The sequence below is a fragment of the Chaetodon auriga genome, chromosome 7, assembly GCF_051107435.1.
Source record: "Chaetodon auriga isolate fChaAug3 chromosome 7, fChaAug3.hap1, whole genome shotgun sequence".
Classification (NCBI taxonomy): domain Eukaryota; kingdom Metazoa; phylum Chordata; class Actinopteri; order Chaetodontiformes; family Chaetodontidae; genus Chaetodon; species Chaetodon auriga.
Genome location: NC_135080.1, coordinates 24546671 through 24618759, shown reverse-complemented (window position 1 = coordinate 24618759; position 72089 = coordinate 24546671). Strand labels below are relative to the sequence as shown.

The 72089-nt window shown below is 40.5% G+C and overlaps 3 protein-coding genes across 5 annotated transcripts; 2 read left to right on the top strand and 1 right to left on the bottom strand.

Annotated features, from left to right (window-relative positions):
* Positions 1-19395: 19395 nt before the first annotated feature.
* Positions 19396-32121, bottom strand: LOC143323302 (A disintegrin and metalloproteinase with thrombospondin motifs 15-like). Its single transcript, XM_076735104.1, has 8 exons — positions 31058-32121; positions 28674-28806; positions 27024-27191; positions 23297-23580; positions 23028-23205; positions 22454-22629; positions 21282-21457; positions 19396-20373 (listed from the first exon to the last, which is right to left on the bottom strand). The coding sequence occupies exons 1-8, from the start codon at positions 32027-32029 to the stop codon at positions 19596-19598; spliced, it is 2865 nt and encodes a 954-aa protein (XP_076591219.1). The 5' UTR covers positions 32030-32121; the 3' UTR covers positions 19396-19595.
* Positions 32122-33812: 1691 nt separating this feature from the next.
* On the top strand, positions 33813-50454 carry LOC143323885 (A disintegrin and metalloproteinase with thrombospondin motifs 8-like). Its single transcript, XM_076736047.1, has 9 exons — positions 33813-34789; positions 37147-37386; positions 40983-41115; positions 41284-41451; positions 42312-42604; positions 45100-45286; positions 46073-46245; positions 46749-46924; positions 47960-50454. The coding sequence occupies exons 1-9, from the start codon at positions 34055-34057 to the stop codon at positions 48702-48704; spliced, it is 2850 nt and encodes a 949-aa protein (XP_076592162.1). The 5' UTR covers positions 33813-34054; the 3' UTR covers positions 48705-50454.
* Positions 50455-51836: 1382 nt separating this feature from the next.
* Positions 51837-67263, top strand: zbtb44 (zinc finger and BTB domain containing 44). Of its 3 annotated transcripts, none has more exons than XM_076734948.1 (6): positions 51837-52177; positions 54455-55561; positions 56608-56692; positions 57180-57331; positions 60003-60086; positions 63181-67263. In XM_076734948.1, exons 2-6 carry the CDS (start codon positions 54493-54495, stop codon positions 63204-63206), a joined length of 1416 nt encoding a protein of 471 aa, XP_076591063.1. In that variant the 5' UTR covers positions 51837-52177; positions 54455-54492; the 3' UTR covers positions 63207-67263. The 3 variants fall into 3 exon arrangements, with proteins under 3 accessions (XP_076591063.1, XP_076591061.1, XP_076591062.1); XM_076734946.1 differs by having other exon boundaries at positions 51861-52177; positions 60003-60303; positions 63181-67262; XM_076734947.1 differs by having other exon boundaries at positions 51898-52008; positions 60003-60303; positions 63181-66265.
* The last annotated feature ends 4826 nt before the right edge of the window (positions 67264-72089 follow it).

The window sequence follows — 72089 nt, the reverse complement described above, 5'->3', positions numbered from 1 at the left end:
GTCTGGCAGAGTTCACTGTGTAGTGGAGAAGAAAATACTGTGTAGATTCCCAAGAGCAGAGGACTTTCAAACAAGGAAACCCAACATAAAAGCAAAACCCAGTTATTGGTTCCAGCGCCTGGGGCCACACACAGTTCACAGATTACAAGGTCTTCATGTTCCTAAAGTGTTAGCACATTTCATACAGAATGTCTCACAAATGTCTGAAGATCTTGTCATATGCATAGTTCAGGTTATATATAGAATGTTTCAGTTTTCACAGGTATCAAACTGTCATGATTGTACAATATAATACAAGTCATACAAGTCATACAGTCCACTGTGATGCTGCCATAAATATTGGTAATGTAAAATGCACTAAACTGCCATCATCATTACTCATTAGGAAAAAAAAGTCATATAATTATATTAATCATTTCATCACTTTCCGTTACTCATACCTAATTCATCAAAGGTACCACATAAGAACTGCACAGTCACCACAACAGGTAACATCTTTTCTATTTATGTGAAGAAATCCTCTCAGCACAGAGATGCAACAAGGTACAAACCTCCAACTCCAAATAAAGTTAGGTGACCTGAACGTAGGGTTGCCAGTAGCTAGCAAATAAGCCATGACGACACACGTAGACAAACTATTGAGTTACCAGAACACCCACAGCCACCGCAACAAACTAATCTGTCACCAACCACTCCATCCACTGAATGTATTGAAACAACCTTAATATTAACCATCCTGTATTAGCAACCATTATGTGCTTATAGAATAAGCAACCTGCTATGTTTTTAAGCCTGTTATGTAACTTTATGCCAAGCAGCACTTGGTCAGACACAAACTTTTTGTTTGTGTCCATAATTTTGAAAGTGAAGGATAAACAAAAGAGGTATTCCAGAAACTACAATAACATTTTTCTCCTTTACAATTATCCACAGATGGCAGGACTAAACTTCCTGACCCAACACCCACCACTTAGCCACTTATACACATGGGATTAACATGCATCTTGGGTGATCTGATCACAAGTAGACAGGCACTTGTGTCTATCATGCATCTCCAAGGTGTCCAGCTGACCACGTGTTCAGATTTATTACTGCCTACATCACTTCACCTAGAAGGTCAAAGTGCCTCACGCACAGTTATTATGTGTCACCAGAACTGTGCTGAGAAAATTGAAATGTTTCGAGGTCATTTGCAAGACAAAAAGGAACTTGTACTCCAACCATTTTTTTCAAGCTTTGGCACGCAGTCACATGAACAACCACCATGTCCTGCATTGATGAGATATGTTACTGTTATATCTTTAACAAGGATGCATCAGGGCACATTAGCATTTACACTAGAAAAGATATGTGGTCACATGTGTCTCAGCAAGTGGTTTGCGTGATCACATTGGACCTTGGTGGTCAATTACATAAGCTATCCACTTGTGGACAGGGTCTTGGTTCATTTCTTAGCAAATGACAATGGTGCTTCCAAGTGAATCCTGCCTTCCTTTGCATGAATTAAAACATTTTCAGCGAATGAGCTCTCTAATAGGGACTCTAAGAGACAATTTTTTTCATTAAAAAATATCATCTTAAATATAAAGCAGCACTGAAATGCCATGATCAATTAAGGTTCAAATGAAATGTAATGTAATATTAGTTAATATTTGCTTAAAGGTAGTTAATGCAAACATACTGATTCATGTTTGCTTTTATCTAAAGCTTGAGCAACAATTTAACAGAAACACAACTACAAAAAAAGAAAAAAAAAGAAAGTTGAACCTGCCACAGGCAAAGTTACCGAATATGGTTTTACTTTGGATCCCACTCAATTCCCATCCCAGTTGAACTAAGCGGTCCAGTGTGTGGCATGAGACCACTTTGAAGACGTCAGTGATTAATGGTCTGTGTGAAAGTCCTCCGCTGAGCTGGTTACATCACTCTCTGTTCTCCTTCTCTTTCCAACATGACACCTGATACCTTGTCAAACCAAAAGATCATGTCACCAGCATCAGAGTCTAGTGTTTCATATGTTTTAATATGGTGGTCTTTGATCCAGTGCTGTCACATTGAAAACAGACTCTGAGGATAGCATGAGAACACCCATCATATAAAGAGCTTTTTACTGCTGGTGTGTATGCAGGCTTGACCGCATGTTTTCCTCACTCCACCGTGTTGTTAAAATGCTATGACACACACACACACACACACACACACACACACACACACACACACACACACACACAATCTTATGGTATGAGCATGACTGTGCAGGCATCCTGCATATAAAAAAAAAAAAAGAAAAAAAGAAAGTATGTAATACAGCTCAAACCTGTGATTTAGATAGAGGTGCTCTGCTGAGAAACCAGTGATTCATACAAAAATGATGTCAGATTTTGGCAGAGGAGAAACAAGGTAGTCACTTTAATTCAAAAGAATTCCTAAATCAAGGGCCAGGGTTTAGCTGTAGATGATTGTTTGAAATGGAGATAAGCAAAGTTCAGACTCAAAAGACATCTGCTGAGTGATTGTGATGGGAGTGGACGGATGGGATGGAACAGGCTGGTAAGAGACCTCAGCACAGGTTATTGTGCAATCATAGCAACGGTAACTGGTCAGTCTTTGGATTTCATGCATGGGGTTAAGACTAATAAATTGTGGAGGGTGGAGTCTTTATTTTCTAGCTTTTCTGAAACCTTTTCCTGAAGCGAATCCACTAGCATGCCTGGCTAACTAGTTCATTACCTACAGCATAGTAACTGAGTGTAAAAAAAATTACAAAAAAAAATAAAGTTCATTATTCAAGGTACATAGTACATCATTAACTAACTACAATTAATAATATTTCCCCACAATTTAGGGTAATGTCAACAGCTTTATGGGATTTGGGGAAATACACCAGCAACCCCAACCTGTGTTACCTGAGATTGTGTCGTTTACTAAGCACAAAAGTTATTCCTCACCTTAAAAGCCTTCAATATTGAAATTGAAAATGAACAAGTTCGTGAGTAAGTATGTTTGAGTGACATCTCAGTCTGAGCTTCACATTTATCAATATCATGGACAAGGCTACTACTAACAGCAGGACTAACTAATGCTACACTGTCATGCAAGAACAATGCTGTTTCTTTATTTCCATCATTATATTCCTGAAACGTGGATCTTCAATTAGTGAAGTGAGTTATTTGCCAGCAACAGCTTTAGCCTCAGCCTCATTATGTATGTAGCCATCAAGTTTATACAAGTTTTACAAGACTTTTGTTTGAAAACAAGTCAGCTGGAAACATTTAAAAAATCAACAGGAGTCGATGTTGTCAACAGCTCACATTAATTGCAAACTCAGCTTAATTAGCTTCTTAGCTACAGCCGATAGAATCTGCTAGTGGCAGTTGTCATTTAAGCCAGCAAAAGTGATGGTTGCCTGCTAGAAATGAGGTGCCTGTTTTTCTGTATCTCTGTCTGAAAGGAGGAATTTCTGGCACCATTATCGCTGTAACCTGGACAGACATGGCAAAGGCAAGTAAGTGGAATAGGACTTAGTGATTGGTCAATTAAGCTGCCAGATGTTATTGAAGCATGCTCAGCAGAAGGGAAGAGAATACATTTCATTGCTTTATTTCTGTCAGTGTTTGTGTGTGTGTGTGTGTGTGTGTGTGTGTGTGTGTGTGTGTGTGTGGGTTAGATTTCTTGCTGATTGCTTCTCCTTTGCCTGACTGACTTGCTGTGAGATCGTCCTCTGAAACGTTGCCTCCCTTCAGAGAGGCTCATCAGCATGGGCTCTAGTGTAAACTTGTTAGACAAACACAGCGTGTTGTGATGAAAACCATGCTGTCTCACTCCACGCCTTTAGAGTATAATAACAGTAAGCATTATTACAGATGAGGAATAGCTCTCGCTCTGCTTCTTCCTTTTCTCTCCCTAACTTTTGCTGTTTTTCCTACTTTCCTCTTAACCAACTTTGCTCTTGTTTAACTAAGTCCAGTTCACAGTTTGAACATGCTATGGCTGCTAGCCAAAGCAGAGCAGAGGCCACTCGGTGGGTTCAAAGCCTATTGGCATCTTCAGTGGATTCCTGCCATCCATTGGCTCCATCACCTTCAGATAACAAAAGGTGTTTTTGTTGTGTGAAAGCAAGCAAGCGTTTAAAATGTTCAAAGTCTCGGTGGGGCAAGTGAATCGCTCATTGTTGGTGTTTTCAGCATGGTGGCCGGCTGGATCCCAAAGGTGCACCCTCACTTTTTCAGCAACTTGACCTCTTCTGACCAACTGGGATTCAGTGTAGCATCTCTGAATGTACAACTTTGTCACAATATGTGCAGCAGTACAGTTCTGTTTTGGAAAATGTTGTAACATGTATAGGAAGAATTTATCCCTGTTCACAACAATTCACAACATTTTAAGAGTCTAAACACATTTGTAAAACTGTAGTTGCAGGCATGAAAACTATAAAACCACACTGTAAAGAGCTGTTTTTTTTTTTTTGTTTTTTTTTCATGCTGCTTTTCATTACAGCCAAGATGATTGCTGAAACATTAGGAGAGCAGTTAACTAAGCCCGACCCTTATTTTGCAAAGTCTCCATGGCAACTTAAATCTATGTAGGCGCTGGAAAAACCCCAATTTAGTCCTCATTACGCTTTTTTTTTTCTTTTCTTTTTTGTGGGGAGCAAAGAGGAATAAGAGAGAGGGAAAGGATACAGAGACTCCTGTCTCTTTAGTTTGTCATGAAGGTAGATCAGAGTGGGCAGGAGGTACACTGAGAGATAATGACAATATATGTTTTATTTTCTATATTTTGATACAAATATGTGTGTACTTTTACTTCAAAACTTTCATGAATACAGGACTTTTACTCGTAGAGTATTTCTTCACTGTGGTATTGCTTCTTTTACTGAAGCACAAGATCTGAGTACTTCTTCCACCACTGATGTGTGTGAGTATATGTGTGTGTGTGTGTGTGTGTGTGTGTGTGTGTGTGTGTGTGTGTGTGTTAGCACTTATCTCAGTAATTACACCTGGCCCTTAACTTTTTCGCATTTAAGTTCGTCAACTTTATGGACAAGTTGAAAATGTATTTTATATTTTTTGCAAAGTAATTTTAAAAATTACATAAATACACCTCATTGACAGATGACTTCATCTGTCAGATCTTTCATTCTGTGCTTTTGGAAGCACCAGGGCAGAATTTAGAACTCTAACATTACCCTCACATTTAAGAACTCCACCCACTGTTGTAAACAACAGCTACTTTTAGGTTTCTACTACGTTCTACGTTGTTGGAAGGCTACAATTATTATTATGATTTGATTGATGCAAACCATTTCAAGACACAATCACAAGAGCAGTTACAATCAATGCCACCAACAAACAAACAAAATTGAGGCAACTAACATGGAAGAAGTCAATCATAACACTTGGACAAAAAGAGTCTGGTTTCACTTGAAAAAGTCCACATAATCCAATCCAGTAAAATATTTAGTCCAAATTCACAAAAAGATGTTTTATCATTTCAAATTAGCTGTTTTCTCCATTGTTACTTTAATAAGCATGTACGCCCAGGCAATGTGTTGCACTCAGACATTTTGACTGACACTTGACCAATTAAGATCTTCCATGTCACCACCACAGCCAACAATAGCCAATGGGAGTCCATGTTGAAAAGAAGGGCCACATTTCCTTCTTTCATGTAAATGTCCAGCCAGTAATCAAATATACAGATGATTAGGTGCGTCATATAGCTAATGAAATTCTGAAGATAAAGATATGCTCCTTTAGGGGTTTATTTACAGCCAAATCAAGGAATTCTGTGCAACTAGAGACATTACACAGGGTTTTAAATGATAAATATACAGCCTAAATATAATGTGCAGATACCCAAAAATCACAGATTCCCTAAATAAAGATTGCCTAAATATAAATATAGGTATTCGTCTCGATAAATATAGTAAATGGTCTGTTTTTTGGAGAATACCTATACATACCATCAGAAAAAAATATGTCAAATATGTTCTGTGGTATCAGTTTTCATTGAACCTGGACTTGGGTAAGGCTTCATGCTGTGGTCCCATTGTGTTTTCCAGCTAATAAGGCCCAGATATCCGCAGTCATCCGCAGGTGTTTATTCGCAAAAAAAATATCCAGGTGGAAATAAATCCTATAACAATAAACAGTAGCACTTGCAGTCATTCTGACTTCTAGGCATAAAACTTTGGATTGTTACCTTTCAGAAGAGACCAAAGCCATGCATGTACTCCAAATGGTTCAATAACAGCTTTCAATTTACTTTGCATATGCCTAGGATAGGTGTTTCAGGATAAACAGGAATTTTAATCCCCTTGATTATGCTTCTACCACCTTAGACCCATTTGTCCCAAGCTCTGACTGAGTGTCAGTTAACTGTGATCTTCAGGTTTTGGGAGGTTGTTTGTGATTTTAGCAGAATTATTGTGTAAGTTTTGCCTGAGACACTAAAGATTTTCCTTTAGGTGTCCTACAGTTGCTGTGTTGTTTAAGCTGTTATGATGACAGATAAATCCTTCTGTGCAATCTGAGGTGGGTTTTATCAAGGATGTCTTTCTATTTGTCCATATTAACATTTCCATTAACCCTAATCAGTCTCTCTGGGTCCTGCCACCAACCCACCACCATGATCTATCGCCAGACAAGAACACTGACACTGGACAGTCATGCAAAACGAAATGGATTTAGTCAATGTTGGGCAAGCTACTTGGAAAGTATAGTTAATCTACATTAAATCAAACTTCACTACGCTAGCTACCCCCAAAGAAACGTGGCAACTCAGCTACAGCAACATGGCAAATGTAGATTACTACATGCAAGCTATTTTTTTTTTTTTTTTCAATTTTTTTCATTCCAAGTCAGTTCCATCTTAAAGATGAATGAAACTGTCAGTCAAACAGGCAGTCAGGCAAGCAAAAGTGTGAAGTTCAATGGCTAACTGAACTGAACAAAGATATGAAAAACTGACAGAGTCTGAATGTATAACATTCTACTGCAAACATTCTTAAAGAAAGGTAGAATTGCAGACATCAGGTTTTGTCAGTACTTCATGTCTTCTGGCATGTGTTCTTAATCTCATGGTAAACTGTGTTCAAAGCCTTACAAGATCATCAAGTGTGAAGATTTTGTAGCATTCTGATGTACTCCTGACTGCATCCTGTACTAAGACGTCCAATAATCAAATCCACACACTGCTGACATCACACATGTGGCTGTGGTCTGTCTGTATTTTGCAGTATCTCATTTTCAGTTGAAGACCATCAATCCTTCACTTTAAAACAAGATTGGTACAGGGACACAGACTCCGCCAATAAATTCTTGCGGATGAAATCTTCACTGTTAACCCCACATTCACAGCCCTGATCCTTTAGATTTATTGATTTAGACCACAGCCTCAACTTCCTCCTGAGGAAAGACTCCAGTCTGACCTGAGCCAAGATTTAGATATGACGACATGATAAGGCGCCAGTGAAATGAGCTTAAGTGGTTTGTGTTGACTTTGAAGCCCCAGCTGCAAGCCTTGCTGTATCATGTAAGGTTCTCAAAAAGAAAAGAGATAAATCACAGCAAATATTCAAGCATCACTTCAGGTGCAACACCAAACTCATTTAATCTCCTGAAACACCTGGCTCTACCACCACAAAATGACTGAGACCTATAGTCACCATTAGCTGTGAGACCTCTGACCTGATTTACATTTGCCTCTGCAAAAATACACATAACCTACTCTGTGAACCTACGCATCAAAGGCTGTTCTGGGTAATTGTAGGTTGCAGAGGAGACGTACATGTCTCCCAAATCTCAACAATGTGTCGTGTGGACTAACACGTCAAACAAGATAATTGGTTGATCCAAGTCTGGTTGGGAGTGGAGTCGAGAGAAGTATGTTAACACTAATACATTGTAAAAATGGCTCCAGCGGGGACTCTTGTGGTCTACAGTCTAAGGCACCAACCATGAACTGTGATGTTCCAGGTTCAAATCTAACAGGGGACCTTTGTCAATCATTTCTTTAGGACATTTCCTCAGTCTCAGCTGTACTTTGTGTTTAGTGCTAATTAGCAAATGCTAACGTGCTAATGTATGTAATTTTCACCATCTTAGTCTAGCATGCTGCAACTAGACTAAGATGGTGAAAATTACATACATTAGCATGTTAGCATTTTTATTGTGACGATATCAGCATACTGACATCAGCATTCAGCTAGAATGAGCTGAATGTGCATTTCCACCTCTCTTACAACTGGGGTTAGTCCTACACAGGATACAATCAGATTTGTACACTGAACAAATTTTGTATCTAACCAGAAGTATTTTACATTGCACCTGGTTTTCAACTTGTATTTGCATCCTTCTTTCCGAAAAAGATGATACAGATGGATTTTCTTCCTGGTACTGTTCATTACCAAATGTTTTTTCAAATGCTGCTTATTTCCATTTTTGAGCATAATTATCACTTTGATCTCCTTTCACTGTGGGCCCTTCAGTCTCTTTGTTACCTTTTGTTTTATTTCTAATGTGCTGTTAATTCCACAGCTAAACTAATGTAGCATTTAGATTGACATTATTTACTTTACTAAACACATCTATAGGACATATGTAGCTGGGACTGAACATGAGACTTAGCAGATATAGTTCACCCACCATACCTCCATTTGTCAGAATACCACAATATAGTGAAAGGACTGGCCCCCTAAAAGCACCAAGCATTAAACAATTCCCATTCCCAGCATGGAAAAATCTGTTTCCCAGCGCCTGTAACAGAATAGTTCCAAGGCAAGGGGAGTTGCTAACAGGAGTTATAGGTCCTCTGAAAAAGCACAGAATCATTTGTCACCCTAGGAAACCTCTCAAAGACCTCAGCAGTGACTATCTGGCCTAAAATGGTGTTCATGGAAAGCCTGTTGTCAAGATGAACTCAGGAATCCAAAGAGAGCTTTGAACATCTGAATTTAAAAGACTTGACAGAGTGAACAAGATGGAGAAAATGTATCTCTGGCACTTTTTAGGTTGGAAAGCATCAAGGCTCAAGGCAACATCAGGTCTAACAACAAGTCTGAGAAATCAGGAAAGTAGTTAGAAAAGATGAGATATAATATTTAGAGATTAACTCAGAAGCTGACACCTGAAAATGAAGCACAAATATATATACAGTATATACATGTAACCCTCATTATTGATGAATTGAAGTGAAAATAAACGGTTATCTACACTCCTATTCTCATTTGCTCATTCTATGAACACACTGAAAAAAAGTTGAGACTGCAAACAAATAATTAAAGAAAAAAATCTGTATAAAAATATTAGCAAGTTTTCTGTTCTGTTTCTCTCCAGAAGTTAAAATATCTCTTCAACTGTTGCCTTACTTCAAAAGCAACATGGTGCATTATATACAGCACAAAGAGATGAATACAATTTCCTGTTGATGCATTTAGTTTGGGTAAAAATACAATATGAATTACAAGCAAATTGGCAGAGATTCTGTCATGTCCTACTGTATCTTAGTGCACAATTTAGGGAATGGTAGTGAATTTCAGTTATATCTTGAATTCAGTGTATATCCCCCACAAAGAGCCTTTGTTAGATAAGTGGTGATCTTGATGTCCTTCCCGGCGCCTTAGCTTAGCAAATGAACTTCACAGTGAGTTGTTTACAGCCCTCCACATGCATTTAATTCTGCAACGCTGGTCATTTTGACTTTGCAGTTCAGTCAATGTAAAGAAAGGCCAACTTAAAGCCTCAGTGGTTCCCATGGAATGGGAAACATTAACCCTTCATGCTCATTAGCCCTGTGAACTGAGTCTGAATAGGTGGCCAGGCCTCTGGTTGGAGAAGAGGGGGGAAAAGTAAATCAAAATCCACTCAGCTCCTGGCAGAGGCTGGTGTCAACTGCTGTGTTGTTGTATAAAGCAGATAATGTGATTTCCGGACAAGAGGTCTCTTCACACCTCTCTTCAGCTGCAGCCCACTGTGAGGTAAAACTCTTTAAGATGAACTCCAAGAGGGTGATTTTCTAAATACAGTGGACCAAAGCTCACACTCAATAGAGCCCTGATCCATTCAGGATGCAACAGGCAAAGTCCAGGTCCATTAAACAAGATTCAAATGCTGATAGTGACACAGGAAGACACTGCAGGTCTAGGCTTCTTTACTTTTTAAAGATGGTATGAGGAGATGTAATGGGTGGAGCAGCTGTGTAGGCCAATGGAACAGAATAGTAATGCCTGAGTTCAGTGGGTTGATCTAATTTCCACACACATTCAAATCAAACATTTTTATTGATGTTGTGTCATACAAGAAGTGATTCCTCATGCCTAAGTAGTCCAGATCACACAAAAAGTCCCAGACTCTAATTGTCTTTTTATTGTTAAGAGTAATTCAGTCAGCTTGGTCACTGTGTGAATCATGGCCGATTCCCTCAGCCACACCCTTCATTATAAACACATGCTTTTGTGTAAAAACTCTTGGATTGATCTTTAAAGTCTAGAGGAGATTGCAGCATTTGCAACTGTGTCAATGTGTCAGGATAAATTACAAGAGTTTCTTGGAATAGGCAGATCATTCTGGCCAACAACATTTGATTGTTTTAAAAGTTTAAAAACAGATTTTTGTATCTTTGATGCAGTGAAATTGGGGAATATAGCTTGAATATTCAGGTTTAACGGGCTATTTCAATGAGCAATTACAATATATAAATAAATCACTATTCAGTAACTTCATGGGATTATTAAAGCGTTGTCCTACCAGAAAATTATCATCCAACTCCCTATTCCCCTCAGTGTTTTAGTGTCTTTCAGCTCATTGTTTTGGTTTTATTACCTTCAATATTTATTACTTTTTATTACCTTTAATGTTTTATGTCACTCTCATTGCTCTCATCAATGTTGTTTCTAAATGCAGCAGACTGCTATTTTCAGTGAAAAAGCTCAGATAAACCCAGTGTACGCTGCATGTCCTGCATCAAACAACAGTCAAACCCAGTTAGCGACTAGCTGGTGAACATATTGGAGCATTTAACAACTAAAGCGCCAGATATTTGAGTTGGTGGAGAGCAAAACAGAGTTCAATATGTGATTATTTGCTAAAATGGTAGCCATAACTTTTTAAGGTGATAAAACGTTAATATGTATTATCATGCAAGTAGTCAAAACACAGTTATTACTGCTTTAAACATCTAAACCCAAAAGAACTAATATTACCCACAGAGAGCCACAAGAGGCAGCAAGAGATTTGAATGTACTGATGATCAATGAATAAAGTTGGCTCCATAATGTAAATAATTAAATAAAACCACAACTCTAATGGAACCTGAACACCCACAGCCAAATGAATATAAGTATACTCAATGACTCCATCTTATATGTTTTCTCTTCTGATTTCTCCATCCACCTTGTGCTCCTCTTTTCTTTCTTTTCTAGGAACTCACTGGAAAGAGAGACTGTAAATTATAGCTTTGGTTGTTTGTTCTCTATTAAAATAATATATGTTTATGTTTTTATGACAAACACTATTTTCTGGTTGTGGGAGTAATTACTGTTTTCTGGAAGTAACAAAGGTGGAAGTAGCGTGTTGTTGCTTTAGCACTTCAAAATAGCATGGGATGGATGCTGGGTCAGCAAAACACATAACCATGGCACAGGAGATCATGGTTCACAGCCCATGCAGTGCTAAAAGTTTGACAATGACAGCAAAATTTTCCTGACCATAACAAGGTAATTCATCTTTTAACTAACCTTTAATCATAGTGGCGGTAGATCGAAAACCGCCCATATGAATTGTTTTTTGAACAGTCACATGGGTTGTTCAGGATGACACTGACAAGCAAAGCAAATGGTCAATTAGATATGAGGAGTTTTGAAGAGAGACTTCACACCCATCTGAGTCCTTTCCAGCTTGGGCTCAATGATCTCCATCCATCCCCTCCCAGATCGGTCAACCAGTCCACCCAGCATACCATAATGTAATTTCATCTCACCAACATCCTACAGAGATGCTCCAATAAATCATTTCACTCCTCACATGAGGCCGTTTCTTTTACTGGACAACCAGGAGTTATAAGATGTGACTTCATCAAATTGCACAGAGCCATGCTCATATTTCCCGGGCTGTCTGCACTGCTTTATACCAAAAGACACCATAGGGACACTAAAAGAAACAGATAAATATCTGGCCTTGTGCAGCTTTAAAGCAAGGTCTTTGAATGAATTGGAAAACGTGTTTGTGTTTTTAGCAAACTGCCCTCACAGGCTGCGCTGACTGACAGACTAAACTTCCAGCATCAGATAACATCTATAAAAGCAAAAAACAAAGCACATCTGGTTTACTGGCTCGGTGGTTTAGGTTTAGGCTTTTCAGGTGAGAATGGAATTCAGAGCATGTGGATATTTGCTTTAGTTGAACAATTTAAAGGGCTGGACACCTGGGTGCCACGAAGACCCTCTTTACCAAGAAAACAGTGAGTCCAGGCCTCAGTCTCACAGTCCTTCATGTCCACTTCAATCATCTACAACCCCACATGCTGACAAATATTTACAGAACTGGCGAACCTAAGTCAGAGAGAACATCCTGATCAAAGGATAAGGCTGGCGCTACTGTCTCACAGTACTTTCTGACTTATCCAGGCTTTGGCTCCACAGATTATACTTGTTAATGGATCAATTCATTGTTAGTTTGGTCTTTTCATGAGATTTGTTGGCAATAGTCAAGTATAGAATATCTCCAGTCATTGCCTGTTGGAATGAAAATAGATGGCATCAAAATTATAAACAGCAAAACGTAAAGCCTTGAAAAGATCCACTGAGACTCGACCAAATGTTCCAGACATCTGTCAGACATGCAGACTTGTTTACCTTTCTTTACTCACATGTGCCTTCCGCACCTTGACCACTTCTTCTGTGTGTATGGTACATGTGGTGTGTGCTACAGGCAGCTGTTGAAGTACGTCAAATGACGCAACAGTATGCGATGCTGTCAGTGTGTGCTGCACTAAAAAATGCAGTGCCACCGCCAGCCCTTCTGTGTGGCAGAGATAGAGGCGGTCAAGGAAAAGGAAGTGGCAAAATGCAATTGTTATTGTCAACACAAGTTGTTTCTCTCACTATGTGAGGAATATCAGTCACAAGAAGCACTGTGAGCCAGAACCATGCAGCTGGGTGATGTGATGACTATCTGTGGTGAAAACTATTAATCTCATCTGATAAACACCACTTTTAAAAGAAAAAAGGTCACTGCCTTGTTGAACAGAACCACCCTTAGTATTTGGCAGTGGTTTCTTGCCATCTGAACATGTTGAACAAATGCTCGTTCACACCCATGAAATAATTTGTTGTAAAGCTTCGACTTTTGAGAGGTAAATTAGTGACAGAATTGCCACCAACTTCCCAGCTTTGTGGGAAATTATCTCCATTTCCCAAATGTCAGCATTTCTATGAAAATGGGGATGTGATCACTGATCTGGGATTTGAGCCAGCACTTTTAAGATTTCACTGCGACTGAGAAGGGCATAAATCTGGTGTCAAAGCCCCTTTCTATTGATGTGGAAGGAGTACAGGAGGATGTGCATTTGGAGCTTATTGAAGTTTAATGTGGTGCTACTCTGTGACTCCACCAGCAGCTTTCACTCTTAGAGTTCTACAGGAGTTTTGCAAAATCCAGATTTCCCCAAATGAGGAACTGGGCTAAAAGGGTGCTAAGTGTATTTGACTCTACATACGCAAACATCTTGTCTGATAACACTGAACAAGAGCAGACTGAGTCCATAATGACTGACAGTCACCTCCTTAATGTACTTTGAATCTCTACTACAAGACTTACACCTGATCTGACAGCAGTTCATCTGTGCAAGGCCAGCATCACTGTTCCCATCAGGAGTAACATTTACTGCACAGTGAAATAGTAGCACAGATTGTAGTGTACGGTATAACATCTCTTAAATTGAAAGGCCATAAATTACAGGGACTATTTAAATTCATGATGTTATACAAATTGCACTTTTGTAGCATCCAGCAACATATCCCACAGTTCCAGTGTCCAGGCCCCATGGAAGCTTTGTGTTTTTAACTTGAATCAAGTGTGGAGTTCCCCTTCAAAAAGTCAACATAAATGTATTCAGCATTAATCATCCACATCTATCCATAAATGTTGATATTAGCATTAGACCTTTAAAACCTTATATGGGTCAAATTCTTGGGGTGAGGGTGGCCAAGTCTGAGAGACGTCTGTCCAACAAAGGCTCAGGCTTACTGGGCAGGCGCTGGCCAAGCTGGGTGTGTTATTACAGTACAGCCGGTACAATAGAGCTTGAATCAGCAGAATACCAAAGTGGATGAATGAATGTGTTTTCATCTGTGATCATGCTTCAGTTTGAGAAGAGCTGAGGTATCAAGACTGTCTCATCTCATGTGATGGAAGACTGCATGGCACAGCAGATATCTGCTGTAACAGATACTGCTGGAGCAAGGGGAGCTGTTTAAGAGACAATGGATGTCCATCCAGTCTGTCACTGACTGATTTGAGATAGACTTTTAGACAGTTGGGAGGTAATATTTCCCTCTTGCCTTCATGTAAAATATCTGAATAAGTAATCCGCTCTCATTCTTAGGTCGTCAAATACCCACATTTTGTCACGCCCCTCTGTGTCTCACACGGATGCACAAAGGACTCTTTAGCGCAGGGCTGAGGAATGTCCAGCCTCCAGGCCATACGGAGCCCACAAGACCGTTTGATCCAGCCCGCGAGGCAATTCATAAATGCAAAAAAACAACTCAGGAACAAAAAAAGTCTCTGGACAGTAATGACTTTTTTCTGTAAAAAAAAAAAAGAAAATAACATAAAATAGTAAGCTAAGACATCTGTCCAGGTGGTCCCTGAATGCAACACGTACTTAGTGGTTACGTTGTTGTGACGGCATCATGGGGACTATTAAGAAGAGAGGATGCGGAAAGTCGTGCTTTCCAATAGAAATAGACAAATTTCTTTCTTTTTTTTTTTTTTTGTTAAAACACAAGCCAGCAGTAGTTTGTAGGGACGAGTTTGCAGTGAGGAAGAAGTCCAATCTTGACCGTCATTACAGCCCAAATTTGTGCTAAACTGGATGAGCTGCAAGGACAAATGCTCTTGGATAATGTTAACACTCTTTGGCGAAGTTTGGATGCAACAAGCCAACAAGCAGCTTTCACAAGACCACATTCTGACAGAGACACTGTTATACAGGCAAGTTTTGTGGTGAGTGAGCTAATAGCGTAGAAGCTGAAACGTCATTCAAAAGCAGAACTTGCTGCTGCTGCAGAGCTCCTAGCACCAGACAACTAAAAATCCCTCTGCTCGAGTTCTACAAACTGTATGGTATATATGCCCAGAGGATTTTTACATTCCGAGGAGACAAGCACTGAAGATTGTATCTCTGCTTAGGACAACCTATTACTGTGAGTGGTTCTTTTCAAAACTGACTCCTGCAAAGACTCAGTTCCACACAAGACTGAATCACCCAAACCTGGAAAATCATTATTACCAATTTGACATCAGGCACCTCACCAAAGAGAGGCAGTTACAGCAATCATATTAGAGCAGGAGTGACCAAAGTTTTTGGAGGGCCAAAAACTGAAACATAATGATGGGCCATGTGACAAACATTAACACCTATTGTATCGTATGTTAAGATATAAGTGATGCCAAGTTCCCTTATTGACACATAGTGTCACTCTGCCCACCATGCTCTGATTATGAAAAATAATTGATAATTATGATTCCTACATTTTCAAAGAAAGTTTTTTTATCTAAAGAAAACCCATAAACAGTGATTAGAATTTTTTTAAATCAATTTTTAATGTTCTGAAACGGTCACAGTTTGGTTAGGTCTCAGCACCAAAACGACTTAAGGTTTAGGAAAAGATAATGGTTTTAAATACATATGTTTACGCATGTGATGTAAGCTAAATATCCTACGTTACGTATGTCTTGTTACTGAAGTTAACCTATGTACTGTATGTAAATTAAGTCAGGGTTGACTTCTGGTTTCACATGGGACAAAGATCTTGGTCTCCTGTCTGAAAGTCCTGTGTTTTACCCATCTATCCACCCCAACTGGACTTTTTTGCTCTTTATATAACATCACCTTGCTCTGATTGTCCAATATTACCCTAGGTGGGTTTACACTGGAGAGCTGAAAGCCTAGTGTCTTATACAGTGTGTCATGTATGAAATGGGGCGTCTTTGACAACCTGGGAATGACAACGGCGTACAATTGTACCTGAAAACCTGAAGCCTAAGACAGATCATCAATCATGATTCTGTATATATATAGATACTTTATTTTATACAGCTAGATGAATGTATACATAGTATACAATACAAAAGACAATAAAAAATAACATTATCTGCACATTATGTGAAAAAAACAACTACCTGTACAACACCATCTTTCAGATGGTATAATTGGTCCCTATGAACCAACACAAACTGGAAATGAAGACCAAATGATTTTTCTGTTGAAGGACTTGTTGGCATCGTGTCCGTCAGTTCAGTAAAGGACAATTCCACCTTCAAATACAGATGTTAGATATTATTCTGTGATGAATGTTGAAATTGAAAGTCTCAAAAGTCTTAATCTCTGAATATGTGAAATTCTGCTCTTTCAGTGGATTTCTTTTTCATTGCAAAGATGTAAAATGGCGAGTCCAGAGAGACAACCTCGCACTTCAAATCTTAGGGTGCCACACTGAAACTGGACTTTTACCAAATATCTTTAAGACTGCTAATCCATTTCCTATTTAACTATACATATTTCCAAATGCAGGAACAGTTATCCAACCACAGCAATCCCTTCAAAACAACAAAATGTGTTTGATGGAAAGTAGACCAAGAGGTGTCTGGTGATTGACTGTCTTTTAGGGTGAATTTTCCCTTTAATGTCACCAAGGATGTGCTTCATGGAGACGATAAGCCTTTTTTTGTTTTGTTTGTGTGTATAGCAGGCTTTACTCAGCAGTTTACTGAAGAGAATGTGTGTAATACCAGAGCAAAAAATCAAACCATACAAAAAAACAACAACAAATGCATTATGTCTTGTCATTAAGGGCTGGAGGTGATGAAGCAGCCATGCAGCAGAAGGACAGAAGCCTGTGAGGGTCGAGGAAATGCCAACAAGAATTTCACTCTGAGCAACATAGCACACATCAGCTTATTTTTTGCAGAATATACTGATACTCAAAACTAAACAAAATCAAATAATAAAAAGCACTTTTTGAGCACAAAACTTGTAGTCGTGGAGCTTTGAGGAGGAATAGCGTGGCCTGACAGTCTATTCATTTAGCAGTTCAAAAGAGTTGATCTTTGGAACAGCTCTAACTTGTACATATAGAACTTTTCAGATTATTTCTGAAGAACTACTCATCACTGCACAGGCCTGGAGAGGGAGTATACAGTGTAAACTCATGTTTAACAGCTGAGGCCAGGTTAAAAACTCTGACTCAGATCAGCTTTGAAATATTGTCAAAGGCCTTTTTTTTTTTTTTTTTTTACAGCACTGCATGTAGCTTTTCTTCATAACTAATACACTTTTTAGAATTTTTTTATTGTGGAGTGCCTTTTGCACAGCTAATTTCTGTAAACTGGCGTGTTATATGTCTTTCACAGAGAACGTATGCCTTTTTATATTTTTTACTACTAGTTGTTTGCTGCTAAGAAATGTTATTATTGTTAATACTGTTGTTGTTTATCAATTCCAGTTAGGAATAATGGTGCAGAAGTGGTTTGAGAAATCTATAAAGGTATTTTAATACTTCTTTGAAAGCAACCTCTATTCTTCACTTCTGAGAAAACAATAAATTTGATTGTTTATCAATAAAATGTCTGAAAGTAGTGAAAAAGTTTCAGATTGCTTGTTCTATCAGACAAACAGTCCAAAACCTAAAAACATTACCTTCGCTCTCTATTTATACATGGACACGACTTACTTAAGCCATTAAATGATTATCAGTAGTGATTGCAGACTAATTTTCTCTTGATTGACTGATCGTCTAACTGTTTCAAAGTTTTACTGCCACCTTTTCAGCCTCCGGCAGGTGAGTGTTTGTCAGGAAGTCTACAGTCCAACTGAAACCACATTAAAGCCATTCCTTTTTCTAAGTCAAAAGAAATGTCAACTTATGTCATCAAATGTATCCTTTAGGTTTTTTGAATTATTTAACTGTAGAAAAAAGTTCTTTCGACAAAATATCCAAAATACACCTGTTCATCTCAGCCATCCCCATCTACATAGACATATACTGCTCCTAACAGTATTCCATTAAATACAGATCTATGGGGCACCTACATGAAACCAATGTAAAATACACATTTCTCCCTTTTGGTTTCTGATTTGTTCTCAAAGGAGAACAAAGTACAAGTGATATACAGAGCAGATATGTATGCTGTAGCAGACATGACGATGCAGTTTATTTTCAGCTGGACTCTTGAGTTGATGAGAGAAATATACAGCAAGGTTACTTTAAGCAAGCCATGCTTCTGTCTGGTTCAAGCAGAAAGGTGTCTCTCACAATACTAAGGCTTTTTTGAGGGCTCTAACTCTTTGGCAACATCAAACAAACAGCTGAGCATTTGGTCGGTTTGAATTAAACACAACGGACACATATGCAGTATGATTGTGCCATACAAACACACCTACATTCACTATATAGAATATGCTAACAGCTTGGCTCTAACTAAACACATTTTCCTGTTATAAAAAGTAATTTTAGATTTTTGGTCACTAGTAAAATTGAGGAATTCATTAATGTTGGTTGAATTCATAAAAACTGTATCAAGTGTGTAGGATATATTGATAGCTGCTTGGTTTTTTTTGTTTGTTTTTTTTGGTAGGAATAAAGCTTGTAAAGTTATTTGTTTATTGGCTGCTGGCTTTGATTTTTTTTTTTTTTTTTACATCAGACAACAGCCAATAACACTGAATAAAATGAAATGAAGTGAAAAAAAAAATGTTGAAACTGCATGGACCTACATAAATGATACAGTACTGTGTTTCACATTTTGTTTAGATCATCAGTGAAAGGAGAAAAATGTAAATTCACAGGTGAGATATCTGCTGCTGATAACTGCACAGTGTGAGCATTGAGGTCGTCCCTCAAAGTGCTTTATGTGTTTGTTCTTGGACTTTCATTTCTCTCTGCTTTAGCAAGCTCATACATGTAAGTATACAGAGGAAACTATGTGTGCAGATGTGTGTGATCACTGTCTGCATCTTTCCCCTCAGTTCCGCTCTGTATATGTTCAGGCATTGTGTTATTTTTCCTGGTCGAGGTAGAACCACAAGTCAAACCTGCCGCAGATGGTTTGACAGTTTACAAGAAGACAGCTTTCCTCCTTGTCTCTTATCTAAACAGATGTCTGTCTTTTTAAACTATGGAGGGAGACCCTCTCCGTCTCCATTGGCTTTCTTCGGTGTAGCAGATGCCCCTTCAGACAGAGTCAGGCTGCATTTGAGACTATTTCCACCCAATACAGCCATGGAATCATTATCATGCTGATTTGGGTTAAGGTACATGTCAAATCGTCACTTTGACTTTCTTCAAAAATAAGTTCTTGCACCGCTCAGCTCTAACATGGCTTCAAGTTGCAGAGGTCCAGTTCCTGAGGCTTCCTCCTTCCAGAGCAGTGCTCTCTGGGTAGATTCAGACCATTTTCAGTCATGCAGCGCACTGGTCGCCTTTTAAAGCCCCTTCCACAGGACTTGGAGCAGTGAGACCAGGTCCCTACATCCCACATGGGACATGGATCCCCACATGCTCTCACTGCTACAGGCCTGTCATCATTGTCGCAGTCCACTGCAGGACGTCCCTCCATGCTCTGACACTGCACCAGCCTCTTCTGCAGACCATTTCCACAAGTCACTGTGCACGAATCCCAACTTCCTGTTACCCAATGACTGACTGGCCTCTTACCCATCATCTGCTTCTTAGCTTCTACTCTATTACTGTCCGCCAAGACACTATTCTGTGCTGTGTGACTTCTCTCCTCTTTCCGCAGAGTCCTCTCCTCCTTGCTCTCCTTTGCAATGTAGAAGGAGTAGCGTACCCTGGGAGGAGTCATCTTCCCTACAGAGAGCACCTCCACAGTCAGAGGCTCCTGCAGGGGTCTGGTGGCCTGAAGAATCTCCACAGATGTGGAGGTGCCGCTGTAGCGCAGTAAACTGCCCTTCACCAGCAGGTCGCGCTCCACAGCTGACACCACGTAGTTGCCATTCAGCAGGTACTTGCCGTGACGATTCTTCACTGCTAGGTAGTTTTCATCACTGACCATTCCTCGGTAGCCACGCTGACGGATGTCAATGTTGGAAGCTCCAACAGGCAGTGTAACCACAAAGTTGTAGCCATGACTAAAAAGAAAGTGGGGAAATGTCGAAAATTAATGATGTTGGATAGTCCAGTGTTATTCCAAAACTTATCAGGATGAGCATTTTCAAACATCATCAATGTAAAGTATTCCAAAGATTACAGCATGCCACTTTACATCTGCACTACCTTGTAGAGTCCTTATACTGTTGTAGAGAGCCAACAGTAAACAATGCACCATCCAATAACATAACCTGTCAATAATTCATTCAGAAGTGAAGGTAGCTCATTCAACCACAATGATTTGTATTCATACATGTGTTAAATACAGAAAATACATCATGGAATAAAAACATTTTGGAGGAGCTTGAATCCCTTAATTTAGGCTTAACTTACTAGTTTAACTAGTTTAACTACCCTCTGTTTCCAGTTTTTGAGCTAAGCTAGGCTAAGTATGTCTTAGATCGTAATATCATCCAGTTTCCAGAGCCAGATAAAGTCTTCTCAACATTTTCTCAATCCATTTGTCACTTTTGTTTTAAATGACTTCACAAGAAAATTTATTTCCATGAATACACTATTTTGAGAATAACTGTATACTTGTGCTGCCCAAATAATTGCACATTGAAGCCTGCCTCTAGGCCATTCCTAAAGCTTCACCTATAGCACCATGTTGGCTATGTGCATAGGCTACAGAGAAACCACATTGGAAGAACTGTGATTGGTCAGCATGGGCTTCTTGTGTTTTCTCTGTCAAGTTTCTGATGCCAATAGAAATTATTGAGTCAAGAGAACACAAAGCAGATTGAAAAAGCTCATTTTAGTAACATACATCTAGCACAGACATCTCCACTGCAAACCTTCTGCTCACCTTTACCTAAAATTTGCCTTGACCTGTGCCAGTACTTTGGATGTAAAAGACTGGTACAGTATGTGCTGACATACTACTCACATAGGTTTGGTGAACATTCCTGAAACCTTCTTGCAGCCTTGGTTGTCCCCACCACACACACCGCACTTGTCGTACTTCCTGTTAGAGTCCAGCTTGCCATCGCAGCCTGCCTTGATGCACTTTCCTTGAACACATACAGCTGAGGTGTCAGGAGAGCAGGGCGTCCCATCGACAACCTGCAGGGTTTGAGACATCACATCATGCCTGTCTTTAGATGGATAATACAACCAAACAACAGAGAATAAATGATCTAGACAGAAACTATTGCCACTTAAATGGTCTACCATATTTACATACTTCATTCAACATAATGAACCAAAGCTACATAAACAGAAAGTGAAAAACAGCACCAATGTACAGTGTCCTTGCGCATTGCTGCTGCACACTTGCTTCCTTGGGGGTTGCATAAATAGTTGCTGACAAGCCACAGCTGTGAAGTGATACTTTTCCTGCATGCTTCACTTTCTTACCACTCTATCTATCCCACAGTCACAGCTGCTCTCTCTACTGCCACTAACTCATTACCTTGCACTGCTTTGCTGTTGATGGAACTGGTCGTTATTACTTGCATTGTGGATAAGGATCAAATCATCCTGGGCAGTCAAATTCCAACCCCCAAAGCCAACCTTTGTGAATAGAGAGCTGCTCAATATTTCCTCCCATGATGTTTTGACTCAATGACCAGACATTCAGATTGCATTAGCAAGTGCAATAGTTGAAACTTATTTAACTTAGAATATGAAGAGAATTCTCATTGTGTCATTGTCTTCAACAGATCTAAATGTGGCTGACCTTTGTTTTTTTATTCATATCAGCATAATGAAAGCTGACAGCATTGCTGATATGAACCATCTACAGACTGCAACCACATTTGCACAAGAGCTAGCAATTATCAGCCTTAAATCAGTCTCCAGATGGTTGGGTAATTATGTTTTGCTGGTAATGTGAAATCTGTCAATATGTCATTTGCCTAGGGCTTTTCAGCACTCATTGGAGTTTCTCTATTTTATCAACACAGCACACCTACAGGGTTGTCTAATAAATATAATTTGTTTTGTTGAACTAATTCCATTTTTTCAGCAATTAAAAAAAGAAATTGTTCATTAAAGCAGATGCAATCAGATTGTGCACTTGCTATGAAAATGGTTAAGTGAACATAAAACCAGCAGTACCTTTGGAGCGAGGACATAGAAGTATCCGGTCCCGTTGGCACGGCAGATGAGCTTGCACTTGTCCTTGGGAGAAATACCCGAATATTTGGGAACCCAAACCACAGAGGAACCCAGTCTGTTGGTGTTGAGGTTCAAGCCATTGAACGCCTCACACTGCTCCTCACGGAAACTCTTACCTAGAGATGGGAAAACAGCCTCAGAATAGATAGACAACTACTCTAACACTGTTGACCTGACCAGAGGGTCTATTTCTAGCCAGCAAACATCAATTTTCCCAGATGAAATGACAACTGCTGACAGATTTTATAGGCTGTAGCTAGCAAGTTAATTGACCTAACATTATTTCCATAGGCTGGTTGTAAATGCTGTAACATTACGAGGGAAAAGGCTTTTAGGCTGAGGACTAACTGATGCGTTTGCCAAATGTAAAACTATCTTGGATGACTTTGGCTGAGGTTAGATCCACTAACGATTAGGGCAGATAAAACCAGTCTTGGGGGAAAGGTTTAGGGAATGGTCAGCTACAGCGCTTAACATGTGTCTTCTTGTGTAAACATACTCAAATATAGTGTACCTGTTTCCGGACAAGGGTTGAGGTTACATGAGCGGTATTTGATGCGAAGGCCGTAGCAGTATTTGCCTCCATTCTCAGGCACAGGGTTGTCACAGTCTCTCTTGGCAAGCTGAACTCCTCCACCACAACTTCGGGAACAGTCTCCAAATGAACCCCATTTCCCCCACCGTCCATCCACCTGGGACCAAAAACAAAAACAGGCAGAATGGTACATCAATCTGGAATAAAAATTGCCAAAAACAGACAGGACAACACTTTCTTCCTCTCACCTTGATGTGTATGGTGCTGTTCTTCTCAGTGCAGGCTCCTCGGTAGCAGACTTTGCCGTTGCCACAGCTGGTACCATCCGCCCAAGGGAAGTGGCGAGTTTGGCAGACCAGTTGACCACGGGCCTTACCAGTGCACCACAGCTTGGAGCAGGGCTGCATGTATGGGCAGGGCTTGGAGCCAGGGCCAAAGGCGAGCTCACACTGGCGGTGTAGACTGTAGCTGGAACCAGGCAGGTTGTCTGAGAGAGACAGCTGCCTTTGAGGCTGGTCCAGCAGACAGTCTCCTACAGAAATAAACCAACAACACCGCAAACAATCAGAGCACAGCTGCAGTCATTCATATGGATATTAAAATCGAGATGAATTTGTGTAGAAGTGTTTATTTGAAGCCACCAAGACTGGAGTTTTCTGCAGCCTTTGGCTGCTGCTGACCACTGAAAACGTGAAGCTTTACTAATTCAAATTTTTGTATTTGCAATCGGGTAGATAGCTACTCGTAATATAGAGAGTGTTGCTTGATGAACCCACAGAGATTTGTCACCAGCTCTGCAGTTTTCCTCATCTCTATGGAGTGTTCTGGTATCTTTCCTCTCATTGTTTGCTTTCATGGCCATCAGCTTTTCAGTTTTCACTCAGTCACATGCACTCTCATCAGTCTTGTTTCCAGCAGCAGCAGGCAGTTGTTTCCTGTGCAAAAGCTAATAAGCTCACTTTACGTGACCTGTCAAGCACCAAACAGCAGACAGACATCATGAGCGACTACCTGGTGAATGGTGAAAGAGCCAGATACTTCTCTCAGGAGTTGGTGGAAACCAAAACATACATTAGCTAAAGGAAAAGTGAATAGTGTTTATCACATGGGCAAACACAACTCTAATTGAAGGTTCCTCTTGCTCTGTGTCTGCAGGATGTGTAAACAGGCAGCTGCTTGCCAACATATTCACCCTATCAACTTAATAAGGTTTGCCGTATGTCAGTGTTTTGTTTACAGCTTGCTGCTTTGCAATGTGGCCAAAAAATCAATTAATGCAACATTAAGAACAATTGAAAGATTTCAAATTAATTAAATCTCTGTAGTGGAGTGTAAATAGTGTCTTCTAGCTAACTGAATGTTTCCTACATTTGCATGCACTCCTTGTTAATTAAAGTCACGATTCATAGAAATTGTGATTGATTGGCCCATAACTATGAAGAGAATATTAATCATAACCATCAATCTGAAAGGGCAACGTGAACTTTGTTATTGTCAAGTGTGGAGAACATATATACTGTATTTATCTCTCATATCACATGTCCCACAGAATCATTGTTGGTCTTTAAAACTGTTATGCATACAAGAATGCTCAAAGAAGTTCATGTAAAATAATGACTGAAGATTGTACAAAGCTGTATGAGCATAAAATAAGGATTATAGCATCAAAGGAATGTTCAAAACACATTCTTGTTGTTGCACAAAATGATCAACGACAGATATTATTGGGACATAAAAATAATGCATGAGCTTAAAACTGCTCCTGCTGTTTTTTCAAGCACTTTTGCTTCAGTCTGTACAAAAGCAGACGTAGCTCAATATGAGACAGTGCAGGCACCAGATAATGTTTAGATTAAGCAAATGGCTCATGAAGAAAAGAAAGTGGTGTTAGCTTTGGAGTGTTAAACTTAGTAAATACTCATTTGCTTTCCACAGTTAAGTGGGCTGGTCGAGGGAAGGCAATAAATTGGTGTGTTTAATTTTGTCTATTACACAGAATCCACTTTCACTCACTTCTGGGAGTTTACACACAGGCAGAAAAAGACTTGGCACAAAGAATCTACAGAGGAGAAAAAGCTGAATGATATATTACTACACTTATGAATGTTATATTGAATGTGGATACTGGAAGTAGATGCTGTATATCATCATCAGCATTTATATTTATATATGTGTGTATCACAAGGTAAAATCCTCCCACAGATTCAGGTAAGATACAGTCAGTTTTCTGTGCATTTCTTGTCAATGTATCACAGTCAATTGATGCTAGTGAGAATATGGTGACTTCCAGTTAGATTTCAAATGGAGACAGTTCCAGTTTTAGATAACATTTTTTTCATTAGTGCATCCATCTTTGATGCTGCATATTCGGATTACATTAACAGTGCCATTGTTTGACCCCTGACCAGCAGATAATAAACCCCCCAGTTAGTTTGTCATTGTCCAGCACTTCCCGAAGTTTAGCACAAACCCAGTCTGCGAAATAAATATGGGCATTGTACATTTCTACAAACCATGGATATGTTAAATGCATACATTTCATATGTATCACATCAACATTTCCACTAAAGGTGTCAAAGTGACATAGCTCAGACTACTGGTAGGTGTGAGGCATGAGCTGAGATCAGGAGGAGGAGGGGAGCAGCACACCACTGGTCAAGCCGTGTTTGTAGCTTCAAAACTGGATATTCTAAGTCATAACATGATCTTCTCATGAACCCTAACCAAGTGGTTTTTGTGCCTAAACCTAGCTGGAAAAGTTTGAAGCGGCATACAGTTTCAATATGTCCATGGTTTGCAGAAAACAACATTCATTGTGGCGACTGACTGCATCACTCTGAGTTTATTGTTGAAACAGGATTTCTAGCTCAGAATCCAGAATGTTGATCCCACTTAATGTAATTTAGCAGTAGTTTTAATATGCTTTGGAACTCATCATTTCATCATGAGCTTGTCGTTAGGGTCATGCATTAGGGTTTTTTTTTTCCATGCCAGCCATGACATGGTGACTGTTCCACAGGTGTCCATTAACCAACACCACAGAGAGATAAAAATCACATGCTTGACACATTGTGGCCTCAGGCCTTGATGTGGCTAACATGTTAGCTATCTATTAGCTGTTTACACATCCAACACACACACAGAGCAACATTAGCCTTACTCTGAAATCATGTTTCTGGCCACCTGTTGAATGAAGTCCCATTCACTGTCTGTTTTGGTCATCATCAACTCCCAAGGGGAAAATCTTTCTCTTTAGTTACTAAATGCTCCAATATGTTCCCCAACTAATCGCTAATTTTGTCTGTTTGCAATTTGGTGCTGGGCAGCTAGTGTACAATGGGTTTATGGGACCTTTTTATCAGAGGTGAAAGGCACTAAAATGCTCCATAGAGCTGAAGGGACCTGCTGAGTCAAGTGTTTATTCTCTGATGGTGACTAATGCATCACTATAAGTGACGCATTTCACATTATGCACTGGTCTTTATAATTGTTTGATTTCCTTGTCAACTTACACATGGTAATATGCTATGAGGTTTTATCCTCTTGTTATTGACTTTTACTGTTGTTTAATGTGAAGTGTGTTTGAAGTGTTGAAGAGTGCTGACTTTTGATATTACTCCTTTGACGTTTCCATTCCAAGGATTGTGAGGCTTATGCACAAATTGTGAAAACAGACACTTAAGAATACTTAATGATCACTCTTGCCTTGAAATGTTTTTCATCCAATTAGATATGTAAAAAAATGAAAAATGAAAAATAAGAAGAAAAGAATCTTTACTTCTTTGTGTTTACAGCCAATACATGACAACATGTGGTCATGTTCAAGTTGAAGCTGAAATTAAAATTAAAAATGTAATTATAACAAAGAGCCAAGGTCTGTTATTTGTTGGCACAAGTAGATTACAACCAGCTGAGAGAACCAAGCCTGGACAAAAATTGTGAGTCCAGAGACATATACAGGAAGTGTTTACTAACCATGACCTCTGTCCAGGAACTCAGTAATGATGGCTGCGCTGCACACAGACCAGGGCCTGCTCCTGTCAATCTGAATCAGTGTGGGAGACATCATGTGGTTGTCCTTTAGTTTCCCAAATACCTCCTCACATGCTTTCACATTGTCGTGGGGCATGTTGAAGACGTGGCCTGAGGGGGGAGGGAGGTGTAGGGAAGAGAGACAGATGGTCATATTAGAGTCAAGAATTTGTATTTTTAATAGTCCTATGATTCAAAACACGCTAAGCAGATGGAAACACAGTGAAGTTTCTCTGGTGATGACAGTGAAATATGAAACTATTATCACAAAGATAAACTTTTTTTCAGACATCAAAAGCACATGTATAGTATGTATAAGGCAAAGCAAACTCAACTAGGACTGATTTGAAGCTGACGTCATACCAGACAGGAATGCAGTTATGCATGGGAATATTCAGTGTGGCATACGTCCATGTTCCAAACCAGGACCAACAGGGGAATTTAGTTCCCAAGGAAATCAGTTCATTCCCTAAAGACTAACATGTAATACTTTCCAAAAGAAAAAAAACATAACCTGCATTTTTCAGTTTGAGTTTTCAGTTATGAGACTTAATTACTTAACATAGGAACACAGTGTAAACCAATGCCTCTCTTGGGGCCTCAGGAGTTACACGTGTCTCTGATCTCAGACATGAGTCTTGTTTATGTTGAAGCCTTCTCAACCACTGATTATTAAAGATGTGAAAAATAACTGTCACTTATATTATTAATAGCATTAGACCCAACTAGTGTGTCAAACTATAGTTTATGCATTTACCACTCAACGAATGATTAGCAGTGTTGGATCTCACCTCCTTTTCCATTTTCACCTTTGACACATTAAAACAGGCAATTTAAAGTTGCAGTAAGGGAAACCAGTAAGGGGTTGAAACTGCATCCTTAAGATCAGCCTAAATCACAGATACTAGAGGACTGCAGACAAAATGTGTCACTGTAGATTCACCCTACTCTTCTCAACTACACTGGACACTTCTCTGACCACAGGGGAATCAAAGCTTTATGACCTGGATGAATGAGAATCTTCATATACTAAATGAGAGTACATTTGTCAGTATAATGTTATCATGTGAAATAATTGATTGACTGAACTACACATTTTCAATTAGTGATCTCTCACTTGTCATTTACACCTGCTAGTGTGTAAAGTTAAATTGTGGAGCTGTGATGTTGAATATGCACTGATCTCTCCATCCTCCCAAAGACCAGCTGGTTTTGATTGGACCCATCTAATGAGGGACTGATTTGCAAACAGAACATCAAGTGAATGCAGTTCAATAGCTAGTAGGACTGAAACACAGCAGTGCTCTGGGACCAGAACAGAAAACCAGAGCCATATAGATCATCATGAAAGTTGCAAAGCCCTCTGGCCAGGCCAGTCTCCACACTGATTATGTGTGTATATGTCTGTCAGACCTGGCTGCAGAATTCCTTTGACATTTTAAGCTAAGGCTATATGCAGCTGTTGCCCTGAGCATATTGCACTCTGAGGCCAAATGTGCATTAGCATAAATCTAAAATGCATAATGCTGGCATTCAGTGCCTGCTTGTGAGCATGTTCCTCACATTTTACAACTAACGAGTCAACTTTCTTACCAAGTTCGTGGGCAGTTGTGAAAGCTGAGGGCAAGCCATCGTCTTCAATGACAGAGCAGCTCCTTTTCGGGTCACACATGGTCCCAACATCAGCCATCCCCAGTGTATCACAGGTTGTGGCCCCACAAAGATCCTGGTGACACAGAGACATAGTAAGTGTTAAGTACCTTTCCCTTTATTCTTACAAGAAGCTTGAAAAATCAGACTGGACTCAAGCCATGGTCCAAACATGTTTTGTATGGCTGTGCCACAAACTACAGAATAAATAGACCGTGAAGAGCACTAATACAAAGCATGTGGAAGCAGTTTGCTTATTGCTGCTCTGTTCCTAAAATATATTGAAGCAGAGGGTCAGAGGAGATGGCCCACCACAGGTTTCCTCTGGGGGTTTAGTTATAGATTTAAGGAGAGAGTTTGGGAGAAGAGTCCCACCTGTGGCACATAGCCCAGGGTAAAGTAAAACCATGTCAACTCCACTGACTCCACTTGACTTACTATCTTCTCTTTTTCTCTACTTAGTTGGCTATCTGACTATATCTGGCGATATCTGACTAGATCAGACATACAGTCCCCAAACATCTTTCCCCAAAATAAACATCTCTGCCAGTTTTGTGTCATGACCCTGGGATTATTTTTTAAGGCATATTCGCAGGGTTTAGACTATCAGATAGATTGCCCTGAAACTTAATACAGACATTCATGGCCTCCAGAGAATAAATCCTACTGACTTTGTTGATCCCCTGACTCTTCCTTTAGTGCCTCTTGCTTGTTTTTTAGTGAATGTCTCAACAACTCGTGGATGGATTGCCATAAAATTTGGCAATGATATTCTAAAGAGCATACATTTGTAATAGCTTTGATGCCTTAACCTCTTGTCCAGCACCATCATCAGGTCAAAATTTCTATTAGCCCAATGCTTTGGTTTATGACTAAATATTTGCAAAACATCCTTCCCATCAGCCTCAACTGTGGTTTGCATTTATTGCTAATTACCCAAGGTTAGCATGCTAACATGCTAAAATATGGGGAGATCATGGTATAGATCATTCCTGCTTCATATCAGCAAGCATTTTAACGCTGTCATTTTGAACATGTTGACAAGCAGGCATTAGCTAGCTTGGCTGTAGACGGTGTGTCTTGTTACCTAACATTAGTTAGGAGAAAGGAGAAATCTTTTCCCACTGGCTCAATTCATAATATTTGGAAATGACTGTGACTCATTGGATATCAGGAAGACAGTTGTCTTGTTCTGTCCCAAGGCTTCCTGGAGAGCTGTCTCTGTGTCAAAAACTTATTTTGTCTCTGTTTCAATATTTCTGGTGAACTAAGTTATTATATTAGGTCCAAATGACTTGCTTTTGTAGTGTTCAATGTAAATATGAACGCATAGTGGATGATGAACTTGTTCACCCAGTCTTACACTGAGGCCCAGCAGTGCCAAAAGCACCCTCTGCCAGCCATGTGTATACCACACCACTTGCTCTGCATAACCTATTACAAGATTTTTCCCATCGCAGCAGCTGCACTCATTGTGCCCTACAAGGACAACAACACCAGACCCAGACCATCCTACATATAATTGCCCTCAGTGTAAATAAGGAGATCTGTTTTGACCTTGAAGTGTTTTTGCATGTTGCTATGCAGTGAAGGAGAGGCCGTGTATCAGATGGCCAGTCAGAGCCAAACTGGATCTAATGGAAAGCAGGCACCAACGACCAGACATCACAGAGGGAGAGACACAGAGAAGTTAGTGACTATGGAGAAAGATTTACTAGTCAGTGGTCACAACTCTGGTGGCCACATGGGATTATCTGACAGCTGTGATCAAGCTGAATGCTTTAAATAGTGTCATTTTTATATCAGTTTGAATGAATGAAGAAGGAAATTTGGATTCTAATTTAAGTCTTATAAAAGTGTCTGATTATTGTTAACGCGCCTTATGTAGGCAGCTCTGACCCAGTTCTTTTTCTGTACAAGCAGACAGAGGTGAAGTCTTTCATGGAAAGAACTGGCTCAAATGTTCTTTTCCAGTGACTCATTTAACTAAATGAAGGGGACTTGCAGAGCTGTGCAGCTTACAGGCTGCACCAACACACAAGTTCATACAAGATTACTGAGCCAGCATACAGAGCATGACCCTCTGTATGAAGTGACAGTTAGTTCATATTTGTTATTGGAAAGTCAATCAAATGACTACTAACACATGCAAACTGGCCAAAGATGCCAAAAACAAAGAGATGCTAAATGGGGGGGGGGGGGGGGGGGGGGGGGGGTTGTGTCCTGGAGCCGATTGCCTCATGAATCACCCATGCACAAGTTGTTTTGCATGACCAATGTGATGCATGACAGCTAGATTTGATGCAGCTCACTCTCCCCCTGCTTACCTGTTTGGTGAACAGTATGGCAGTGTCCCAGTACTCTGGGTGCTTGTCGCTGTGCTTATTCAACTTCTTCTGCCAGGAGCAGAAGTTGCGCAGAGTCAGGGCTGCATTACTGGAAACCTTTGGTCCCTTGTCAGCTTCATTTATCGCCATGAAGCCCACTACCACAATGTTTATGGAGTTGAGAATGCTCGGGTGCTTGTAAAGCCTGGCTGCTACTGACATCAGGGTCAAAAGGTAATGCTTCAGGTCATCCCCGTGAAATTTAGCCATTGATTCATCTGCCACCACCAGCACCTCCACAAACCTGGGGATGGAGGCAAACCTCTTGGACCTCCCCAAGGTTTTCAACACAGTCTCGGTTAAGCCATCAATCTCGATTTGGCTCATGTGCTTGTATTTCTCCAGGGAAATGTTGAAGTTGGTGTCAGGTGTAACTCCACACCTGCTGGTGAAGTTGGCACCTGAGTGCTCATCGCTTCTCCGCCGGCGGATGACATGTGTCCTCTCGAAAGAGTTTCCATATTCAGACGCGGCTGCTGCGTCTTCAGTCCTGGTTTGGCTGATGAAATACTCCATGCCGTTATAGGAGAACCCCCCGTGGAGACCTTTACACAGGCTGAGTGCAGCGAAAGAGTCCGGGTCTGCGTTGACATCACCGGAGTAGAAGCATTCCCTGAGATCAGCGCTTGCAGAGCCGTTGGATGCTGAGGAGCCGCTCTCAGGCGGCAAGCTGCCCGGTGCAAGGAAACTAGAATCCGGCCTGAGGTGGAGGTAAAATTCCTGTTTGAATGCACTTAGTTTAAAAACAATCTGTCTTTCATTCATCTGCTCCGCACGCCGGTGCACATACTTCTCATGCTTTTGGTTATCCACACGAACAGGTACGCAGAAATCAACCTCCATGCAATAAGTTACTTTAGAATAAAGTACGAATTTTGTGAAAATAATCAAAGAACTAATGAATATAGCCATCTCTGCTCTTGTTCAGGAAAGTCCACTTTGTAATTCGGCTGCGGTGCGTCTGCAGGCGGTACAGAAGTTGTGCGCAATGGCACGAAGCGCCGTTTGTGCGTCCTCAGAAACCTAAGCGCCCGTGCCGCTTTCCAGCTTCATTCCCATCTTGCACCGTTTCCACTCTGGTCACCAACTTCTCTGAGCTGTTGAGCTTTAAAGTCACGCATAAACACCGATGATCACTCTCAAGTGAAGTCTGGTTACGTGCGCAACGGAGAGCTCATTGGTCATGCGTCTCAGTTTGTGCTGCAGACCGCAGCCACTTGTAACTCTCCAAATATTATTGTTGCTGTACGGCGTGTGTGACAGGAGCGGGAGCATCCCCCTCCCACCGGCCAGACTCACTGCGTAGCGGACAGACAGGGAACAAACACAAAAGGAATAAAAGACGACAAATAATGACTGTTTTAATTTGGAGGTTTCTGACATTCATTTCCAGCCAATGCAACATGCAACATAACCTTCAAACTGTAAACTGGAACATATCTCCACAATTTCTCCCCACATCCAATATCACGTGATTTGTTGCGTATTTCTTTTCTTATCTTCTTCCATAAAATTCTTAAAGACAAAAAATTAAACATAAAACACCGTAATTCACCAGAAGAGGTTGTAAGGGTTCAACACACTCCGTTTTGCGTATCCTCACGCTTTAGAGGAGTGTGAAGCCGCACATATCGTGAATTGCGGGTAAAGAGCGACACCTGTTTTCACCTGAAGGAGCTTGTGGAGCCTCAATGCGTCTAAGCACCTCAACAGCTTTACTGTACTGTAGCGTCATCTAGTGGTAAAAGTGTTAAACTGCACACCCCCATTATTTATTTATTTATTTTTCTGCTGACATTCTCCTGGCAAGCAGTGTTAATAAAGTGATTTATATGGTGCCTGGCACAACATGCACTTAGTCTTGTAATACAGCACAAGCCTTTCAGAAAAGCCCTCTTAAGATCAGGAACAAAATGCTTCTATACGCAGCCTCCATGGTGCTGGAAAGAAACTGTCATGAATGCAAAAAATGTTTGAAATCTGCAGAACTAAATGGCATGTTAAATTTGGATGTTACAGTGTCTTTGTTTTCACATCTTGAATGAAATAATAAAGATTTATTTGTGTCACTTCTCCTTTTCATTGAACTATGGCTTCATTAAGCACACGTCGAATCATTCAAACTGTTCTTTGGGAAAAGAACACTTGAAAATATATATATATATTGTCCTTATTCAAAAAGAACATCTCTGGTGTAAAAGCACATGATTAATTGCTGATATTCTTTCCATAGCTCTACTGATGTGATGAAACATTTCTCAGTATACAAGGTGGCGGTCAGCTCCAAGCACACGCAGTGCCTCTCTCTTTCCAGCGGTGTTCTTTTGTGCAGGGATAAAACGGATCGGCCTTGTGGGGGCTCCGGACTCTGTGGGGGCCTGCCACTCACAGACGGCTCTGAAATAACTCGAGTTGCGGACTTCCAACTATGCGTAGTATAGATGTCCTGCCGCTGCCATATACCACGCTGGGTTAATAATAGGAGCACGGTTGTCAAGCTATTTCAGAAAGGGGGAGTGTCGGCTTATTCTCATTGGATCCGTTTTATCCGCGAGTATCTCATGAAGTGCGAGTGGGAGGAGAATTTCCAGCAACGGAGGATATCAAAAATAAACCCCCTCGTGTCCAGGGAAGAGCAGAAAGTATAAATACCCCCGATGTGTCCAGACTGCAGCGGTGCTGGTGAGTGGTACAACAAGACTTAGCTTGGTCAGGGAATTAGAAACGACAACTCAGACAGACTTAAATTAAATGCCAGACATACTTTGACCAAGTCTGGCTTTGCAGCACTGGAAAATCACTTTTAATTTGAAAAGACCTCTGATTTGAGAAGATACCCCTTCGACTGGACGAGTCACTTACCAGAGATAAAGGACATCAGTTTTAATAAACTCGCTGCTTTTTAACCACTCTTGAGTGCAATTTTCATTGCAGAAGATGTGTTCCACTATGTGTTTGATCTTTTTACTCCTGTGCGTAATGGACGCGGCACTTTCCAGTCCATTTGAATCAGAGGATGTTGTACCTGTTCGGATAAATGGAAGAATCAGCGGTCGTTTTTGGAAAAGAAGCGAGGAGCAGCCGAGATTTATCCTCAGTGCCTTTGGCAAGGACTTAATTCTAAATCTCATTCCAGATACCAGCTTCATCTCTCCTTCCTTCACCATACAGCGCATCAAAGCCAGAGATGTTGGCGCTTTACGCGGCACTTCAAGTGGCCAACCTGTCGCGGATCTCCAGAATTTTATGAACCAGACTGATGAGAGTGAAGGACAGCTTAGGAGTTGCTTTTACTCGGGGAGCGTAGATAACGACCAAAACTCGGTTGTATCTGTCAGTTTGTGCTCTGGTATCTTTGGCTCCTTCATTACGGAGGGAAAAGAGTATCTAATTGAGCCCAAACTTCGTGGCGGCCTGGGGCCAGACTCTGCAGAGCAGCTGCATGTCATCAAGAGGAGGACATTCACCAAAAGCCACAGTGTTCCCCTCCTGTTTGATCACGCGGCGGTGGAGAGCCGAGCGGAGAAGCACAATGGGGAAAGTTTTACGCACGGCGACAGTGACGCACAGAGGGAACCTCGCCGGAGACGCTTTGTTTCCGCACCACGGTTCATAGAGACCCTGGTGGTAGCAGACTCAACCATGACCCACTTCTATGGAGATGAAATAAAGGTCAGGCACGATGAACTCATTCTTTCTGCACACTTTGTTTATGGGAACCTAAACGACCCATAGTTTAAGATAGATAAACACATTAGATAAACAAACTGCCGAAGACGTCATCTTTTCCCCACTTATTTCGTCATATTTTCCTTTAATTCCCCATCCTCTTTGCAAGGATTCGTAACCTAGACATATACTGGCAGGGATTTGTTTTTCTGTGCTGCTTCATAAAACATGTTTTGGCAGTGAGGGAGCTTTGGGAGGAAATCGGTGAGCTCCCTGTTTTCCACAGGCTGAGAAAGAGGTCAGGCAACAGAAACGCAAGCAATGCTGAAACACATTCCTCAGGACTTTGTCACGATTTGGCAGCAGAACCTCAGCATCATCCAGGGAAGATTCACAAGGCTTACAATATACATTCTGTAGCTGCCTATGCTCATAATTATAAATTCATTGAACTGGCCATTTCCTAACATACATCATGTAAAACATACAATATTGCATTAGCACAATATTTGATTCTCCTCCTCAAATTGTCACCTAAACTAAAGAAGTTTTTAAACAATAGTAGGACAATCCATGATCCTGCCACAATCTGGACCAGCTAAATTCTTGTCTGATAGTACTTAACACGCTCCTCATCTGCCAAACCTTCTGTCTTATCCCACAGTAAGCATGTTAAATAAATAAGTAAAAAGGCCACCAGGGTCAGGTTAGACTGATGAACTGGGTTTTTATTGGCTTTTCATTAGAAAACAGCTTACTTATTTCAAATTTCACCAATATGACCCTGGTGTCCGATGAGCAGGGGCGTTGTTAGTTATTTGGAGTCCCAGGCAAAAATCAACATGTGGTTCTGTGGGTGTGTTTACAGCATATATGGAAAACATTTTTATGTGGGAATACCATCCCACCCTAGAAAAAGTGATTTCAGCAAAGCTGATGAAAGACTTTACAATACACATCATGGCGCAATCCCCCGCATTCATAGTGATTTACCAGCTCTCCACTAAACACACAACACCATGACAGCACGGTGGAAAACCCGGTCCATTCCTAGCTCCTGAGACACAGTCATGGATAGTGAACAAAAACTACATGCAGGCAGCGCTTAAGAATGAATAAATGCAAATGAGAATTTTACTGAATTCTTCACTTAGAAGAAGACGATGCCAAAGTGCAAAATAGTAGAATTTTCCTGACACTGGTTGCAAGCATAGAGTGCAAATACAGTACATGTGACTGTATCCAACAGATTTTTTTGAAAGCTCATACGCAATCCTGGACCAATACTGTACATCATAAGAGCGAGAAATACAGGCGGTGTCAGATTTCCACAGTGACCAATCACATCTGCTCCTCTCATCCCCTTTAAAGGCAGCAGACAGTTTATTGGGCAAGACTGTTGGAGGGGACTCCAGCCTACTGTTCCTGTCCTTTCCAGCAAGGCACAAATACTACTGATAACAACACAGATATGAATATACAGCAGCCCAAATATTATTGTGTAACATTCAATGCATTTAAGGGCCAAAGCTGTCACAGTTTGAGTTCAATTTACATTTTAGGAGACAGAAATTTGTCAGCGTGAGTCACAATGTACATCAAATTATTTTGGGAGTCAATTTTATCTGTGTGTAGTAGAATAGTAACATGTAGTAGAGTAAACTTTATATTCAGCTCTTACCTTTATTTCAATTGATGATCATTTTTTTGCTGTCACATAGTGATAATATATGCCAAAGTGATAATAAGGCTTCATACACATAAAAGTGGGTCTTTTTTGTGATTTTGAATAGGTCTCTGTGTGCAACTCAGCCAATTAAAGTCATGAAAAAAATTGCTCTTTGCATTTGCATTGGTGATAAGAGGTGGTGTGTGACAGAGCCCGGCTGATAGATGAAGCAGATCAGCTGATTGTAGCTCGTAGTTGATGTTATTTTGGCCAACAATTAACAAGAAATTGCAGATAGGTTTCAACTAATTTAGAACCATTGTTGTTATGTGTGTTGCTATTACATAGTTTGTCCAGCAGAGAGTAGTGATAGGTTTGTTCTTACACCGTAGAATTTCCAGCTCAGTACATATCCTGGTCCCTTTTCTTTAATAACCAATTTTGAGGGATATTTAATATGCAACTCGTATGTCACTATTGGACATAAAAGTACGATATTGTTCGAGCTCCAGTCTGTACAGACAGGAACACAAGCATAATTTCATGCTAAAATGGGTACCTGCACCGCATGACCTTCACCCATTTTACTTTGATATCCATCCTCCACTGTGTCTTTGCTCTGTCCAAGGAAGTTCATGTTCATGGAAGTTTAAGTTTTTAAACATCAATGCTTGCCTCTCCTCCTCCACAGCACTATGTTCTGACCCTGATGTCAATGGCCGCCCAGATTTACAAGCACCCCAGCATAAAGAACTCAGTAAACATGGTGTTGGTGAAGATGTTGGTGGTGGAGGATGAGGAGGTTGGCCCGGAGGTCTCAAGCAATGGAGGCGTGGCTCTGCGGAACTTCTGCTCCTGGCAGCAGCTCTTCAATCCACCAAGCCAGAGGCATCCAGAGCACTATGACACTGCTATGCTCTTCACGAGAGAGGTGAGTGCCAAGAACATACTTGGTTTAGCTTCTTTACACAGCTGCAAAATGGCTGTTGAAGTGTCTGGAATAAAACATACCATCATCTACATATAATATTTTATATATTTGATCTGAGACATTTGCTAGACTTTGAGCATGAATCAATGTTAACTTTCGGTTTCACAAACGTCACAAACAGCAGTTTGCTGAGTGAAAGTCTTGTGTTTGTTTGGCTCATCCATCCACCCACCTACCTACATATGCAGACTTTTTTGGTTTTACAGTAAGTCAACTGTCTTCCTCTTTTGCTACCATCATAGTTACTGCAGCCACGAGAGGTTGCAGCTTAACAATAAATATCAGTATGGGTCGTAATAACCCAATTGCAATCTATACAGCTATCTTTCTGGTAATGATGGAATGCAGAGACAGGGGTTACCAACCTCCCACACACAATCACACATCATCACATGACCAAAGTTCCATACATCTGAGCAAGCTTCATCCACTGAGGGAAACTGTGAGATGCTGAATAGTAACTGCAGTCATTCATAACAAATTTGCTAGAATGTTCTGTAAATTTCAAACAGTAGTGGCCTAAGGATTGATCTTTGGGGAACACCAAATTAAAATATATAATATATATAAATATAATGGAGTCGTAATATGATGGGGCTTTTTGAGGAAAATGTTAGCATAATGTGAAAGGTCACGGGCTGAAGGTGTTATACCATCACTCATAGTGATAGTGTAACACCTTCAGCCCATTGTTTTGGTTTACTGGCCTGAAATTATATGATTTCTGTAACATTTCCAGCAGCAGCAGGAAGCAGTTTTCAAATAAAAAATTCTGCACCAGCACCAAATGGCAAGCAGACAAAGTTAGCTACTGACTGGTGAACACAGTGGAGGATTTAGCAATGTAGTAAACCGTCAATTTAATTTCTAGAACACATTAACCATAACAACTTTATGAGACCTACAAAATATCAACAATGTGTGATTTTGGCCAACAACCAAGTGGCCAACAAAATTAAGACAGCTTTAAAACTATTCATTATTGGCACAAAATATCTTAACACTGGTATCAGCGTTCAAGACCTACAGTGGACTACATGGAGTGGACCTACATGGACTGTTTAGTGCATGAACCAACGGGAACAATGTTGTGAGTGCTTCATAGTTTATTCGTGGAATAGACAGTGAACTGGTATATTTTGTTGTCCATTCAGAAGACAATAACACAGCAGTGATGAGTCAGGAATTAAACCCTGGTGGAATTCAGTCCAGCTGTGGTGCTTAATGTGGTTTAAGAGGCAGCAGACTCAACCACACAACAACTCCTTGATGCCAAAAAGTGTTCCAGCAACAAAGATGCATTTTAGGGCCAATTGTGTTTAAAGTGGGGGTCCCAGCTGAAAAAGAGCCCCTTGCTTTGGCACAGTTATGTCATATTTTGCTCTTTTGAACAACCCAGGAGCACATGTGAAATTAAAGAAAAGATGAAACAAGGTGAAGCTAAGGAAAACCTTTGTAGCCCTTGGGGTAAATTAAGGATGCTGAAAAGGGAATTTAGGGATGGAACAATTGTAATCTTTTCCAAGCAGGGGAAATGTCAACAAACAGCAAACAAACTATGCTTTATGGATGCTTCAACAGGAAATAAGTTCACAAGTCCTCAGGGTTTGGGTTGTGATTGGCTTGTCCTGCTGTATTTGGCTGCCTTCTTCCATCTGGTATGTGCATGTTGACAAGGTGTTATCAGACAATACATTAGGCCAGTAACTTCTCTATTATTAAATCTTTATAGTTAAACGCCTTGGTTGCAGCTTGATTTGATGACAGGCTTGGTATTTATCCACCTTCTGAATGACGTTGTGCTGGAAATCTGACCCTAGATCAGGGGAATGATGTGTAGAACATGTGCTTTTGCAGTCTTGTATTGGATTTTTTGAAGCAGCTTTCAATCAGAGAAACCATCATTCACGCAAACCCAGTTTGTTTGGTTTTCCACTTCTGTGGAGATATGCTTTGAAATGTAGAGAACAGAAGGTTCCTCATGGATGAGCTAAATTTAGTGCTGCCACAAATCAGCCTTGACACGATTAAGGCCCTTTAAATGGCGAGGGCTTGAGTGTGTGGCTGGGTCAGGGTTGAAAATGTACGCTATGCCATGTATCCCACAGTCAGAGGAGAAGGCTGCTGCTACTACTGGCTGCTGTGACCGTGAAACTCAAAACTTGCACTCTGTTGCATGCTGTTTTTTCACATGCATTTTTGTGGAGTTATGCTGTTTGTGTCTGCTTGCCCATCTGTCTGCCCTATCTGCAAATGCAACACTGTCACATGTGCTTTGACTAATACACCTTGCTTTGCGTCTGTGTGTCTGCATTCAAGAGTGATGGATGCTGCCGTGGAACAAGGTGTACAAACACACACTGAGCTGTGTTCGAACGGCAGCTCCAAGTCCAGATGTGTTTTGAATCACAGAGGGTTCTGCCTTGTGGTTTTTTTTGAGGCTGAGGCGAGGCCATGGACACGTCCATGTCCGTCCTACACAGCCAAGTGTCTTTCAAGCAGGGAAAGATTTCTGATACACCACACTGTTCATTTTCCCACATCACAGCTCTCGACAGCTGCATGCGGAGGATGTTTATTTGCTTTGTTTTATGACGGAAACACTGAGCAACATGTTTTGATTTGTTGCTTCAAATATGGCATAAAAACAACTGGACACAAATAGATGGTGAAGGTTCACCATCCTACATGATTAATATAACAGTCACTCTCGGCTGCCCATACACTTACTATATTTACCATTTGACAGAATAATGTCTTTAACTCTTTCATTGTCCTCTCTGTCTGCTGTGAAATGGACGCTACTTTTCAAGGGAAATAGGCCTTGTCTATTTTATAACAATGCATCAAGCCAATACTGGCAACCTATTAAACATAGGCTGTTAAAAAGTTTGTTGTCTATTGTGTTGTAGTTACAAATTGTCTGATTACAGGTTCATTGAGGAATTTCTCAGTACTACACTGATCGTCCATGCCAAGACCTTAATCTGAACTGATTTTAATGAAAAAGTTAAACTGGATGCAATACAAATGTGCATTTTCTTGGTTTAAGTGGAGAATTGTAGTGTTAAATGACACTGAAGGTGTATGGCAGCAGCAACAAATCAAAAAGTGGCTCATGTTATGCAGCTTTTGTTCTATGGGTATACATGGAATCTGACAGGTATGTCACTGTTGAGTTTTGGTGTGCTGCTGTGGTTTTGCTGTCTTGTGGCAATTAAAAATGATCTCAGTCATATTCTACTGGCAGATACCACCCTCAACCAGTACATACCCATTCTTATTGACATACTGTATGCCACTGCCATTATGATGCTCCGCTGTGTGTGTCTTGTTATTAGTAGAACTTGTACGTATGTCACTTAGACTGTTAGTATGTTTCTGCCATTTGAATGCCACATGCCACACCCCACTGGCATTTAACGATTACTGAGCATCTTTTTTGAAAATTTGAGCATTGGTATCAGCTTTTCGAATCTGACATCATTATCATGACCTTGGCACTTCAGTGTTGTCTGTGTTTGTTTGCGTTGCAGGATATCTGTGGACAGAAGAGCTGTGACACACTGGGTGTGGCTGACGTTGGGACGATGTGCGATCCCAAGAGAAGCTGCTCAGTCATCGAGGACAACGGGCTGCAAGCTGCCTTCACAGCTGCACACGAGCTTGGTTAGCTTACCTTTACTGTCATATGGGTGGGCAGGATTTATGGAAAAACTTTTGAAATATAGTGAAATAGGCAAATTATGTTATTAAAAGCCTTTTTCAGTCAGTCATAACGACAATTTTGTGCACCTGTAAGTCACATCATTATCATTGCATTCCTTCCCACTGCAGGTCATGTGCTGAGTATGCCTCATGATGACTCCAAGACCTGTGAGAGGCTGTTTGGTGATCTCGGAGGACATTACCTGATGGCTCCACTGTTTGTCAGCCTCAACAAGACTGCACCCTGGTCTCCCTGCAGCGCTCTCTACATCACAGAGTTCTTTGACAATGGACATGGTAGGGAATATTTCAGGTTGTCGCCCCAGCATGTTAAAGATTACACACAAGTAAATCTGAAATTGAGCAGCCCTGTAGAGACCTTCTGCCAATGTGGACGTCTGCCACAACACTGTGGCTCTGTTATTAGGGCTGATTCAGAGATGAATAAAACATACTGTTACTCCTCTCATAATCTAACTATGGCTTCTCTGCTTAAACATGTCACTCCCCTTAAATTATGGGTTGTAGAGATAGTTTATCTTGCCCTAGATTTCCTCATCCTTTTCTCCTCACCCTTTGTCTTTCCCTTTGCCTCACCTCCCTCCGTTGCTCCCTCTCCCCATCTCATGTTGTGCATCTTGTATTGTTTGTATCCTTGCTAGACCTATCAGTGAACCTTCTTTTCCACTGAGTCATACAATGGACTTCTTCCTGTTCTTCACCCCCTCAGCCAAAAGCAACAGCTGGTGTCAGCAAAATATGTTCTTTATCAGTTGGAAAATGCCTCCAACAAGAACTCATGTGGCTGAGAATGTTCATTCCAAACTGGGGACATCACTGACAACTCCAAACAAAAAGCTTTTTGAATGTAATAAAGTATCATTAGAAGAACAATGAATAAAGTCAGATTTAGAGTAGTTGTCAAATGTCCAAATTCAGAGCATGAGGTGGCCTATAAAACTGTACTGCATTAGTTACATCTAAATTATTTATTTTTATAGTCAGGATACAACTTGCCCTGAATATTTTTCCACTGTTGTCATGCCACACGCAAACAGCAACACATTTATAATTGCCACAGTACCACAAAATCCATAATCTCCACAAACCGCAATATAATCAGCCTCATACAGTGCTGCTTTGTACTGTAACCACAGGGGACTGCCTGCTGGATGTCCCGGAGAGTACCATGCCGTTACCAAGAGAGCTGCCAGGCACCAAGTACAGCTTGGACCAGCAGTGCCAGCAGATTTTTGGAGAGGAGTTTGCCCACTGTCCCAACACCTCAGACAGTGATATTTGCAGCCAACTGTGGTGTCAAGAGGACGGGACAACGCAGTGTTCCACCAAGAACGGCAGCTTGCCCTGGGCTGATGGCACCCCTTGTAGCCGCAACGGGACCTGCCTCCACGGATTGTGCATGCCAACCCAGGAAGTGATGCAGCCGCTGGTAAGACTGTTTTTTTTTAATCGGAAAACCAGTGGTTTATGTTATAAAAAACAAGGCTACATTACTTCTAAAGAACAAATGCCATGTCCGTCTTACATCTGAAAAGTTAAGTTCATTAGCAATCAAACATATCCTTGCTCAATTCAATACATTCAGGGGTATTGCCCCTGCTGCCTTAGTTGGTCTGATATGACCAGTAGCTTATGGTGGCTAATCATAGCTGTTTAGCAAACGGAGAGCAGATCGAGCCAGGCAGGAAGTCAGACACAGGGATAGCGTAGAGGAGCTGTTCAATTCTCAAAATATAACATCCTGCGTAGACTCCCTATGGTATGTCAACAACTATTTAACGACATAGCCCACTTACGATAGAAGCACAAACATCAAGAAAAATGAACAAATCAAAAAAATCTTAGCAGGCCAAGAACACGGGCAGACAAAACATTCTGCTTTTAAAATGTTCTCAGTGGCGTATGAAGGCGTGCAGAAGTCGATGCAGCTGTATCCGCTGGAGTCTCATCTTATGGAATCTTACGCTGTGTTTTTTTTTTTTTCCCATCGTCCTGTAGTTGTCAATTGAGGATACGGTGGCTACTGCTAAGCCAAAGTTAGATAGTCTTGCTTTAATGCTTCACTAATCAATATTTTTATATGAACAGTGGGTTGAATGACTATGTGTGAAAGTTTAGTTCAGTTACCATCTGATTTTGCAGTTCCCCACAGCACTAGTGAGTTTTTTTTATAGTGTCTTTGAGCTCATTGTTTTAGTTTTATGGCCCACAACTTGTGTTTTTGGTTCACTCTCACAGCACAATGAAAAAGCTCTGGTAAGACGGTGACAACAGACAGACAAAGTTAGGGAATAGCTGGTGAGCACAGTGGAGCATTTAGCAGCTAAAGAGACAGATGTTTTCTTGGGAGTTGAAGAAAACAAAACAGAATTAGGAAAGGGAATTTTGGATTTACCTTCATCAGGTGGCCTATCTGCTGGATGTGTATATAGCCAATGCTTTGGGAATGTGTTAGTATGTCAAACAAATAAAGACCATAATGGGAAGTTAAGCTTGTTGTGGTTCTGCCCCCAACCCATAATTAATACAGCTTCAACACCAAAGACCAAATTTACATGCGAGACAATATTAAAGCCGCACTCAGACAATTCACTGTCAGCTGTCAGTTTTTGTTAAGTTTTGACCTCATCCACCTCATCAAAGGATGTAATCAGATCAGGCAGCTGTGCACTCTTTCCCTGTTTACTTCTTGTTGCATGTTGCATGCTGACAGTGTGTATTTGCTTAAACTTGCTTGCTGCTAAGAACTGCCTGTAGGTTTTGATGAGTCACTTCCTTTGAAGCACACTTCTCATTTTCTCAGAAATAGAGTGATCAAGTTTGTAGTCAGAAAACTCATGTCAGCAACTTTGAGACAATCTCGCTCAGCAGATTGATAGCAGACAGTTTTTTTTTTCACACTGGGTTTCTGATTCATGTTTCTGTGATAAATATGACTGAGAGTTTCACAGTTTGTTCTGCAACAAAAATGAAATGAAATTTCTACTCATGCTGATTTGCCTGATTTGATGCATTTTCTCTTTGACCAACAATATCCTACAATCAACCTTTGAAACAATAATTGAAGAAGTGTGATTGTGTGATTCAATCAATGGAAAAAATGGAAATGGGAACATCTAATATTGCATGACAACTGGCAAACCCAGGTGAAGATTGTGTAACATGCCTGAAAGCTCCAGAACAGATTCCATTTTTATCAACAAACCAAGGCAAAATCTCCATAGGAAATCTGCTGATTTAGGAAAAAACGGCAGTGTTACCTGCCAAAGAGTTGTCATCAATATAAAACTAAAGTAAATACAGTGTCTCAGTTAGTACAGATATAACACTGCTTCACATTAATGCAGCTGTGTGCAGTTTTAAGTAGGAATGTATGAATGAAAAGTACAGGCTAAAAGTACAGATTACAACAGTGTTGGGTTTGGTTGAGTTTAAATCCAGCTGCTGCATGATGCCTTCTTATATTTCCTTAAAGAACATTTATACATCTCAGTGTTTCATTTTAGCTTGGTTGCCTTGATATCTTCTCCTTGTGTTATGATCACACATCTGTTTATGAACCCAGACGTGCTGGCAATTGGGATGTTAGCTGCTCCAAACTCATAAAACTTCTGGAAAGGACACCCATCTTAGCAAACGCACACACTTTCAATTCTGCCGTACAAAGCTGCAGCATGGCAGGTTCCACTAGTGGTGAGTGACACATGTGGCAGGAATGTGGGTAGAAGCAGACAGCAGGCGCGTGCCGAACTTCAACACAGATTTAGCCTGAAGTCGCAGCACGCCAACACACTGTGCGGCCTCAAACCCAGAAGCCCAGACTGTGGTTTAGGCTACACAGCTGAGATTGCCTTTGGCACTGAGCTCTAACCAACCTCTCTGACGGCTCTTTTTTCCCTCTTTTCTTGCTGTGTTTTACCACAGGTGGTTGTGGATGGCGGCTGGAGCTCATGGGGACCATGGCAGCAGTGTTCCAGAACATGTGGAGGTGGGGTGGAGTTCTCCTACAGGGAGTGCACTGACCCTGTGCCTCAGAATGGGGGGAAGTACTGTGAGGGACAGAGGGTTCAGTACCAGTCCTGCAACACGCAGCCCTGTGACGACAACGAAGGTAAGAATCAGCACAGAGCGGATTTCAAAAAACAATATATGAAGCTGCTTATAGCCAGTGTTTGATATAAGAGAATACATTCAATACGTTCTTACACTTTACTATTTTAATGACATTTTATTAAACTGAATCCAAATATTGAATGGTGCTATCAGATTTTTTTTTGACAATGTAGACAAACACAATATCTCCACAGGACCTGGAATAATAATAATTGTCTAATTCTTACATCATTCATCAGTCATCTTCATACATTCCTGCATAGAATCTCCAAAATATCCTCAGAGAATCAATTTATGTCCTCACTGTAGACAACTGGTGTAGTATCAGTTTATTATCAATAGTTTATTGATTATTTTTTACACTTAATCATTATATTTGTATTGTTTATCTTTGATTTATCCTTCAAATTTCCTCTTCTGATTTTTATTTTAGGTGTTATTGCAATTATTCTATTTATTTCATGCAAGCTTTTTTAAGATTGCCTGAAGAGTGTGCCGCCCTGAGCCTTACTGCACATGTTATAAGACATGTATCTAATACGCCTCTGAATTGGAATTAAACTGAATCTCATGACAATGTACATACACACATATAATCAAACTTCTCATTATTTCTATTAAATCATAGGTGGCACACTGTAGTACATATTGACATATTCAACATTTTTGGCTGTAGAATTTAATTTACTTTGTATTACTGATTATTATATTTTCAAGTGCTTCCTGTCAGCACATTGACCTCAGTGTATTGTACACTAAGCTTTACTCCATCTTTCACCTTCAGGAAAGAGTTTCAGAGAGGAACAGTGTGAGAAGTACAACAGTCCCAACTACCTGGACTACAATGGGAATATGAAACAGTGGATACCAAAGTACGCTGGTGTGTCCCCAAGAGACAGATGTAAGCTGTTCTGCAGGGCCAGGGGCAGCAGTGAATTCAAGGTGTTTGAATCCAAGGTACGGTTTATGTACTCACAGTCACAGCTCATAAACAGCCTTTTTGCCGGCGTGTTACATTCACACTGCAGCTGACACATCCCAGTATTAATCTTGTGCTTTCCAGTCATAGTGAATAAGATTTCTTCAAATTCAGTCTTAAATACAAGTGTATATTATATTTGGATACTGACAACCCAATTGTATCGTAATGCACATAATCTTTGAGTATGAGAGTTTGTCAATATTGCAGTGTCAAGTAATCTTATGCAACACATAGGAAATCTGTCAGTTATTGTTAGCATGGAGAATAACACGTTACGACACTGGAAGGAAAGCCAAAAAATGTTAAAATGCTAATATGCAGACCTTCAATTGATATTCTTTGTAAAATGTCATTGTCTCTGCATCTTAATATAGAACATGAGCATCCTAGACAAGAACCAAGCAATCGTTAAAAATGCAGGTGAATCTGACTGTTACTCAACACTTGTGAACAGCACCTACTTGTTGTGCCCCTGCAGGTGATTGACGGGACGACCTGTGGCCCTGATACCACATCAGTGTGTGTCCAAGGCCAGTGTGTGAAGGCAGGCTGCGACCAGGTGATTGGATCCAACAAGAGAGTGGATAAGTGTGGAGTGTGTGGAGGAAGTGGGCTCACCTGCAGAAAAATCACAGGCTCCTACAACAAAGCAATGTAAGTGCTCTAAAAGCGTTCCTTAGATTTGAAACTAATTACAATTGTATGTACATGCAGATACACTGAAGGTGGGATTCACTGTCATGTGTTTATGCATTTCCTTGCACTATAGTTGCAGAGCGAAGTGGGTGTTGTTATATCACATTGTAGTGAAAATAGAGATCGCTGCTTAAGTAATTAAACATCATCACCATCTGCAAGTACAACTTAATTCAGTAGTAAGACTAGTCCAGGGGCATATTTGAGCCTCTTTATAATCTGAACTTTCTCTGATCTGATGACAGATTATAGCATGGAAAACACTTTTTGCAGCAATGACAGCAGTTCTTTTGAATGCTTATTATATATTTATGACCAAATAGATTCTAATCAATCACTGTAATTTCAAGTTATCGGACAGTTTGTGTTGCCTTCATCATTTTGATGGTTTGGTCTTTAAGTGAACCTGAGTATGTGATACTGTAATTTACTTTCACTCTTTGTTATTAGTGAAGATAAGCACAGTAACCTTCAATTCAAACACTACTGCTTTACAATTTCATGAACAACTGCACTGTGCACTTCATATGTTTGGTATTTAGTTAATAGCTTTATCCAGAGTGTTTCCAGGGACTTAAGTCACACACTGCCAACAACCAGTGGCTTATAAGACAAATACATTTGTGCTTGTGTACAGAGATATAGCATGTTAGAGAAATTGTTTGAAATGTTGGGGAATATGCTTATTCGCTTTGTTGCCCTGGATTAGATAAAAAGATTGATACCACGCTCATAGCTGTGTATTAGATATAAGCCTATATTTGAACTTTTGAGAGAGCCAAGCTGCTGCCACCGATTTGTATAATTAACCAAGCTAAGCTATGCTAATCGCCTCTCTAGCTCTCTACTTAACACTTACTTAACTTCTCATCTAACTCTCATGAGGAAAGCAAACAAACATACAGTATTACCCAAACCGTCGAACAATTTCTTCAAACTAAGAGAATAAAGTGTGAACATTATCTAAATCCAGTTCTTTGTTTTCTCTACCAGCTATGGATACAGTGACATTGTCACAATTCCTGTTGGTGCGACTAACATTGACATCAAACAGCGGAGCCACAGAGGAATCAAACATGATGGGAACTACCTGGCTGTAAAGAGAGAGAGTGGAGGTTACATCCTCAATGGCAACTTCTCTGTATCCACGGTGGAGCAGGACATTCCTGTGTTGGGTGCTGTGCTAAAGTACAGTGGCTCTTCCACCACGCTGGAGAGGATCCAGAGTTTCAGGCAGCTTAAAGAGGCCATCACTATCCAACTCTTGGCCACAGCGGGGGACTCCAACCCTCCAAAGGTCAAATATACCTTTTTCATCCCTAGAGATGTGACCTTTAACAAATCCAAGGAGAAAAAGGGCTCGTTGCCATCTTTGCATGTGATCCATCCATTCGGCGTGCCTGACTGGGTGCTGGGAGAGTGGTCAGAGTGCTCCAAGAGCTGCGGCTCTGGATGGTCCAGGAGGAATGTTGAATGTCGAGACAGCGCAGGCTTCCTCTCCAGCCAATGCGACAAAGACCTGAAACCCGTAGACATCAGACCCTGTGGGGATCTGCCATGCCCCATATGGCAGATGGGACCTTGGTCCGCATGCTCACGAACTTGTGGCCAGGGGGAGCGCCATCGCACCATCTTCTGCATTGACTACACTGGGAAGACTGTTGAGCCAGAGAAGTGCGATCCGAACAAAATCCCAGAGCCAGTCTCCGGAGAATGTCTCGACCAAGAGTGCTTATGAGGAACATGAGTACAGTAGAACTTTCCGTTTTTGGTCTGACTGCACTTACCAACCATGGATGGATTACTGAATGAGCATACTGGGCACGGGCCCAGGGGCACAAAGTGTAAGGCATCGGAGACACAAAACAACCACAAAGAGACACAAAACAACTTCAAAGAGACACAAAATGACCACAGAGACATAAAATGACCACAAAGAGACACAAAGAAACCACAAAGAGACACAAATGACTGCAAAGGGAAACAAAGTGACCATAGAGAGAGACAAAGAACTGCAAAATGACCACAAAGAGACACAAAACGACAAGGAAGGGAAACAAAATGACCACAAAGTGACACAAAACTGCTACAAAAAGTCACAAGATGACTACAAACAACATCTCTAAGTTATTTTTGTGTCTCTGAGATTCTGAGTTCTGGTTCAGCTGCAAAATGCAGTTCAGATGCATCAAATTGTTTTGTGTCTCTTTCAGTCTGGGGGTCTCGCTTCTATTTAGGAAGGGGGGGGGGCATTACAAGTCTGTGCCCAGGGGCCCATTGCCTCATAATCCGTCCATGTTACCAACTGGTCGCATCAAGTCACATCAAGGGCATTTGCCTGAATATTGTTTTGTCATCTTTTGTTGACATTTGACAACCACTATTGAGAATTGAAACGATGGAAATCTACCTCAGGATGTACATGTGATGCCATGTATAGATGCTAGATGAAGGTGCTGTGTGTGTGTTTTCTCCAGAAAGAGAAGTTTTCTAGTCCCACTTCAAAGAGAAACTAACTTTGGATGAAGTCTGGTATAATCTGCAATATGTCTTTTTAAGTTAGCTGTCACTTAAAGTGGGGCTAGACCAATGGCATGAAACCTGCTGTCAAACACCAGCACAGTGTAAATATACCTCCAATTGTCCTCCACAGAACTCAAACCCCTATAAAGCTTTAATCGAGCCATTTACCTATTAGGTAGGTACAGTACATACGATTGATGCGTGGGGGGTTTTAAGCCTCTGGGAAATGCGCTCCTGTTGATTGCTTAACTTTTCTACACACATACCAAAATGTGATTTGTGTTAAATGATTGTGATGAAGTTGTCATGTTTTTCAATGGAAAATTAGCATTGTTGAACTATGGGGAAACCATTCAGTAAATCTGACAACATTTTGGACTTGTATTAGTGTGAGCTTACATCAGAACAGATTGTTTCAATGACAAACCAGATGTGTAGAATTTATAGAAATGAATAGAGTTTGACTTTACACGGTGTGTAAAAGCAATCAGCTTAGATATTGACCAGAAAAACCCATGACAGAGAATTTCCCTCTGCCCTGTAGTTTAGTTAGTCATCCTATTCCCTGGTGCATTACAATGCCTTTGGGAGGAACAGTGGTACAAACAATCTGCAATGCAACAAATGTTTCTTTGTAGGTGTTATTAAGTTAAGTGAGCATACTATCTATCGTGTATATGAAAAATAACATTATTTTTATTCATTTCCAGACTTGTATTTGTTAATGCATCATATGCAAACACTCACAGTTGTTTTCAGACTCTTGTATGTATATTTGATTTCTTCATTCCTGTTGTTAATTTACAGTATGTTATAAAACAAAAGAGATGGAGCATTAGGCCTATATCCCTTCAGTGAAGGACCATACTATTTTATTATTACAGCTTCCTTTTTAAGCTATTTATTTTTGTAAAGTTTTTACCTTGGACATGTAATTAACATGGCAGATGCTGCTGTCTTTGAGATTTTTGTCGATAAAAATGGTCAAATAAACACATTTATGTCAATACATGTTTCTCTTTTACTATGACTTATCCTCTATATCAACTAAATGAAACTCTATGAACCATTTCTCCAAATGTCTGCATACAAAAAGTGTTACATGCCTTTCCTTTTCTCTGTTGTGCAAGCTTTATTTCTTGAGGATTCTTGTGTCATGACTAGTGGATACATATCAAAAACTGTTTCAATATCAGGAGGAGCCATATGTCATAATGAGTCATTTATTTTAAACAAATGTTCATGTTTTCCATGTTTTCCAGAGCACCTTCTTTTTGCCTATTGTGGGTCACTGAAACCTACCAATGAAGATCAGACTAATGGAATTCTTGTAGGTGGAATTGGCAGCTTTTATAAGCAGAGTGAAGCAGATTTCATTGCTGGTTTTACAAACTGAAACTCCTTAAGATGTTCAGTAAAATTCTCCCACACTGGAATAACTTCTCTGCTCAGACGTCTGAAATAAAGACAGCCATATAAAATGTACTCAGTAGCTGTGGTTAGGGTGGAACCTCCAGTTAACAGGCAGCAACAGTGACTTAACAATATCCTTATTTAAATGTAAGTCTTATTCTATTCACAGCTGAGTGAGGTTGGCAGATGTGAAAATCATAAAGGTTACAAATACCAAAAAGCCCATAATATGATATACAGAATTTGGTTTGGTTTGGAATAGTCACAACATCCCAACATATTTATAAAATACAACGTATTAGACTTGGTCAGGGATAGAAATCTACTTCCATTGCTCTTCCTGGTGTTTTCACTTTCTATCAAACTTAATCAAGATGGTGAAAGTCTTTCTACGGCTGGCATAAAGAAATATAAAATAGGAGCAATGGTTGTATGACATGGTTCAAAGAGTGAATATTTTAAAGTAAAGCATCACGATATCTCCATTCTACTGGTGAATATTATCTAGCAGCCATTGTATAGTGTTTACCTTAAAGGCAGGTAATAATTACTTTAATAGTTAAATGAAAATAAGAAGAAATTACTGTTGACAAAAAGAAACATTAAGAAATAAAAAATATGACAATTTTTACAGCAACAGCAAACAGCCATATTAGATGAGATACAGAACAACAAAATAAACAATAAGTGAGAAAATTAAAAAAAAAAAAAAAAAAAATGATTTGAGGTAGGTGATAATACTTCCCAAAATTCAGAACACATTACAGAAATAGAAGAGTGTGATAAAGAAATGTATTTTCAACACATATCAGATTTGAGCATGTTATTATTAGGTGAACTGGTCAGTGAAGGCCACACAAAGTGCCTGTGAATTGTCATAAACAGTGGGAATCCTGAGCCGTGTGTGAGCTGTGCTGAACATGTTGCTAAATGTGAGACTTCCTGCTTCTCACTGTACAGTACAGTGAGCGATGCGCGTTGCATTGTGGGGATACAAATACAGCGCAGAAAGGACAGCGGGGAGCACAAAGGAATGAAAACAGCGCCTCGAAAACTTTTAACTCCAGCCTGTTGTGATGTGACTTCATGTGAGCGTTAATTAAACTGTGAGTTTGGGCGGCTGGCAGGCTGACAACCGCCTGAGACGCGCAGGGAATGTGAGTGATCGGAGTGAAGCGGCAGGGTGCACCGCTGTCTCCGACTATCGCTGCTTTTTGTCAGCTGAGCTGTTTGCATCCCGAGGCCCAGCCGTTATCAGGGGCCTCATCCCAGAAGGTAAATTCCCTTCGCACAGTCTGTCTGATAACGGAAACCCCGCGATGTACGCCTCAAATCGGCTAAATTGTTGTCTGCGCATTGTTAAAGGCAAAGGAACAAACTAAGAGCACTGTGTTGTGTCGGCTAGCGCTAGCTAGGTAGCTAACGACAGTTGGCTAATGTGCAGCAGCTGCGTCGACGTATCCAGGGTTATCCACGGTCAAACCGGAAAATGTGGCTAGTTGTGCTTCAAAATAAATGGGGTAAATGGAGTGACTTATTTTTGCTGCTAGCTGAAAAGTTTGTTTTGTGCGTTGCAATGTTTGAATGTGTGTATAAATAAATTGGAAAGGAAAATATAACCTTAATTATAATATAGTACACGAACACAACTTTTTCTGAAAGAAACAGTACGGGTCGCTCGGTAGACGTTGACAAGTGATGGGTAAAATGTTCGTATTTCAAACTTGAATACCACACAAAGTGTTGGAAATAATGAAAAACTTAATATGTGTAGTCGTTTAAAAAAATCTTTATGCAATGGACGAAGACCATATTCGTTTCAAATAAAGTAACGAAGTAAAAAGTATGACAGTATGGTCACTTGGGTTTTATTTCGACAGTAACTCGGATGTACATTTCATCTCGTGGTGGACTTGACAAATCAGCTTTACACCGTTAGCTAGTGTTGGCTAAACTGTGATGGTTGTTGCAAACATGTTTATCAAACACCTTGTTCATTAGATAGTTATCCCTATGCTTTCTATACAAAGCCTTTCTGCGTCCTAGCTGCGCTCTGGCTCTCATTCTCCTGCTGTCTGTTTCAGCCCAGCGCTTGTGGTCAGTTGCTAGTACGTGATGTAAACAGAGTAAAAGTACCAGGTGGAATGCTACGCCTCCTCCTCCCTATCGCCATCATGAATATGTTGTGGTGAATTTGAGAAGCTTTTTCTCCTGTTTTGCGGACTCTTAGACACACAGTCATAGATTAATGAGTTGATCTACAAGTATATAGAATATAACTAATAACTTGTGGCCCTGTGATTTCTTAAAATGGCTTATTTTGTCTGACCCAAAGAAGAAAACAAAGCAAAGCTGTGTGGTTAAGTGAAACAGAAAAGGATCAACAAATCCTCACATATTATCCTTAATGAACATATCATCTAAATAGTTATTGTATTATCTTCTCACTATCAAGCCTACAGTTATTGCTTTACAGCGAGAGGAGATAAATTTAATCATGTATTTGGACAACCACATAGCCTTTAAGATGTAAGATTCTAGTATTAAGGATTAATTATCTAGTTGTTAGACAGTTAGTAAAAATGTTTTCTAAATATCAGCTGATTTAATATGTATGCATCATTGCTCTTTCAAGTCCATGTACTCTTCATGAACATGCCTTTTTTGTCAGGAAGAACTTTGATAGAGATCATGTAGCTGAATCATTGTCCTCCAGGAGATATTTCAGCCTTGAGAAAACCCTGTGGTGAAATTAACGCTCTTTTCTTGTAGCCCTGCTTGCTGGTGCAGGCTAGACACTCTCCTGTTGCCCCTCCACAGCCCAGGTCTATAATTCATTTAGCATTTACTGCGCCAACATAGCCCAAGAGTATTTTCCTTTGGTGTGTGTGTGTGTGTGTGTGTGTGTGTAAAGGGGCGCATGCTCTCCCTGCGAGAGCCCCTTTGCTTGAGCTTTTGTTTGATGGAAAATCTCATGCCTCAGAGAATCCACATGTCTCGCAGACAGCTGCTGAGCATCCTGTAGTGCACTGGCCTCCACATGGGTCTGGCTCGCATCGCTGCGCATCTGCTTTGATTGTTGTTACATAACTTGGAATTTTGTCCGCTGTGCTCCTTACCCTGCCTTCACCCCCACTTACCTTGCCTTCCCTCATAGAGCACCTTAGTATTTCTCTCTATATATCCCACTGCCGTCCATAATGCGCTTGCCTTTTTTTTTTCATCTCGTCTCATTTTCTCCTTGTGCTTATTAATTTCTAATCGAGTGGTTCAGGGAGGGTCCACTGTGACATCTGTTATTTGACACCTGATTCTTTAACTGCTAGGGCTGGATTTTGTCGTTATCATTATTCACACATTTATATGCTATATACAAAAAGTAATGGTGTAAAGTACTTGACTGTAAAGAAAAACAAAGTGTACCAAAAATTGATCTAATTTCTTTGTTTTCCTACCAGAAATGGACTCCTCAGATGTACGTTGTATGGTTTAGCTTTTGCAAACTGAAGTGAAGTGGGGGTTTTTTTGTGTTTTTTTTCAAACTCTCTGCAGGACACATTTCCTGTGCACAGTAAGAAACTGACTCCAATATGGGGGTCAAAACCTTCACCCACAGCTCGACCTCCCACAGCCAGGAGATGCTGGAGAAGCTCAATGCTTTACGCAATGAGGGTCATTTATGTGATGTCACCATCCGGGTCCAAGACAAACTCTTCCTGGCCCACAAAGTGGTCCTGGCCTGCTGCAGTGAATTCTTCCGCTCCAAACTGGTGGGCCGGCCAGAGGAGGAGGACAAGTTTGTGTTGGATCTTCATCACGTAACCGTCAGTGGCTTTGCTCCCCTGTTGGAATATGCCTACACTTCTACCTTGTCCATTAGCACGGAGAATATCATCGATGTTCTGGCAGCAGCAAGTTACATGCAGATGTTTGCTGTGGCTAGCACATGTTCAGAGTTCATGAAGTCGAGTATTCTGTGGAGCCCGGGTAACAACAACAACAACAACAATAACATGACAACAGATAAACCACATGAATCAGCACCAGAAAGCGCCTCATCAAACTGTGCCCTGACGCCATTGGATGGCAGTGTGTCACCTGTTTCATCTGACTGCAGCGTGATGGAGAGGAACGTTCCTATATGCCGCGAATCACGACGGAAACGCAAAAGCTTTGTCACGATGGCATCGCCCGAGAGTCCACTCAAATGCACTACACAGATGGTCACCACCTCCCCTCAGATCCCCAACCCATCCCCTTCATTCTCAGACAGCACAGCCCAGCCAGTGGAGTCCTCCCTGGCCTTCCCATGGACTTTCCCATTCGGTATCGACCGGAGGTTCCACTCTGACAAATCAAAGCTCCCAGAGAGCCCTCGGTGTTTAGAGCAGGGCACTCCAGGGACCTCAGAGGTGGTAGTTGGCCGGCGGCTCAGTGACTTCCTCACCTGTGAGAGCTCTAAAGTGGTTTCGTCGCCCGTGGCTGCAGAGGAGGAAGATGTGAGAGTGAAGGTGGAGCGTCTCAGTGATGAGGAGGTCCAAGAGGCGTCCTCGCAGCCAGTCAGTGCCTCCCAGAGCTCGCTGAGTGACCAGCAGACAGTGCCAGGGAGTGAGCAGGTCCAGGAGGAGCTCCTCATCAGTCCACAGTCCTCCTCTATAGGTGGGTCTATTCTCCTTTACTGTTTCTAAAACCAGAAATACAAGAACAGTAGCGTCAAGAACTAATTAAACACTGTTTGTCTGCTCTATTGCAAGCCATGAACATGAGCAGGTCCAGCTAACTAGCTTAGTATCTACTAGTGCACATTGAAGTTGTGCTCAAGCACTTAAACCATATGCTTAAATTTAGTATCCTCTACGAACGAGTTGGGTTTAATATCTGCAGCGATAAATGCTGCTACAACATTCATTATTGCTTTGCCATGGACCAAAGAAGTTTCATATACATGCCTACTACCTGCAGGAGTAACCTATAGAACCCTCTAAAGGTAGGGGGCATGTTATTAGTTAACTACCTGATTTTGTGGCCTGTACCTGTACATTATTAACATTTTCTTTTCTGATTCCACATATCAGAGTTTAGAGTAACATTGGCAGCTTTGTCCTTTACTTGAGGTGGGGAAATTTACACTCCATCAACTCCACATTGATTGTGTTGAATGGTGTTATTTTTGCCAAACGTATTGGTTATTCCTCATTGTTGCATCTGTTTTTCTCGTTAAATTGAAGTATACTGTTAAAAAATATGAACTTTCAGTGTAAAGATTCTAAAGATTCTCTAGTATGCATCCAAACCATCCAAGACTTATGTCAGAATGGATAACACAAATTACATTATTAGAAATAATACTAGTGCTAACTACTTCTGCCCTGCTGCCAACCCACCTACAACATTTTTATTTGTATTGGTCTCAGTGGAAAGTTTTATTGTCCGGTGGCCCAAATACAGTTTGAACGGCTTTCCTACACTGCCATAAATAAAAAGAAACTGGAAACACTCATCATTTTTTCCTAAACTGCTGAATAGCACAGTGAATTGGAATCCAGCAGCATCAATCCTTAAACATGGCATCAGTCCTCAAAGACCTACAGTCCTGTATTAGTCCACCTCCATGACCCAAGATGACATGCACTAGACTTTATTGTGTAGTCAGAAATTAAATAGACAGCTACCATGTGAGTAATTCTTTATCTTCCTGTTCCCAGGGTCGATGGATGAGGGAGTGTCTGAGGGTTTGCCGTCAATGCAGAGCACTTCTAACACTGGAGGACATGCAGAAGATGATGAAAGGTATCATGATTTGTTACAGCTTGCGGCAAGGCAAGTCATAAGCAGTAAAGAATATATAGACACAAACCTCATAACAAGGTGTCTGAGCCACACCTGTTGAGCTAATAAATTTGGACGTCATGCTGAAATGTCACAGACATGATGCACTATAATATAAAGAACTGTAAAAGCCAGGAACATTCGTGATACATTTTCCCTGCTGGCGAACTGGAAATCTCTGAACGTCAAACGGCAGGCTGTCTGACACATACCACTATCATCACTAACAATTCAGTGTTAATGTTCTGAAACGCAGGTTTTTTTTCATACACCAGTTACTTGACATAATTCACTGTGTCCCTTATTTTCCCTCCAAACTTACAGGCTATTCTTTTTGTGCAAAGATTGCTCTGGAAAAGTTACTTTGTGGACATTGTTCACAAGTATTTGTTCAGCTTCCTTTTTCAATCTAAGTGAAATTGGATGTTGATGTTTCTTTATGTTTCAGGTTAGAAGGCATTCAGTACCCATACCACCTCTATATCAGCCCCTCAGCCAGGCCTGGTACCAATGGCCCCGACAGGCCCTTCCAATGCCCAACCTGCGGAGTCAGATTCACACGCATTCAAAACCTGAAGCAGCACATGCTCATACACTCCGGTACGTGAAATGGGCACAGTGAAAACTGAAGCTTTGAGTATTGATCTTTTCATGTTTTGCTGTATGACAACATTTATTCACAGTTGATGTAATGAAGCTTTTTGACACTGATCAACAGAAACACAGACTCAGATGTTAGAAGTGATTGATCTGTTTGGTCTATCAGACAGGTCTAGTGCAAGGTCCGAAAACAGCTGGCTGCTACAGGGATGTTTTGGAGCACTCTAAGCATTCGGGTGTGATTTGGGTGTGAGCGATTAATGTAGCCGTCATTCATTTTCAGACATGTAGTCTTCAGCCACGTTGATGCTGAGTCAGTCACTCATCACTTTAGGAACAGACTACACAAAGGTCCCTCTGGAGGCACTAAAAGCTTTATACAACTTTTTACACATAAGCGCTTGTACTCCCCAACACCTGGAAGCACTTTAATGTAGAAAATTGGTGGAGTTTCCTTTTGAAGTGCATTATAGTGAAGGTTTTAGGGAGTTTTAGAAATGTATGAATTAGAAATTTGTAGGTGAATTTGTAAATATTTGTTTTCAAATTGACATGAAAGATTCTTTTATATGTTTATTAGTGTAAAAAAAGCCAAATTTAATCCACTGTGAGTCAATGTTTTAAAAAAAAGTTAAAGGAGAAAAATCTCCAAGGGGTGAAAACCATTTATAGACTGTGTCTTATATTTGAGGAAATTCACAGGAAGGTTTTGAAAGCATGCCTTTTATACGATGTGTTGGATGTTCTGTCGTCGCTTATTTTTAGATCATGTGGAAATTGTACAGTTACCATGTTGGCATTCTTTACTCATATTACAACACTGTTGGATTCAACCTTGCATTTGAAAGGTTTGGTGACATCACAAGTTAAGTGAGGTTGTGAAGCAATGCCATTAGCAGGTTTTGTAACCTAGCAAATATCCTGGGATAGAAAAGGTGCAAAGTCAGAACCTTTCAGATACACTTCTTAGCTTTGTACTTTGGTGTCTTGTTATTCCCTTGGAAGTGTTCAAAAATGTTAACATGTGAAAACACTCAGTTACAATTGAGTTTGACAGTATTTCAGTCATCTAAAATATCTACAGCCAATAAGAAAAAGTAAATAACACAAATAAACAACAGAGATGTCAGGAGTATGGTGGCGTTTCTGCAGCAATAACACGACAGCAGCAGTTCCTGCTTTGGTCTGACTGCAGTGAGAGGCTGCTTGAACACTGGGGGGAAGGACTTGCCCTCCAGTCTGTTTTTGTCTCATTCTGATGATCCACACATTCAGGTGATGTCATCGTGCTCTAAATGACATGTTTGAAGTGTTTCATCAGAGAAACCCAGCTTCAGTAGAACAATGTCAGCATTGTTTTCACCCGATGCACTAATCTTTGCCCATTTTCAACTAACCAGGAAGCCTTAATGCTCCCATACAGTGGATCTAAATGTCATGGCCATTCAGATGGCAGTGATGCAACATGGGCTTGACTAACCTACCTTACGGGGCTAAGTCACCTAGCATGCTACAGGTGATAGACGACATGCGGTGAACTGGTAAAGGTTTCTGGGTAAAACTCATGCTCTAGAATTTAGACTTCACTGTCCCAGAGGGACATCTGTTTTCACAGCCTGTTTAACACAGAAACACACAGCAGCATACAGATAAAGACAACACACAGAGTCTCCATAAATACTTGGCCATTCATACCCCTGAACGCTCAGCATTGTCAGTGAGGCAGTTTGTTCAGGGCTGCAGTGGCAGAGGGAACAAACCTCCTGCTGAAGCCAGCTCTCCTCCATTTTACGGCCCTGTGCGTCTGTACCGCTGGCACTAATGTGAAATGATGAATGCGGGGCTGATCAGTGTCATTTGCTATTGTGAGTGCTAGGTGTGTGATGGCTCTGTTGTTCATGAGTTTGGGTGAGAGAAGGTCAATGATATTAGAGGGAGTTAACATGGTGAAGAGGCAGGGGGAACAGCAAATCAAGATGAGTTTTGTGATGCTGATCGTTGGGTACACAGGAAGTACTGAACCAAGGGAGTGGCTTGCTGACTGTCCTATACCCAACGGTTTGGGATGATTACATGCACAGTGACAGCACTTATGGAAAGCCTATAAAAGATGTAAATATGTGTTTTGCCTTTCTAAATATAATGTGCAGAAGAATCCTTTTGATTCCCTCATTGAGGCTGTTTTGGTGGGTAGTTTGTGGGAGAAAAAAATTCTTGGAGCTAAACTTCAAAGATTGATATTCAAAGAAATAAACTTTTCCAGATAGATCACATGTCCCCTGTTAAGTGAAAAGACCACCTACGTATTTCGTTCCTTGTCTTAACAAGTCCAAAAAGATTTGATAACAGATTCATTAGCTTGGAGTTGAACAAATATGTGTTTATCTACATTTTTGAAATGGGTATAAAAATGAACTGGATTCCACCAAAACTCTACGTAGAGAGTTTTTATTATCAGTAGTAGCAATAGTTTCTGATGGAAATCCAGATAAAGTATTAATGAATAGCAGGTTGCTGTGTTTTCCTAAAACTTGTATATAGCTTAGTGATGAATGGATGATGGCATTCTGGGAAACTGATTTGAAAACAGTACAGGCTGACATTGACCCCCAGTACCCGTGTGATGCTATTGTGCAGCTCAGCTGAACTTTGGCTTTTTCTTCCTTCTCAGGCATTAAGCCTTTCCAGTGTGACCGCTGTGGGAAAAAGTTCACACGGGCCTACTCCCTAAAGATGCATCGGCTGAAGCACGAAGGTAAACGCTGTTTCCGGTGCCAGATTTGTAGCGCCACATTCACGTCCTTCGGTGAATATAAGCACCACATGAGGGTCTCCCGACACATAATCCGCAAGCCGCGGATTTACGAGTGCAAAACGTGCGGGGCCATGTTCACCAACTCTGGCAATTTAATTGTACACCTGAGGAGTCTGAACCATGAGGCATCCGAACTAGCAAACTACTTCCAGAGCAGGTGAGGAGTCCGGGGGCGCTGACCCCCCTCATTTACTCAGATCTCACCTGGATCAGAAATACCTTCAGTTTAGATTCTAATACCTGAGGTTCATTTGATCATTTTTCCTGTCATGACTTTGCTTTGGTTGTGTAGAATTGTTTTTGAGATGTTTGCAATTGATTTGAATGCCCAGATCAAGTGCACCTGAAGTATTTGACTGTATTTATTGGGGAGGGGGGTTTGATTTCACTTGTTTAAGAAAATAGTTTGACATTTTTGGGAAATATTCCGATTTGTTTTCCTCCCTGGAGCTAGATGAAAAGATCGATACCACTGAGTTTGTTTTGTAGATATGTAGCTGGAGTCAGCAGCCTGTTATCCTAGCTTAGCATAAAGACTGGAAACAACTAGTCTGCCTGCATCCAAAGGAATCAAATCAGCCTACCAGTACTTCTAAAGCTCACAGTACAGAAATCAGTTAATCAGTACATAAATGGCAAAGTAAAAAAAAACACAACTTTACTGTTTAACTGGGGGTTGTGAGCTGGACTGTTTCTTGGTTGGGACCAGTTATGCTAAGATAAACTTACTGGTTGCTGGCCATATCTTCATATTTACCTTACAGGTATGAGAGTGGTAGCACTCTTCTCATCTAACTCTTGGGAAGAAAGTGAATTTGAAAGTGTATTTCCCAAAATGTTGAACTATTCCTTTAACATTCAGCATTTAGAGAAGATGGCAAATACCTCAAGTTCATGTCAGCTCTGTGTAGTGACAAAATTCCATGAGGTGTGAGAATGAAGTGGGTAATCACGTATACAAAACTACCAATGTTAGAACCTTCAGCTTTGCTTAAGAGAAAGAAATGCTTTTCTAAGTGTGTTGAAATGTTTGGTCATACAATAGCTGCAAAACACAACTTAAATCATTTCTGTTTGTTTCTATATGAATGGATTTTCCTTCACCACATACAGTGGGTTGTTTGTCTTTATCAGCACCTCAGCCCACAAAGCCTCGTGAAAGTCAGGACACAGTGTCTTTAGAAAGTCGAGGAGTGTTTTTATTTCCCAGACTTTTCCACTTCTTAATCAACTCAAGCCCTCACAGGTCGGCAGGACTCAAACGGGCCATTGACTCCTCAAAGGTTTTATAGTAGAAGGTCTACGCCTGAGATCATAACAGTGTGGAAAATTCTCTGGCAATCCAGTCAGACTCTTAACTCCCATCCTCAGTCTTCACATAAAAAGATATGTTAACTACTCTGTATTTTTTTCAAAGCTGCTGATTTTGCAGACCAGTGTCAGATTCGGCTGTCATCTGTGCCACAGAGGCCACTTACACTCAACCTTAACTGTTTATTCTGGATCCTGAGCTCTAACTCCAAGTGTTTGATAGTCTGTACATGCTGAGCTGCATGACTGGGACCTGTAATTTATAAATCTAGTTGACAATCAAGGTCACAGTGGGCACACACACGTTTTAAAGGCCCTCTGTCAAGAGTCAAGTGGGACCGAGCTAGACTGGGAATGAATCATTTTAGAGAGAGTTGAGGCAACACTCATCTTTGTGTTGACTTGCACACATTTTTGTACATCCATGCACATTATTCTAATTAGGCATTATCATATTGGCCATTTGTATTGACATATCTTCTGCTCACTAAATATACTGGCAACATATGAAGGAAATATCCACCATAACACACTAATTACACTTAAGCCATCACAAAAAGTTGTTCCCAATGCAGCTCAGATTTCTGAGTTAATTTTGTTGTTTGTCTAATCAATCTGTGCCCACAGGTCAAATGTAGATAACCGACGGAAGGCTGGAAAAAGCATGCATGTAATTGCTTCTCAAGTGCAGTGTGCTAGAAGATGAATTAGTTTTTAAATAAACTTTATTTTCCCGTATTCACAAAATAATTGTTACTTAATCACAAGGAAATGGTCTGACTATATGGGCCAGCCATATTCTGTAACCACGAGGAAACACATTTTGAGATCATGGAATATTTCTTTATCTATTCACAAACGAAACAGTTAAGATGTACTGAAACCTCAAGACAACACAGTGTCCCTGAGATCATGGGAAAAAATATAAAAAACCTCTTACGCCATGTTCTGTCTGGCCTTCCACTGATGTAATATGACATAACATTCGAGATGAGGTTTATAGCCAAAATAAATCAGCTATGTAAAATCCCAGCAGTCGTGGAGCTTTTATGTGAGCTTCCTAGACCTGCATTTTTTGGCACATAATGAGCAGTGATACAGGGAAAAATTCTATCAAATACCATTATTGGTTACAGCAGTAGCCTCTATAGACCAGAATACAATGCAGGCACAAGACAGTTTGTGTTTTTTCGTGTGTTGTATGTACCTCTGAGTGAACACATTACAACCTTTTTCTTCTGGGAAATGTTTTGAAATTCATTGTTTGATCCCCCAGATATACTGTATTTAATTTGGAAAAAAGTCTCCTTCTGTTCAGTTCTGTTTCAGCATTGTTTAGCCAAAAAATATTAAATGTCTAAACCCAGTTTATCTGAACTTGTTCCCAGGTCAAAGGCCTGTCTGTCTACCAAATGTCATGGCCTTCAGTTCATATATTCTTCAGGGTAGCCTGCTAACAGACAAGCAGGCAGGCAGGATAACAGGGATGCCAACATAACCTTGCTGGTGGAGGCAGTTCTTCCTTAAAGACACTGAACATCACAGTTTGACAGTATTTTTGTCCTGTCTGCTGATCAGCTCTAGTCATCAGTGCTCCATGTGTATGAAGGATTGTTTCTCAAACTCACCTCTTTTAAATTGTCAGCATGTGTAGTTTAAACCTTTGTGACAGTGTTGCAGCTGATGGAACGTTGAGCTCCTCTCATTGTCTTCGTCTTTGCAGTGATTTCCTCGTGCCCGACTACCTGAGCCAGGTACAGGAGGAGGAGGAGGCGTTGGGAGTCCAGTATGAGCTAGAGGAGTCCCAACATCACCCCGTCTACCCGGGCAGCACCTCCACCTCCACCACCACTGCGGCCTCATCCTCCTCCTCAGTCCAGATGCCCGTCATCTCCCAGGTCTCCTCCTCTACCCAGAATTGTGAGAATTCCTCTGGCTTCCTTTCACCCGAGCCCCTGGATCCCCTGGAAGCCCCAGCCTCCCTCAAGATGAACGCCGATGAGACGGCGGTCATGACCGAGGAGACCAAGATGGACAACAGTGTAGGAGGCAGCTCCCCAGAGGTGCTTGAAGAAGAGCAGCCACAGCAGCATGCCCAGGCCAAGGAGCTGGCTTCCATTACCATAGAGTGATTCAAGCCTTCTACTTGCCCATCACGTCTTATTTTGCAGTCATGTCATATGGGAATATCTGTTGAAACGCCTTGGCGGCTAAAAGGGGACAACTTGGACATGGACACATGTTGAAACCTCATCATGTGAAGCTTTCGAGACGCGGTGATTGAAGTTTCCTGAAGACTTCAGTTGCCTTGATGTTTTTCCACACACAACACAGATGCCCTTATTTGAGTTCATGTTTTACACTGAGCCAAATCCAGCAAAAGAAAAGATCATTTTCTTTGTTTTCTCTGCAATGATCGTATCATTTCCCTAACCTTAACCGAGGCAAGTTCCTTGCTGGTGACATGAGATTATAGTAGGTCATAAAATCTGGGTTTAGTCCACCACCACACCTGAATTTCAAAGTAGTATTTATTAAATGAACAGTAATGCTTAGGAGAGGTTTTTTTTTCCCATATGACGTGAATGCAGCACAAGCTAAAGTCATTTCTGTCTTCGCCTATTTGAGGTTTGTTAAGTACAAGCCTTGCCCTACTTTTGGAAAGTGCCTGAGAGTTCCCATTTCAACAAAGCAACGTGTAGAGGAAGAAGAGGTCTTGACTTTGCCAGCAGTGACAAATCAAGTCTTTGCAAACTGAGCTAAATAAATAAAAAAAAACCCCATTGTATTTCATTTGTAGTGATAATGCTAGTTTGTATGGGCTGAGACTGTGTTATTCCTTCAGTGCCGTCGCTATAGGCAAACTGTTAAATGTCAATATTATCTATATTGCAATAGCTTGTACTGTAGTTTTACTATTTGAATGCTGTGTATGTTGGGTATTGTGAAATATGATATGTCAGGTGTGTGTATGTGCATTTCTTTTTATCTATATGAACACCGTACATTTAATTTTTAAATGTTTAAAACTTGAAATTATATTGACAGAGTATTCCCATAAGACATTTGTGCAGTATATAATATTTCTGACCTATTACAAGTTATTTTTTTATTTTTTATGAACACTGTTGTTAAATCAGACCTCCGAACTCTAAACCTAAACCTGGATCAGCACTGACGCATCTTCTGGTCTAAACTCCAACCAAATAAATGACAAGACTGAAATTAATGTAAAAGGAAAAAAATCAAGAGTTACAAGGTTTTGTCACTATTGCAGTGTTATATTCCCAAATGGGCTCTGAGACATGGTAATGTAGCATCCATCCCAGTTGAAGTTTGGCCTGTTTGGCAGTTTTTTTTCAGTTTTTCAGTTCCTGTTCTAAATGTTGATATCTGACACGGCCATCAGGATTTACCTGCAGGTACACTGCTGATGGACTTGGATATTCAGTGACTGTTGGAGTGATGTTTCACTTAGGTACAACATGATTGTCTTTTTCAAAGTTTTATCCTCGTGTGACTTTGTTGGTGATAAACCGAGAACATGATGTTATCCCCAAAGTGTGGATGAACCACCAGCTTTCTGTTTGATTTTTCTGACGTTTTCACAAAGGGAAGAACTTCGTTGTGTAAAGTTCCCTGATTATAATCTAAGAAAATACTGTACATCTGCAACCAAGACAGCAGTAATAAGTAATGCAAAGATTACGATGACTTTCTGTGACGGCCAGTTTTCAGTCAGAACAGAGTACAAGGCCATTCGGTGTTATGCGATAACGTTGCTTTAGAAGCAAAAGGAACATGCTAATGTGTGAATGCAAATACTGTGAGTTCAATCATTCTAAATGATTATTATTATTATATGTTAGGCAAGAGCGTATCCTTCACCTTAAACTGCTAACAGTTTGACAGTTGATGTTACTAATTTCATTTACTTTTGTAATGCTGACTTTGGGTCAAACCTCCAGCTCCTGTTACGTGTGTTGTGCCAACATGGTTGTAATTGTGTCCTTGGACATTGCTGTGCCTGTTTTTTGAGAAGATAATGATACCCATGGTAATAATCCATGAGTTGAATGCTACTGACTGTGACTGGGTATCTTGTTGAGTGAAATCTTTTTATTTTCTGTTACGCCCTGAAAGTAGAGCAAACAGCCAACCTTTAGGATTTCCACAGCAGCATGCAAGACCTCACATACAGGGGTGATTGTAAATGTAAAGATTGATATGGCTGTGATGAGGGCATCAATATTACCCTGTCCTGACCATTAAAATTCGCTGAGAGCTGTCTTAATAAGAGCTTGTGTCAGCCTGTGCCATCCTATCTTTAACTTTTTCAAAGTTGTGCCATTTGCCCTTTTTATCTGGGCACAAATCATGCTTTTTCTGACAGGACCAAATGTTCTCTATCTCATTGGGGATTTGCCATGGCAATCAGTAATTGCACATAAAAGAAAGAGATAATCATTCAAAGTGGTCCATGCTATTTAGCAAAGGGGTCCTGCTGTTTCGCCCCTTAAAACACTGTATGATGTTGTGCATTTAAGAGGCTAGCCTTAGTAAATGGACCTATTAACTCTAGTTGCACAATATCAAAATTAAAAGAAAAATGTTTTCTATTCTCCATTTGTATGTCATGCTTTTCATCTGTTCTCTTCGGTGTCTGTATTCAAACGACTTTTTTATAATGAAATGCTGCTGTTTGTTGAAACGCAAAGTGCCCAAAATATTTTTGTGAACCAATGGTGTGCAATAAATGGACAGGTGTTGTTTTAAAAGTTTTAATTTTGTCTTTGGAATGGTGAATTCTATTTAAAACAAACAAAAAAAAGAAGAATGTATAATTTTGTTTTATTCAAATGTGACTGAAGGTGAATCAAATAGGCAAGGACCCCTTTTGATCTGTGAAACAAAGAACAAAGCTTTGATATCAAACGACCGGTTCTATTCAGCTCCTTTCTGTTTGTTTCTAAAGTTGCATGTTCATATCGTTCTGTGAAGTGGAGAGCATGTCTTCAGTTGGCGATGCATTCTGTCAAGGCCTTATTTGTCAACGACTCCTCATCCAGCGTAGCTTTGATCTGTTGTTCAGCATGCCCTCTTCTTTTCTGTGCGTTATCCCTTTTTATGTGCAATGTTTTCAGATATCTTGATTATATACAGGACATGCCTTTTCAATGTACACTTGATGTTGTATACGTTTTCCAGTCCTTTATTTAAAAGTAGGAAAATCTAAGAAAAAAACATGGTAGCTCTTCATAATGGCATATATATTTTTGGTGACTTTTGTATTATGGTTGCTGTTTCATGGCATCTTTGGATATTCTTGTTAAATGTGAATAGAACAGCTTAGTTTGGGAGTATGGGGGCCTTGGTAGTCTTCACTTTGTGACTGTCTGCAGTGTGTGTATATATATAAATATACAGTATATACACTCATACTATGTTGCATATTCTTTATACTGTAGGCTACTTGATTACAACCTGCTTTGAGACAGATGTTGTATTTTGTGTCTTTGATACTGTATTTAAACTGTAGTTTGGAGAAACTGTACAAAAACATCCCAAATAGTAATGCAACCTGCACATTGTATAGGGAGAACTGACGTTTGTGGTGTTGAGTGTTTTAACTGGATCATATTCCACAGTTGGCTGTTAAAAACTGACAAGACCACTCTGTATTTTAGAGTTTATGGTTGTTCTGAATCTTTGCTAGTGTTCTGGCTTTGCAGTCCTGTTATTAAAAAAAGAGTTGTTTTTGTAAAAGTATGAAATGTAAATAAAAAAACAAAGTCAGAATAAGGCTAGAACTTGTCTGAAGTTGTTTTATGTCACTGTAATAGATCTGAGGTGACTTGAAGTTAATTTAAGCACATTCTGTTTTGGTAATGACCTTTTGAATATACTCCACATCATCACAAAGAAAAGGCTGTTTAGGCTGATTCATCATCACGCCTATAACACCTTTAACATTGTCAGACTCATGATGGACAGTTAAAAAATGATCAGAATCGATGCTGCAGAACCACACATTCTCCCTCCTGGTCAAAGCCTGACACACACGTTATTCAAAATGCCATTTGACGGCTGACAGTTCACTCCGAAACAAGGGGCGTTAAGCTAGTGGTGGCTAATGTAGCCTCAAGGTGCTAGCCTCAAGCAGAGATGAAGAGTGGGCTACAGAGGCCTAGTAAGCAAACGTCTTTATAACTCCTCCACTTCACACAGCTCCCTCTGGATATTCAAAGGGCTTTTATACAGCTGTTTTCACATGTGCAATCACATTCCACCTTGATGTGTAAAATCAATGGAGTTCCACTTTAAGACAGATATGAACCTAGCCAGGTAGCTGATCTGCTGCATTGTAATGAGGCCTTTTGTCTTTGTTAGAAGACCAGGAGAGATTTGAGATGAGGGGACAGAGAGGTGATGACAAAGGTTCCCAGCCAAATTCAGACCAGGACACTGTGATTGTCACAGTCAGCATCGTAGACCCCTGAGCCCACAGGACCACCTACAGTCCTTAAAGTTGTCCATTTGTTGCTGATCAGGCAGCATTTTCACAGATGTTCTGAGGATGTGTACTGGCTCTTAAAGTGGTCAAAACATCATTGTTATGCTGTGAGCATTCAGTATTTTAAGTTCTGCACTCCGTCCAGGCACCAGCCCAACATCATAAAGTCAGAGTACACACAGTTTAGAGTCACATCTGCACTGCTCCTCATCATTATTTCTCGGCTTGCAGTGTTTGTTTTCTTGGATGACCAACACCACATGTCTAGTTCTGGCTCCAAGGTGGCTGTCATCCTTTTTGAGGTGCCAACACATGATCGGTCTGACCTGCACTAATGCTCCATTGAATGCAGAGTTGCGTCAAAACCACAATGTAGCTCACAACATGGATGTATGAACTGTTAAACTCACGATGAAGACATGATTAATTCTTTTCCAATGGAGCTGAAATACTCTTGCCAGAATCTTATCTTAATTCTCATATTTGTAGTAGAAAGAGAATGAATGAGGCAGAGGCTTCTGAAAAACACCCCCAACCACTTCAGTGACCGCTCAAATCACAAATTAACCATTAGGTCCTAATTATCCTTGTTAGCATCACCAGTGGTAGCTTATCTTAAATATGTATGCATATTGATTCAACTATATCAATATGTATAATATAAGTACTTACAGTTCAATGGACACACACAGCAGTCAAAAACAAAGGCAGTAAAATGCATTTTGGAGCTGAACTTGCCTCATGACTGAAACTTATCTTAGTCCTCATGAACTCCACTGTGCAGACAGAACATCTCATTCTATGAGGGGAGGCGGAATAGTACAAGCGGTGCTTCCCCGATTTCTGGAGGGAATCTGCACAATAATAAAAGGCTTGTATATTTTAATGATGACACTAAAAAAATCATTTGTGGTGGAGGGTCCAAAACAGTCCATCGCTGTTGAATAAAAAGCAGGCTTGTGAGGGTGCAACCTGGCTGGGAGGAGATCTGTCATTCAAGGGATTTGTGCACATAACAGCACATGCATTTTTCAAACACATTCAATATTTACTAAGATGATGTCATTTTAAAAACCAAGTTAGGGCTGAATTGAACCTTTTAACAGTACCTGCAGTGGTTGTGAACATTATTGCGACCTCATAGCTTAGCTTGCTTTGTGCTGAGGAGTCAGATGACGCGCTGCTAACTGGTTACACTTGGCAGGTTGACAAAATTGCAAATTATTACATTGCTAGTGTTATACAAACACATTTAGTTACATAAGTACTCAGAAGTCAGCTGCTCCCTCGCTGTTTCTGTTGGCGCTGTCCTCTCAGTTTATCTTTGAAGAAATCTACGTTGCAGTGCGCTGACAGTGTTTTAGACATCTATCTGCAGCTCCATCCATGACAGACACAAGCAGACAACATTGTTAGCATTAGAGCTCTGGCTGACAGCTGGTGGACCTTTGAGCTCAGATTATTTTGCTTCCAGATACAAAAGGTCGCGAACGAGTTTCCACACTCAAAACATTAACATTGTTGACTCCATTGGCCCTGCTAGCGTTTTCGCTTCCAGATCAGTCTGTATAATTCATGTTAGTGGCACTGAAGACTTTGTCTGGATCTCGTCATTTTCAGAAGTCAGGAGTTTGTAAGTTTCCACATTCATGCATCATACGTTCACACTTTTCAGCACTCCCATGTTTCAGACATGTATAGGAGACTTGAACCATGGCTCTTACCAATTTTACCTGTAAAATTCAAAATCAGTTTCAACTTTAGAAGTTTGCACAACAAGAAATAAAAGTTCCAGCAGTCCACAGCACCCAAGGATGTCATTATGTTCGATGGCACGGCTGTCTCTTAAGAAAAACAAAAGCTCAGACAGCACTAAATATTTTTACCGCTAATCATGTGCTGTCACAGAGAGCAGCCTCCGAGCGATTCATCTGTTTCTTCTTCCTCTGCATTTTTGTTGATGAAATTTGAGTTCTTTCTTTGTCTGATTTGATGACGACTGCCGCCAGAGCTAACTACTGTGTTTTTCTTTCAATTATGACAAAAACCTCAGTTTTTGTCTCTGTAAACATAGAAGACATCATTCCCTGTGTGGCTGAGACATACGCATGCCATCAGAATATATTTAGAACAGAAAAGCCTGTCAAGAACTGGCTGTATGGATGCGATGAATATTTTGGTGTTGAAAAGTAGCAAAAGAGATGTTACAGAACTACATATACATCAGTATTTAAGTAGATTGTTACTTGGACATTTGGCCAATAAGGCTGAAACTGCAGCATTTCAAGTGGGTTTATAGGATTAATGGGGCACCATTAAAGCTGTACTATCAGGATGAATGATCCACTACATACAAGCAAGCATTCCTTGGATATACTGTCCATATTCTCAGACAAATCAACCTTTAAAAAAAAACTACCATCCTTATCTGAGTCACATGATATTGAAAAAATCTCTGTTCCAAGGCTGGATTTTTTTGTGATTAGTGTTGCTCCAAATGTCATTGGAATTTTAAATGAGGGTTTCTTACTTCTAAACCTGGAAGTTCTGGTTTCACTTCAGCTCTCTATTGCTTCCATATTGAATGATTCCGCAGCTCACGCTTAACTTCCAGTGCCAATGCAGGAAGTGGTGTGCTCTACATATAGCAAGCAATAAAGGCAGGGTGTGGAGGACAGGGTGGATGTCGTACGTCTGACTCATGGAGGAGACCGGAATACCCTGCTCGTCACAAACCTGCAATTCATGCTAATCAATAACATGCTGCCCTGCATGCTTTCTCCTAGTCTGATCTTTCTCTGACCTTAACCACGTGTTGTAATCCTAATCTCAACCATACCTCCACCATGTTTTGTTTTCCATAAACAGGATATTTCCCGAACCTTAACCACACCGAAGTTGCCATGTGCCATGATTATTGAATTTTGGTTTGGAAAATGTACTAAAATTGGGCAATCCACATGCTCATAGCTGAACATTGGAGATGCACTTCTCATCACTTTTTGATAGTTTGAGCAAAATTCAATCAAAGGGTGTTGATTGGTCTTAAATTCTCTAGATTAACCCTTAGCGCTGATTGAAATTCCTCCTCCAGTGGAACCTCGGAACCATTTATTGACATTGATAGAATTTAAAGATCTAAACAATTAATCCAAATATTCTAAGAAATCTAGCTTTTTAAAAAAGCATTTATTGCGGGAATGTTTAGTTGATAAGCATGATCAACATGTCAGGCCCTGGTATAAATCTGCGTTTCGTAATGAACTGTTTTTTAAATTCCTGGAAATCTTTGGTGAGGAATTTACAGAGATTGGGGGATGACACTGTGGTTTTGTGCTGATGATGGGTAAGATGAAGCTAATCTGTTCCATTTTACAGAGCCAGAGTTTTGTTGATTTTGGCCTCTGGTAGGTTGTGCAGCCATCAGAGAAAATTCATCCCTCTACCCAGACTTATGCTTTCAACGATGAAGCCAACTTCTTGAAATGTACAGAGGAAAATGTGTGCATTCCATGCCCATGAAACAAAGGTCCATCTTATCTGTTCAGGAAAGACAGGTGGATGATTATGAATTACTGGGTGATTGAACCCATCATTCCCACCCACCCCCCTTCACCCTGCATGCATTGCCTCCATTACAACCCTATTGCGTAACACTGGGCTCTTACTTTGTTCCTTGTAAACTTTTACTGCAGAGCCAAACATGTGTTTGCAGATTCATTTATGACTTGTTTACATTTTGGGCTTATCTGTTAGACGTGCAAGCCTGGAGGGGGATTTTAGACAAACTGGATACAGCAGTTTGTGAGGAGAGTGATAATGCTGGGGTAAGCCTTGCTGCCAGGAAAAATAAAACACACTGCATGACTAATACACATGTCATACATTCCCAATCAATGGAGGGGTTGGATTCAGTGGAATATTCCACAAATCACATCTTTGCCAGGTTCATTAGGCTTTATATCCCAGAGAATAATAGTTAGACATTCAAACTCTATATTTCAAGTAGTGACCCCAGGACCTGGGTACTGTTACTGGCCATCCTTGTGGCTGACGTCTTGCAGTTTTGCAAAAATTGAATACACTTGTTCCCTTATTTTCCAAGATTCAGGGATGGC

Bases quoted from the DNA above. Each gene is read 5' to 3' on its own strand.
- LOC143323302 (XM_076735104.1), bottom strand. From the start codon at position 32,029: ATGGCTATATTCATTAGTTCTTTGATTATTTTCACAAAATTCGTACTT. The intron at 27,192-28,673 runs GTAAGAAAGTTG...CTCCCCCCTCAG, and splicing joins CACAACTGCCCACGAACTTG to GCCACGTCTTCAACATGCCC. The intron at 23,206-23,296 runs GTGAGAGGAAGA...TTTTGGTCCCAG, and splicing joins ACAGCACCATACACATCAAG to GTGGATGGACGGTGGGGGAA.
- LOC143323885 (XM_076736047.1), top strand. From the start codon at position 34,055: ATGTGTTCCACTATGTGTTTGATCTTTTTACTCCTGTGCGTAATGGAC. The intron at 41,116-41,283 runs GTTAGCTTACCT...TTCCCACTGCAG, and splicing joins CACAGCTGCACACGAGCTTG to GTCATGTGCTGAGTATGCCT. The intron at 42,605-45,099 runs GTAAGACTGTTT...GTTTTACCACAG, and splicing joins AGGAAGTGATGCAGCCGCTG to GTGGTTGTGGATGGCGGCTG.
- zbtb44 (XM_076734946.1), top strand. From the start codon at position 54,493: ATGGGGGTCAAAACCTTCACCCACAGCTCGACCTCCCACAGCCAGGAG. The intron at 55,562-56,607 runs GTGGGTCTATTC...TCCTGTTCCCAG, and splicing joins TCCACAGTCCTCCTCTATAG to GGTCGATGGATGAGGGAGTG. The intron at 56,693-57,179 runs GTATCATGATTT...TTTATGTTTCAG, and splicing joins CATGCAGAAGATGATGAAAG to GTTAGAAGGCATTCAGTACC.